Source organism: Lytechinus variegatus, chromosome 10 (genome assembly GCF_018143015.1).
Source record: "Lytechinus variegatus isolate NC3 chromosome 10, Lvar_3.0, whole genome shotgun sequence".
NCBI lineage: Eukaryota > Metazoa > Echinodermata > Echinoidea > Temnopleuroida > Toxopneustidae > Lytechinus > Lytechinus variegatus.
This window is the reverse complement of record NC_054749.1, coordinates 33,249,031-33,321,119: the sequence shown is the minus strand read 5'-3', so window position 1 is coordinate 33,321,119 and position 72,089 is coordinate 33,249,031. Positions and strand designations below refer to the sequence as shown.

The following is a 72,089-nucleotide window of genomic DNA, read 5'->3' as shown; positions in this document are numbered from 1 at the left end:
CAGTATAGACTGTGAAGCGCGGGCCGCTAACACGTACAGACTATCAACTCTTCCACTCCAAAACCACGTTATTTTTCAATCTCAATTTGCAAGCACACGTTTAGAAGGACTGGGAAACTAATGCATACACAGAGAAAGTATTTTGATCTGCACGCGGTACGGTATTAAACATCTGTCTGGAACAGTTCACGTATATATTGCAAAGTATTGCTTTCTACTTTTGGATAAAAACTACTTTTATTATTATTTAAGGTGAGTAAAAATTAACAAGCTGATAAAAGTGAAAAGATTTTTTTTCGTTTATCTTCATAATTTTTTTTGTATTGTGTATTAAAATTTTGTTCATCTTAATTATAATCATATACTGCTATTTGAAGATGATACAAGAGAGAGATTTGCTATTAAGGTCTCATTGTAAAAGGGAAAGTGGTAAATTTTACATTACACATTCGTGACGATAGTAAAAACATCGATTCATTTTCTTTTCCTCACTTTTGAATTAATACTTTTGGATAGTTTTTAAAGAATATTTGATGTATGTGACTTGTTTCTTTGGTTGTTTTTGTAGGTTCTTCCAAAATCAATTTCTTTGATGCATTTATGCTTCACTTTAATGGTTGATAAGTAGAAATGTTTCACTTAAATGGTGTTTAAGAATACGATATGCCTACTTCGGAGGGGTTTTAATTTCACTTTGGAAAAGTATGTATGGTATGTTGGATGCGTGGTGGTATGATTGGTCAAAGGATGCTGTGTGTTTTTTAGATACCGATTGGATACATGGTCTCGGTTATTAAAATGGTGTTTGGCATTCTTAAATGTCTCTAGTCGAATCAATCGAGTACGGTTATATTCTTAATGAATGGTTTTGCGGATTTAAAGTGAGCTGATATCGATGTGGTATGTTATCGTGGGAATGTGGTATGTGGTAAAATACGACTTGGGATTGAACTTCTATTGATCATTATTTCATTATCCATAAAAATGCGATATGTGAGTGAATCATTACACTACATGCCAAGCTTGGTGCGTACATTATATTTTTTCTTCCAAAATGCAGAAAATTCATTTTGGATTATGTAATGTGAATATCGCAATTTGTAGTTTGTTCATACAGAAGTACATACTTCTACATTTATTTTTTATTAGGAAATGATGTTTATTTTCTTAATTCCGAGATGACACGCGGGAAAGGCGATTATAGCATTAAGATATTTATTCGTGTTTGTTGTTCCGATGATGCCTCTGACGTCACGATGTGGAAAAGTCGAGAAAAAAAATTGAGAAACGTGAGGATTCAAGTATTGGCTCCGTATTGCAGTAGTTATGATGGATCGGTGTATGAGTGTATAGTTATCTAAAAGGCTGAGCAATCTATTGGGAGAGGCATACCATCATCGTTAGACGCATGTACGAAAGGGGGTAACGCGTAAACTATAATGGTGGCGGAAAGCATCGCTCAGATCGGAAGAAAGGTCTGGGGATAAGTGATGCTAATGAATTAATGACGTGAGTCGTAGGGCCGTGCGAGGGAACTCGGGATGTCCGCTTATAGACATGGCTTCCCGGAAAGTGTGTTTACTGAACAGGGTCTAGTGCAGCCAGAGAGTGATAGAGAAAGATAGAAGGATAGATGCAGGGGAGTGGAGTCGGATAATGACCGAGGAAGGTGGGTATAGACAGATCAAATGTGGGATGTCGGAGAGAGAGAGAGGGGGGGGGGGCACTAAAAGCAGTAAAATAAATGACTGATAGCCGGGATTAAACTGAACTTGAATGCTTGTGATAAAAAAACCCCAAAATATTACGAGGAAAGATGTTAATTAATAAAGAAAGGGAGAATATAGATATAGGTAGATATTACAAATTAAGCAGATAATATAATCCCGCTGGAGCATACAAATGGAACAAAAACAAACAAAGAGTTACCCCTGCATCCCAACTGAGTTGGCAATACTTTTTGCATTATTATTATTCTGTGGTACAAGGAAATATACGCTTTTAAAAGAAAAGCAGCTCGCCGTGTTTTGGGGACGTATTAATCAAAGTTCATAATAAATTTGCAAGATGTGTTTACAAGATCATAGGCATCATGTGTCAATAACAGTTATTTGAGAAAATAAGTTTAGTTCAGATTATTAATAAACATCACAAAACTTTAAAAAAAAATGCTTTTGTGTTTTTACACCAACGTGAATCTTTAGTTTATATTGTAGTCCTTTAGGAGCTGAAAATAGAAAGAATTCACTACATTCAAGAAAAACAGAGACGTCATCGATTTTAAGAGAAACTGGTTTCAAGTAGCTGAAGTAGATGATGATAATTATGGATTGCGATAGTCGATTGTCATTTTGCACATTCCAAGTTGAAATGGGTCTCCCTGGAGTGAATTATGTTACGCATCTAATGATTTCGCCAAGAGAAATATGCACCCAAAATAGCTACGACTTGCGTCAAGTCAGCACCGTGTTGCTTGAAGGTTATACATCCTAGAGCAAATAGGAAACACTCTTTCCGTCTGGCTTGTGAATAGTCGGAGAGTACAAGGGAGAGAGAATTGAAGAGAGACACTATTTGATCCCCGGACGCTATTTCCCATATGGTCTGACGTCATAGCTGTATTGCTTGGGTTAAAGTGATTTTCCGCCGTGGCGGCTTGTCATGAGCGTTTGATAAAACCTGCTTTTTCTAGTTGTTTAAGATTTTCACTTCCTTCCAATATAAACTACGGTAATAATGTTTCCAAACTGTATATCCTTAAAAAAGGAGAAATTTGACAATTGTCTTTTTTAAGACCAATGTACAGGCCATTTTGCAAAAGTAATTTGCTCTCTCCATGTGAAACGCATTGATGTTACATTCAGTCTAAAAAACATTTGAAAGAAAGAATGACAAGCCTTATTGCTGAAGTTCATGATTATGCAACCCATACTTCAACGACAATTAAAGTACATGTTAATGCATAGTCACGTGTATTCTTTCCTGCAAATCTAGAGTAAAGTTTTGCAGAACTAGTTTGTTTGATAGCAAAAGAGAAATAAAATCAATCCGATGAATATATGCGAGGAAAGAATCAATTTGAACGCAACATATGGCGATTGAACATTTCGCTACCACGAATTCGTAAATTGGTAGCCGGGTTTTTCCATACGGTAGATTTTAGGAGGAGGGAATTGCACCGAAATATTGATTTTCGAATCAGATCCGGATGTGTTTGGACTTAACAGCTGTTCTTTCGACAGGAGTTCTGACTTATACTGGTATATCTTTACAGCAAAATCTGCATTTGTTAAAATATTTTATCATAAATTGCTGTACATTTTGTTTCATTTTTTTCGATAAAAGACGGTCGTGTAACTGAACACAAAGGGATTAAAAATGAATCAGAAGACTGTATAACACCTAAGCACGGCATTCTGAAACGACTTTGATTTTAATTAATATAGAATAGAAAACATGGTATGTGCGGTGGGTGGGTGTGCGTGTGTATTTTACTGCTATACTGTGGATAAGTTACTAGATGTCTGTATGTGTGTATAGGCCTATGTATGGATGGGTGTATGTGTGGGTGTGTGTGTGTGTGTGAGTTTGTGGGAGAGACACGATGTAGGCTTCGGAATGGATGGTACGTCCGGTACCATCATAATCATATTCATTTTCGTTTCCTTGTTTTCCCTATCCCTCCGGGAGTAGAAGATATTCAATCATAAATTATTCATTTATTTTTATTTTTAATCATCCATTACTGATAATTTTGTTTTATTGTATTTTACAGAAAGATGGCATCAACTCAAAGCATGAAAGCAGAGGTCCAGTGCGCAGTTGACTTCCTTAGAAGTCACCTATACAACAAACTGCCTCGAAGAAGGGTTAACGTCCTGGCTGAGGAAATAGAGAAGGCACTCTACCTCAAGTTTGGCGGCCACTGGTATCCTGGTCAACCAAATAAAGGCTCAGGGTACAGATGTATTCGAATCAATCGTCTCAAGGTAGATCCTGCCGTTGAAGCTGCTATCCTACAGAGTGGTCTAGACGTGGATGAAGTTGTTGAGAACCTTCCTCAAGAACTCACAATGTGGATCGATCCTGGTGAAGTGAGTTATCGAATCACAGAGAAGGGCGTAGTCACCGTCATCTACAAGCAGGAGACAGTTGTTGAAGAGGGTGTTGAACCTGAAGCTCCTTTCTCATTGGTAGACTCATTGGGTTCATCCCTACAAGGATTTCATATCAATGCCGCACCATCCGTCCCGTCTACGAGTGGAACTACGAGTCCTGTGGCCCCGGGTAGTCCTGGTGGCAGATCGTCCAGTAGTTCCACCTCTACAAGTGGTTCAACCTCTCTCGTCCGACCAAACGCGCTCACCTTTACTGCAGCCTCATTTGCTCAGACCAAATTCGGCTCTACCAAACCCAAGAATTCGGGCAAACGAGTCAACTTCCAGCAGCTTTCTCCGACAGAGTTTGCAAACTACATGAAACAGCGATCAGCCATGAAGAACTACCGCAGTAGTCAACGTTCTCCTCAGCAGCTATCACCGAATGCTCGAGAGTTTGTTCCATCGATGCAGCAACAGTACGCAACACCCTGGAGTGATGCTAGTGGTACTCCTGGAGCTGGTATCCAGACTACACACTCTTCTCCAACGGCAATCAGTCCCGAGAGTTGGTTCTTACCCGAAGGATGGGGTTTACCCACTTCAAGCCCAGCTGATCAGTATAATCAACAACCCTCATTGATTGTGGCCAACTAGCTCAACATCACTGGGCTCTCAACATCATCCATGCGACCGTTTTCATATCGCTGAAATATAGCCTCATTTGCACTTTGAACGTGCTGTGTTTAAAGAAAAAAAACTCAAGAAGTACTTCCGTTTTTTGAATTGCAAAAGTGCAACGCGTTTTATGGTTGTACTCCGCAGCTTCATAGCCGAACTATTTTTTCATGAATTGTTACTGTTGTTTAAGAATTCAAATACTATTTACACGATTTTACTATTCTATACTATATAGCGCATACTATTTTGATATTACAAAGGAGGCCGGTAATCCTCAAATTTTTTACTGATAGACATGAAATGAATGGCTTTGAGTACTGCGTATTGTTATGTGGTTTGTGATTATCTTATATGATGCCATATCCCAATCCTCACTATTCTCTCTCACTTTTTCTTTATCTTTGCTCTTTCCTCTCCTCTTTAAATTATTCTCATCATTGTATATATAAAAATATCTCTCGATACGGCCTAACAGCTTTAATTCTTGTCTCACTTCATAAATGTAGAATTTATGTCACTGCAATTGAGAAGGTGCAGGATATGTCATATTTTATCTCTTTTTCTTGACATACCCTATACCGCCGTTGGCATATTTTGTACATACGATTGACATCTATCATACTTATTCAATTTACTCTAGGTAAGCGTCAGCTGTACCTCATACATTATACATGCATAAATCATCAAGTATTGAAATTAGTAATTTTGTACTCTTGATCGACAACACGAGAATTGTACAGTTTCTTATTGGTCAATCTTTTATCACGTGACAGTAAGCAAAGGCGACAGTGCACTTGAGCCGACCGCCCTGCTCTTTATAGATGTATAGCAAAATACACACAGTGCACAAACACACATATTGTGGATTGTGTATCTCAATTACCAATGGTATTCTATGTGTAGCTTGTGTGATATGCAAATTATGTTGTAATTGATTACATGGCTGTCGTGTGTGTCGCCATGTGCAGTTCATTGACGTACTTGAAAATCGATTCACAAAAAATTGTATCATTTTGATCCCCGTGACATTTTTAGTCCAATGGGATATATTTTCTTACGCAATTTGTACATATATATTTTTTTCGCTTGTTTTAACTTTTAAACATTGACTGACTTAAAAGTCTATGTACAGTCCTTTCGTAAGGAATGGTTCTGGGTCTAAGGCTTTAATTACTGAAGAATTACAATTATTTATGATATCTGTGTAAATTTTGTGTGAAATTGATGATATATATATATTATATATTTTTCTTTCTAAGAAGGAACGTGCATATTTTGCCTTGAATCTCACCTTGTTGTTAATTGTCGCCATCTACGTTCACTAAAATCCCATTCCTGACTAAACATCTCACTATTATCAGTCAGATCCACCATACTTCTAAAAATAAAAGATCTAATTAAATTCAAATTGCATAATATAGTACTAATAACAACAAGATTTTTTTATATAAAGATACACGTAATGAGCTTCTTCAAATGGATATGACTTCTGACCTTGTACCAAGAATTTTGGCAGAAATATTAATTTGATGCGATCGAAACAGACTATTTGGTGTTGGGTTTTAAATGGTGTGAACAGGCATCAAAGGTGAATTCTTGTTTGTTACGGACTGTGCAATACAACATGTACTTATTTTTCAAGGATTGGATGGTGTATCTACCCATTCAGCCATGATTATATTATGATCAAATTTGTAAGTTTATATTAAATATTCTTTCAGAGCATACCAAACCACTCCACGTTCTTATTTTCTTGTCTGGGGAATCAGTGTAGAACTGAAATACTAATCTTAATGGATGTTGCGTTTTTAAGGGGATGGTGTATATGTTTGAATATTATGTGAGTGTGTGGGTGGGCGTGTGTTTGTGTGTGTGATTTTTATACGTGTTTGGATATTTGCGTGTATGAGTGAGTGTGTGGGCGAGGGTGCCTGTGTGTTAGGAAGGATGTGCGTGTGGGTGTGTTAAAGTGCGTGAGCCTGAAGGATGTGGTTGATGTGGGCTTGGGGGAATTGTGTGGGTGGGGTGTGTGTGTGTGTGTTCATGTGCAGGATAGCATGTGAGAACGAGGTTGGAAATGTGTTTGGTATATATTTTGAGAATCAAGACATCCGTAATATAACAGAGGATGTTGATTTGAAGGTTGAGAAGAGACGTAATTGCACGTGTGTGCGTGGGTAGGTGAGTGTAAGGGTGTGCGTGTGAGGGTGTGTGTGTGTGCATAGCGAGAAAAGTATATAGAGAGAGAAGTAAAGAGAGTGAGAGAGCGTCTGTTCGAGCATTTTCAAGTTGGGCTATTGAGTATTTTTAAATGAGGGAGAAAGCTCGCTCATTAAAAAGAAGTGTTGTATGAACATGGAGCTTCTTATTTTTAGGCGATAGAGTCCTTTGAGGATTATTATCATAGAATAAGAATTAAGGGAATAGATACCAGAAAATTGCTATATAGAATAGTTGAGAAAGGGAGATTTAATAAAGAGAGAAAGGTTTTTTTCTATGTTGTGTATATCGTTGATGAAACTATTGGAGGCAGGAGAATAGGCCTATCTAGGGCACTTTTGGTCGGTTGTCGTGGGTAGGCCATATTATGCGAATAGTTAAATGTTTCCCAATTTCTCGCCTGTTGAATTTACTAGATAAATTGGTGATACAAAAATGACGAGGTAGACGAGAAAGAAATATGGAGGGAAAGAGTGCGTGAGATGGAGGGTTAGAGAGAGAGTTTAAAAGAGAGAGAGGGAGAGAGAGAGACAGACGGACAGAGTAATGCTGAGAGAGAGAGGGGGAGAGAGAGATGTGAAGATAAAAATGTGACAACGGAAGGAGGAATAGCATCGACGACCTTTTTTCACACGTGCGTTGGTTCATTATATATGGTAATGTATTTCAGACGTCAATATATGACGTAGTCGGTGTTAGTTCTCGAGAGCGCCTAAATGACCGGTGTATGATGGAAACGGAATATGATACAAAAGAACATTTCTATACTTCACCACTCACTTCTTCGCTATTTTTTTTTTACTGCTTATTATAATCTACAAAGTTTATTTTCTTGGGTGTTATTTCCGCTATACAGATGCTTCAAAATAAACGAGATGCAATTCGCTTGAATACGCGTAACCCCCCCCCCCCGCACACACACACACGCATATACTCACACCTTAGATGAAGATCGTATGTCTAATTTTCGACTTGATTTCAGTAGGCCTATAATACTAGAAACTTGATTGTGTATGTATTCTGTAATAATTTGAAATTATGTAGGCCTACACAATACTGATATTGCATTGGCGCGTTGTGGCCCAGTGGAGTAGTCCCCGGACTTTGAAACAGAGGGTCGTGGATTCGAATCCCAGCCATGGCGCAATTTCCTTCGGCAAGAAATTTATCCACATTGTGCTGCACTCGACCCAGGTGAGGTGAATGGGTACCAGGTAGGGTTTATTCTTTGAACGCTTTAGCAACTATTAATTATCTCAGCTCATAATCAGCTACAGCCGGGGTACTAATAATATCAAGTATCAAAGCGCAGTATATGCACATAGTAACTGCGCTATATAAATGGACACTATACGGGACATATCATTATTACTGTGTAATTGTTGTGATCAAAATCTCTTTCAGGTATTAGCAAATTATTTGATTTAACCAAAAATATATTTTTTGGAAACCTAACTGAGCTTGATGAATTGAGAAAAAAGTTATTTAGGAAATGTTATCGCGGTGATTAATATATTAATTTACTTGAAACTAAATATTGAAGGTTTTTTTTCCATTTTGATCAGTGAAATCGATGAAACTTTGAGAATGGTGACAGTATTTCCGTAGCTGGAATAAAACATTTCCCCTTAAAATGAAGAACTGATTGTGACTTTAAAAATAGAGAGTTGCGGATTGCTCCCTCCTTGAATAATGGATCGAGATAGCGGACGTTGTATGTGACGTATATGGACGTAAAGGGATTATGAGATTTTAGAAACAGAGTCTCCGGCATAAGCACATAGATTTTTTTTTTGAAAGGAGAGATGGAAAGGAGAGAGAGAGAAAGTATTGTTGAGAGGGTTGGGGAGGGAGGGGGAGGATATAGATGGTACAAGAGGAAGAGGAGTTGGGGAGGGTGAGAGAGAGAGGAAAATAGAGATGATAGAAGCTATCGCGTCTTCTTGAGGATGCCAACACGAAAGCTGAAGAAGCCTGAGATACCCTTTCTCCCTCCAGAACAGATAAGGGAGAAAATAGCAAAACAACAGGACGATAATTAGGAAGAATATGAGGAGGGGAAGGGAAAGGGAGAAACATAATAATAATGATGATGATGATAATAATAATAACAATAATGATAATAATGGTGATGATGATGATAATAAAAATAATGATAATAATAATAATAGAAATAATAATAGTGATAACTTATTGAGCACACACCCCGTCCAGAGAGTGCCGCTAGCGCAGCAACAGCTCTTTTGGATATAAATATTTTATACATACAAACAACTATAAAATATAGATATAAATAATATATCTATATATTAAATGTAATAACGTGAGAGCAACTGGGAGAGCAAATTGGTTGGCATTTTGATTATTAAGAATTAATTACACATCTCTAGACTTTTATCTTAAATTTCTTCAATATACTATGTACTGAAAATATATTACATTTACTTTATACTCATAATAATTTCCTTATAACTGTTTGAAAAAAATAGATTGATAGATAGATAGATAGATAATGGATGGAGGGAGGGATGGGTGGATCGATGGATGGATGAATTCATGGAGAGAGATAGAAAAAGGCCATCATTTCTTATCAAAAAGGGTTTATAACCCCCTCAAAAAAGTTTGGAAATCTGAGTTTGGCCATAACTAGTAATTTCTTCCAACTCCCAATTTTACACAATGCATATCTGTTAACATTCGAAAGATCATTTAATTAGCTTTAAATGATACCATGCTTGTTATGATCATGCCATCACGAAAAGAGCAAGATTCAATAGTGTTGGATGAGGTCTGAATTGAAAAGCTGCAAAACGAGCAGAAATAGTCATGAAGGGTCAAAAAAGAACATGATTCTTAATTGTCTACGTCTGGTCAATAGAGATGAAAATCCATTCAAATCAAGCCTCTGCTTCTTCATTTCTGACGTTTTGTAGTGGTTTATGTAGTGATGGTTCTGTGAGATAACATGCTTTGAGTCGTGGTTTGAAATACCCATGCATGTTTGCTTGTTTGTTTATTATGAGTTTGCTTGTGCAGAGGTGTGTTTGATTCCATGTTAATGTTGATGTTAAGATGCATGAAAGCAAAAGAACCGCTGAGAAACTCGCTCATCACCACGGAAAAATGAACATTGACTTTCAATATTGTGTCATTTTGCAAGTTTTGAATTTTGACCTTGCCCCACATTTCAAGACACTGCACCTCCATGTGAACCATAATCATATCATTTAGGGTATCATTTTAAAGAAAATTAAATTATCTTTTCATTGGTATCAATCACACATTAATATTTACCACAACGGAGGAGGGATAATCGATCAAAGTCAAATTTCCAAACTTTTGAGGAGCTTATTTACTCATCAACTTTTTCAATCAATGGACAAGTTTGTTTTATTGATTTGGGCAGGCTTTCTCATAACCGACAGTATTTATTTTAAAAAAAGGATGAGCTGATATTATCTATTATACTTCTTGTTCAATATTTTATGTAATAATGTAATCATAGTATCATACTGACAAAATTGTTTAATTATTGAAATATTTTCAACCCCTGCGAAATACTTATCATGCTATCATGGTAATCGTGGTGAAACACACTTTAACAATATCGGAAATTATAATCATAAAAATTACAGTGTCTATCACTGGCAAATAAAGCTTGATTTTACACCATATATTTTTTAAGTTATGATAATAATTTATATAGATCATTTTCAAGTCTTACACGACTTGATGACAATACTTCGTTTCCATACCCTTTCATTTTTTTTATATAGCTAAACATTACCTTTAAACCTCAACCCTTATATTAACATTCGATTCACAATTTTTATATTGCTACTTTTGTGCGCCCCTCCCTTTTTTTGATCGACAATCAAGTTAAATAGTGATGCAAATTATCTTCTATTTTGAAAAAGACAGACGAAATATTACGAATCTTTGAAGCGGAAATTAATTTTGATTATCATATAAAAAAGAATCGAGAGATAGTAGACTGAAGAAATCTGTATCTGAATGCCTATTATTCATTACGACCCAAAATGGAACCGAATTAAAATTCTGCACATGGTTTATTTCTGTATTGTATTGATAAACGCTTCATGACATGAATGATTCAGTGAACGATAGAGCATCGATTGAAAGTCTCTCAATGGGCTACATTCCTCTCATCATCATTCTATAAATAGATCGATAGGAAGGGGAACTCCTTCAGGACGATGACTCATCGACCCGTTCACATCCAGGTATGTCTCAAGATATCATCCGTGGTGTTACTTAAGATTGTCTAGTCATGGTACAGCTTCATTGAACCCATTAGCGTACCTATCGACAGAGGAGGCAGACTGCCCCCCCCCCCCTGACGAGTCACAACTGATCCCTGACGAGCCACAAGTGGCCCGCTCCTTTGAACTTGAAGACCTTTTTTTTTTTGCTTGTCAGTTAATTTCTGGTACGAAATCCTTTATTTGTGGTTGAAGATCCTTTTTTGTTTTGCTTGTAATTTTTTTGACGGACGAATCCCCCCCCCCCCTTTGGAAAATCCTTGGTACGCCACTGATTGAACCGTTCACAATAATTCATGTCTCAAACCAATTGTGTAAAATATGTAGCCTTAAACATTCTACATTTCATATCCAGGGTAGACACCACGGGGGGTATTATTATTACACCTAACATTCAATTGATAAGTGACATCATAATTAGGTCGTCTCATCTCACCCATTGGAATAACATAGGCCCTGTCCACGGAGGATTATTCTAGTGTTACTGGAGGTGCATGCTGGGCATTGTCACAGCACCATTCTAATCCTCCGTGGCCAGATCCATGGGAATACCCTGGTTCCATGCGGCAAAGAGTTCCTTTCATTTATTTTCATATTCAACTTCAAAATAAAAGCATAGATAAAAATCACAAATTAGACCGTATTCCGCATAATATATTCAAAGGTCAAGTCCACCTCAGAAAAATGTTTATTTGAATCAATAGATAAAAATCAGACAAGCACAATGCTGAAAATTTCATCAAAATCGGATGTAAAATAAGAAAGTTATGACATTTCAAAGTTTCGCTTATTTTCAACAAAATAGTTATATGAACGAGCCAGTTACATCCAAATGAGAGAGTCGATGATGTCACTCACTCACTCACTATTTCTTTTGTTTTTTATTGTTTGAATTATACAATATTTCAATTTTTACGAATATGACGATTAGGACCTCCTTGCCTGAAGCATAAAATGTTAAAATAATGGAATTCCATGTGTTCAGGGAGGAATGAAACTTCATTTCACATGACAATGACGAGAAAATAACAATATTTCATATTTCATATAATAAAATACAAAAGAAATAGTGAGTGAGTGATGTCATCAACTCTCTCATTTGGATGTAACTGGCTCGTTCATATAACTATTTTGTTGAAAATAAGCGAAACTTTAAAATGCCATAACTTTCTTATTTTACATCCGATTTTGATGAAATTTTCAGTGTTATGCTTGTTGAATTCTTCTCTTTTTATTCAAATCAAGTTTTTGTTGGGGTGGACTTGTCCTTTAAAAAAATAGAACAATGGTTGCCACTTCTGATCACATTGAAAAGAATATCTTAACACCCACTCTCCGATAACACCACCATTAAAAGAACCTAGGATAGTTACTCCAGCTAATTACCCCATGGAGCTATAGCTTCATGACATAATACAACTGATTCAACATTCTGGAACAAGTACGTTTGCCCCTGTAAAAGTATATCCCAGGCAAGCACTCCTACAGGATAATTAACCCCTCTGCTTATCTGGGTTAGATCATCATTTAAATCATTTTAATTATCAAACCATTGATATAATTAGTTGTTGAGTTGTTAAAGGTAGCTTTCTAGGGGAAAACTGAGGTGGTTGTCCTAGTGGTTATATATCTAACCATGGACCTATGAAGAAATGGACGATTAACGAGAACATTTCTTTGATAGTTACCGTCGCCCGGTTATGTGTATTTTAATGAAAACATACAGGTGTGACAATAGCAATTACCATGACAACCAAGACGTATCTGATCACTTAAAGACGGATCAGTTTCCCTGGTCTTTGTTTTGTTGGCTGATACCCTGTTTTAGCATGTGCCTTTCAATCAACATGCTTTATATTTGGAGCAGCAAACCTGAGAAGCAGACGATTAAAATTATTCGATCCGGACGCATGTAAGGACCTGAACAACACAGGGCTAAAGTAGACAAGTATGAAGAGAGTGTTATTCAGATGACAATTACAGTCACCTGCTAGTGAATTCATTATCTAAGCGATGAATGTCCATCTCTTCATAGGTCCATGGTCTAACTGTCTGAGAAATCTTGCGAGATGGATACTTTATTTTATCCTGCAAGGCGCTTGCACTAGTTGTCAGGGTGAACTTGGATAGAGAGGGTGGGTGTCGTAACTACTTGGGGTATTGTCCGGGAGATATCCTGGAAGGTGGCTGTCCTACATAAGATGGAGTAATCATCATCGGGTGTAGATGTCATAATAAAGGACGGGTCGGTTTCTTCGATAGAGACTAGTGAATTTTAACAATAACTTTTCAGACGCTACCTATTATAACGCACACTGTAAAAACTGTGTTGTTAAAACTTACACCAATTGGTGTTAATACAGGACCACACCCTGAGGTGTAAAAAATAACACCCTAGAGATTGAACATAACACCAAAGAGTGTAAATGTAACAACCATAGGTGTTGTAATAACACCTATAGGTGTAAAACTAACACCACCAATTTAGCACCGGTGTAAAATATAACTGGTGTGGTCCTCTATGTACACCGGTTAACACCACAGTTTTTGCTGTGTAGAGAATCTGTTTATTACAAGATCTTCATAACAGGGCAACCACTGTTGAAAATCTGTGAATCAAAACAGCAGTGTTGTCCTGGACTCTGGGCAAACGACATGAATATTTACTTTTTTGGGGGGGGGGGAGCAGAGGGTCAGGTGCGAATCTTAATGCTGTCCAGGGGGCCGTTTCATAAAGCTGTTCGTAAGTTAAGAGTGACTTTAAGAACGACTGGTGATCCTTTATTACGCGCTAAACCATCGCCTATGGTGTATACCATTTACCAAAAGAAAGGATCACCAGTCGTTCTTAAAGTCGTTCTTATCTTACGAACAGCTTTATGAAACACCCACCAGACCCCCCATTTTTCGACAATGACCTCTAATCTGTCCATTGTGATTTGACGGGCATTTTCAATAGACTTTGAGCGTTGCATAAAACGTCTGTGAGTGGACGCTGAAATACACTGTCATGTTAGTGGGTACATTAGATTGGGGGGGGGGGGTTGGAGGATGTTGTAGGTGGGGGTAATCATCATGGGGTATTTTCCTACAGGGGCTAATTGTCCTCTAGTATGCACTATTTGAGTGGGTATTATTAGTGGCGTTTCGATGCCCAGGGGTGCCTGGCCGGTTACGATTCTCATCGGGTGTAGTAGTAGCATGGAAATCCTCTTAACCCCCTGGTATCAGCTGTGATTAGAATATATTTTGAGTGTCTGGTCATAATACAAGCTACACTGAACCGTTCACATCAGACCGTATCTGTAATAGTGAATTCTTCGTCATGGCCTATATAGAGATGCTGGAGAAGGGAAAGGGAGGAGGACGAGGCCTAACAAAAAAGAGCGGGATCACGCGACTCTATTATCGTTCGGGGCACATTAGAAAAGTATCAAAAAGAAATTAAGGATAGATTTTGTGATGAAAATATTTGAACATTGGATATTTTTGTGCTGGAACTTAATATCTCAGGATAAATTTATTTAATTCGTCGTTTCAGGCAGTGGCTTTGCCCGAATTACCGCGAAAGTGTCTGCAAAGGATTTGGGTCTATCTCAATATATCGTCGGTTTTAATCAAATCATTAACCACTCAATTTAAGGGTCAATACACCTGGCAAAAATAACACATTTCAAAAACGCAAAAGAGGAAAAGGGTGGAAAAGGGCCGAACAGTGACGGTGTTTTCCTTCCTTATTCAAAACGTTGTCAATCCTCGGTCCTTTTAAAGGGTGCTTGTTCCCTTTCCATCCTTTCATTTTTAGAGATCATATGTACGCAGGCATACACAATCGCTGAGACGATGATGTAAAGATATGACAACAACCATGACAACAGATTTTGCGATATGCAAAACATTACTTAGTTAGGTTATTACTTATTTGAGGTTTGCATTGTGATGAAGAGTTGATAGAGATGATGGGAACCGCGATTATTTTCACTGATTTTGACCGCATGATGGCGCTCATTTTGACAATAGTTTATCACCTTTGCATACCTTCAAACTTAATCTTCTGAGTTGAGATGTTATGATCTTTCATATCAAGAGCAGAGATAAAACGAAAAATAAACACTGCAATCAAAAGAGTTTTGATTGTAGTGTTTGAGATCGCCTCGAAAATCGGAAAATATCGAAATATTTAAAACGAAGAAAAGATCAGATTTATAATTAAGATTGATAGAGGTAAAGAAAATGGGTAATGTAAAAGAAGAAGAAAAAATTGTGATATGAAAGATTCATTATTTGAAAAGGTGAAAAGTAGGCATGGCAATATTTTTCGAACAAACAAGACTGTAGTTCATAAGAAAAAAATGTTTACTTTGTATTTTGGAGTGAAGCAAGAAAGTGGATGTTGTTGATTTCCCATGCTATTTTAACAGGATGCATTCATTTTGATGTTGGTTTTTAATACAAGCTTGGGTTCATCCTAGGGGAATGCTATAAATAGCATCCCGAGATTTTCTATTGATCACTTTACAGACAGATGAGAGTGCATACCCGGGGTGCATACTATGTGAAAGTTAGCCGAAACGTTGCCTAGGGCTGGTATAGCCCCCCCCCCTCCCTCCCTCCCAACTTCGCTTTAATACGACAAGAAGTTGTAACATTATTTCTGTACACTAGCTTCTTCTCGGCTTTTTCTACTAGCAGAGAATCTAATTCTCGATTCAGCAAACACCATGAGCTAGAACCACTTGATCTGATCTTCTGTCAATTTTGATCTACTAACAGTTTGGTCATACCTTTACTTGGTCTAATACTAACAGGCATTCAGTCTAACGCCAAGTGATGGTTTAATCTCCACTTTGTAACTATTTTCATTTTGATATTTAATTACCTAACGAATGGAGCGTTGTGGCCCAGTGGATTAGTCTTCGGACTTTGAAACAGAGGGTCGTGGGTTCGAATCCCAGCCATGGCGTAATTTCCTTCAGCAAGAAACTGATCCACAGTGTGCTGCACTCAACCCAGGTGCGGTAAATGGGTACCGGTAGGAAGTAATTCCTTGAATTGAATTGAATTGAAAAGCTGTGTGCGCTATGAACGCATAGCTTAACCGGGTAATATAGGAGCGCCCTGAGCACCTAACAAGGTGGATATGTGCGCAATATAAATACCATATATTATTATTATTAAATATTAATTCATAAATAGTGCACAAAATGAGTATTTTTAGACCAAATGGTAAATTAGTTGATTTTTTTATTATACTTTTTTACCTCTTTGTAATGCGGGGGAGGTAAGCTAGACTGCCCCGTCCCAGTGCTCGAATGTATAGAAGTAAAATAAGTACAAACAAAAATATTACTTGCACGTGCTTGCACGTGAAACAGAAAAAAGGGAAATGGTTAGGACCGAAGAGGCAGTAGAATGTACGTATCAATTAAGATGAACCCTTTTCCTGTCAAATACTCGGTGATTTGGGTTTATTACTAATTGAATTAAAAAGAGTTATTTTGGTGGATGATTGATATTGACGTAAATCCAGTCAGCTGATTTTCTGGGAGAATACCTCAGGAATTGCATCATCGTCGCATTGATGATTCGGATTTGAGATTATGGCATTACAGGACAAGAATAGTTAGGGAAATAAAGGAAGAAGTTAGGGTTAATCAGAATGTGTGTGGGTGTGTGTGTGTGTGTGTGTGTGTGCGGTAGAGAGAGAGAGAGAGGGGGGGGGGGTGGAGAGGGGGGGAGTGAGAGACGAAGAGGAGTGGAGGCTTCTTTCACAACAGGTAAATCGTCATCTTCACTGAACGCCAAAACCAGTACTGTTACACTTACATATAAACGGAAAAGAATTCTGCCATCATAAATTCAAATCTTTCAAGATTGTCTTTCATCACTCATTGAAAATCACGTTTGCTCTTTGTATCCACCACACGATGAATGTGTTTTGTGCTCAATTAGACTATAGCCAAAGGAAGATATTAAAATCGAGATCTGTGAAATCTAAACTTTAATGAGTCATCGATGAAAGCGGACTGCCCAGACGTTATTTTTTATTGCAATTATTTTTGTTATCATTATTAATAGCAGGGTGAATCCCGCGTTGTCCAATGTGGAAGATGGGGGCGGGTTTCTGTTAATCCGTATTAAGGACCAAAGAAGCCCATTAACGTCTGTAGGTGTGACCAAGTGGGCAGACATGGCCCTAATTGTAGAAGGAAATTTATCTTTCTCTGTAAACGTAGGAGGGGGTATATATGGCAATGAAGAAATATGATATACAGGCTAAAGAAAAGGCAAGGACAGGAAATGAAAGAGGAGAGAATGAGGGGGGAGAATAAAATGGTGAAGAGGAAATTGAAAAAAGCGCGCGATGAAGATTAGGCGAAGAGAGAAGGGGAAAGGAGGGAGGAGAAAGAAGTGGAGAGGAAGAGATAGAAAGAAGGAATAGGAGAGGGAAGATGAAATATTTTATATAAAATTACAATTAATTTGCATCACAGTTTGTCCCACCTATTTTTCAAAACCTATTCTGCCATCCAATGACGAAAGGAAGCCAATCTGGGGAATGAGTTTCTTTGTAAATGAGGATGTGTCATTGTTTCATGTGAGAAGCTTGCTTTTGAAACGTCTATTTTTCAGAAATTGAGGGCTATGCCACTCTAAATCCTTCAGAATTGTGCTGTGCGTACAGAAAATATCCCAAATCAGGGATAGAGTCAGTTTTGAAAAAAATAAATTGCCTCCTTTTGCAGGTGAACTGCACCATACAGAAACCATGATGAGGCCATGGTCAGATGAAGTAATCTGCTGTTTTTAAAGGACAGGTCCACCCCAACAAATATTGTATAATTCAAACAATAAAAAACAAAAGAAATAGTGAGTGAAAACATCGACTCTCTCATTTGGATGTAACTGGCTCCTTCATATAACTTTTTTGTTAAAAATAAGCAAAAATTTGAAGTGTCATAACTTTCTTATTTTACATCCGATTTTGATGAAATTTTCAGCATTGTGCTTGTCTGATTTTTCTCTATTGATTCAAATCAATTTTTCTGAGGTGGACTTGACCTTTAATAACTTACATTTAGAGTGCAAAAGTGGTTAATATAATCAAATATTTATTCATGCTTTGTGTGTATTTTTATATTTTTTCACATTAAGTTTTCATGTATTCATGCTATCAGGGTTTTTTCTGTAAAAGATTTGAACAATTCAGGACATGCTGTGAATCAATATTGAAATAAAACACCATTTTTATTATTTTCAAGTATAAAATGGGTAAACGAAGAGAGGAAGCCTGTAAAGCTCAGATATCTATTTAACCTATGAAGAAAAGTGTCATTAAACTCATTATGATTACAGCAGTAGCTCGAATAGTGATATCAATTTCGAATTCTGAATAGTTACTAAAATGTCGTACGGAATTAATGTTAATCGGGCTTATAAAGAAAATTCTCCCCCACAAAAAGAAAATGGGAAAAAAGTCTGAAACATTTCTTGAACTTGCACCAAAATGTATTTATTTATAAATGCAAAATAATACATGTATGCAGTAGTATGTACAGATAGCTCTAACTATCTAAGAACTATGAAATAGCTGGAAATATTCCTTTTTAATACTATCAATTTTGGTGTATAATAGGCTGCTGCAACAGCAACAAACCACTAGGATTTTTTTTTGTTGGTGGGCAGATTGTTAAAACCATCAACCAAGGTGATTTCATAATGGAATGTAAGGCAACTCATACTACTGTATTGATCAATTCTGAAGAATATTATTACAAACATGTAATATCTACATACATTTAGTACATTGAAACATTCATTTCATTTTATGAAAATACATTCATGAGAATTGAATTCTTCTAAATCGGAGACAGTACATTTTACTGAGTAAAATTCATGAAGTAATACATGCCCATTTCAACCTCGCAAATTACATTTTTAGGAAAGGCATTGATATACATTTTCCACATTCAACCCACGCGAGGTAGGTGGATACCCATCAGGAATTTATTCCTTAAAAAAGCTTGTTAATGGCAGCTATGCCAAAGCCGGGGTGAAATTATTCAGTGCTAACAGGTGTATGCAGCGCAAACATGTGTATCAAACACTATATAATTGTTTCATATTATCATCATTATCATTACGTAAAGCAATTTGTGTTTAACAATATCGTAGAGATACCTGATTATATATATAGAACATCCAGTGCATAAAAACGTAATAAAAAGACACATTCTTTTTGGTTACATTCACTGGAATATTCTTAGTATACAGTACCTCCCAGAAAAAAAGGAAACCAGGATTCCCCTGTCATTTTTCTTCAAATGCAAAGGAATTATGATTTTAAATTTACATAATCATATAATTCAATTATTCCGCTACATTTTGTTACCAAACGAACACTTCAAGCATTAATGAGCAAGACGAGTTTGAAATTGTAATGTCTAAATCAGGTGCGCAGAAAAATTGGGCAAGATTGGTTTGTGATACTACGACCGTGCTTATTCCACAACTGGCTCATTAGCTTTTCTTTGGTATTCTTTATTGAGTTTATCTCACTGATCCCAGATTCACACACCAGTTTCTGCGCAAATCATTTCTGATAAGCCTCAGTATTTATTGTTTGTAATCTGACATGTGTGAACAATTTGCTAAGCTGTTGGTCTGAAATGAAAGATGATATTCCACTCTTACCATCAAAGGGAAATGAAACCTTTGGAACAAGTTGGCTTGTGTCGAAACAGAAAAATCAAAGAATAAGAATAAAGAAAGTTTGAGAAAAATCAGACAAATAATGAGAAAGTTTTGAGCATTTGAATATTGCAATCTCTAATGCTATGGAGATCCTCCCATTGGCAATGCGATATATGAACAACTTTTCCTTTGATGGACTATAAAATACCCTTTGAATGTCTCTTTTTGCTTTTTCTTATGATGATGCAAACTCTATCCATGATGTATTCTTTTAAAATCTGTATTACATGCCCTCCTTTAGAAGGAACACATGATCTAATGATAGATGTGATAAAAGAGGCAATTTACGTAAAATATATACTAAAGTAATGGGGAGAGTTGTTCACAAGTGACATCACACATCTTTGTCGCATTGCCAATTTGATGATCTCCATAGCATTAGTGATCACAATATTCAAATGCTCATAACTTTCTCATTATTTGTCCGATTTTTCTCAAACTTTTGTTGATCTGTTTCTGTGATTTGTCTGTTTTTACACAAGCTCAAGCTATCTTGTTCCAAAGGTTTCATTCTTCTTTAAAATCAAATTTAGAGTAAAAACATATTTAATAATTGTGAAAACTGTCTCTGAAAACGGATTTCCTTTTTTGTGGGACGCACTGTAAAAACTACTTGTCAGGACAATGCAGTATCCACTTACAACAATGATTTTGAAATATGATAGGAAAATAAAAGAAATTGATTGCATGTTTTATGATCAAATGCACACCCCAAAATCATTATATCCTGAACACTTTTAAGTGTTTCCTAGACTTTTCTTGAATAGATACATGCTTTACCTTATCAAATCTATTGAATAATTCAATGAAATGATGCAATTTTAATTGCATCATTCAACTGAAAAGAATTATAAATCGACTTGATCTACAACATCTCAGTATCTTAAAAACGAAAATTCCAGACAAAGTCACACCAGATCTGATAAACATAAATACATTAAAAAATGCTACTCTAATTTACAATTGATTATTTCATAATGCTTTTGTACAAATTCTGAGTTATTTACACGTGGCAATTACCCCCCAATACAAAATTATTTCACCACATTCCAAGGTATGTATGTAAAACAAAATCACTCTATTGGTAAAAATTTATTGAAAGGTTATACATCACAATAGCTAACAAAACAGCTGATTTGAATAAGCTAGGAGTGATATGGTGACATTAGATGCTTGGAAACGAAATCCACAGGTAATTTAAATGGTTTCCACAAGTAGTTGTATCTTACGACATAATTACATTTTGTAAAGCTTTTGTTAAATAATTCACAGAGATATATTTTTTTTCCAGAAAAGAAAAACATCACTGAAAAATATGTACGGTATAGACAAGACAGTGACATTCACAAGGGAAGCAGTCAATTTCATTTATTACCATATACTGTAGACTAAACTATTGAAGTACATTAAGATGGAAGCCTTAGAATCAAGCTGATGATGATGCATTTGAAATTTCAGTTCCACATGTGAATTGCCTTTGCCACAAAAGCAATGTTTGCAGTCGTCTTTGAATTAGAGCAAATAATGATTGCTTTCGCAAGGTAGAAATTCCCTTTTTCATAATTTGCTGGCTTGTCCACTCGTTCATTCCTGATTTGACACTGAGTTTAATAGAAATCTTTGTCTATTTTCCTGGTTTTGCTTGCTTGTTGATGGTAAATAAGCAAGGTTTAATAGAAATCTTCTTCTGTTTGCTTGATGATCTATTTGATTTGCTAGGCCATGTTTAATTAGGGTCCTCCTTTGATCAGCTGGTTCTATTTCCACTGAGAGGGGTTTAATAGAAATCTTCCTCTGTTTTGATGGATTTATTTGCTTGTTGGTTCTTGATCTGATCCTGATTGTTGTACATGCTAGCCACCTGAAAGACACATCGACACAGATCATTTATTTTACTTCATAAAATTGCCCCTTATGCAAATTCAAATCGACCCTGCATCTTTTCCTTCAGTATCATCACCACCACCACCACACCATCAAAAAGACCGCCATCGTCATCATCATCATCATCATCACTATCACCATCACAATCATAATAATAATCATCATCAGGATCACCTTCATCATCATCTTCATCATCCTCATCCTCATCATCACTTCCATCAACACCACCATCATCATACATCATCAATATCACCAAGACCACCACCACCAGCATCATGACCACCAATCATCATCATCATCATCACTAACATCACCACCATCATCATCATCACCCTGAACTCCACCATCAACATCCTACTACTACTCCTACAATAAAAAGACAGACTACATGAAAAAGCAGGACATCTAGTTCACAATCACTTTTTATGGATACCATTCCGCCTCACATTTCTCCCCTTTCCCTCTCCCATCCCCCTTTTAAAGGTAAACTGGTCTTACCTGAGCTGCCCCTGTTGCCTCCTCTGGCTTTTTGTCGTCACGGATACGGATAAATCTTGGAAATCGTAGAGAAATACCCTTCGCTGGATCAACCTGTGTGTAAAGGAAAGAAGTATAAGATTATAGTAAAAAAAAGGTAAAATATCTGGGCTACTGACATTATTAACTGAACTTAGTCAATGAAAATCACTGACTGTTTGCTTCATGAAACGCTTTCCTACTCATTTTGAGATTTGTTAAATTAATGTGGTATCTCAACCTAAAATCAATTTGAGATTTGTTAGATTAATGTGGCATCTCAACCTTAACTCAATTTGATTGGAATACAGACTAAAATTGTGCAGGAGATTCAGTGAAATTTTCAGAAAAAATATCAGATTAAAAGAAAAATTGGATTTCCGAAGTTTTGAATTATCATTTTTTTTAAACTTAAAGACAAATACATAGAGAATGAATGATGAATGTACTCACTATTCCTATAGCTGCCTTGTGTACGGGTGAGACTGAGAGATCAGCAGCTTTGATCTCCCATACTTGTACCGCATCAAACCAATGATCAGGAGCTACACTGCTGTCGTAGTTATAATATGGGCGGGGCTTATCAATCACATGATCCTTGAAGAACTTTGTGTGCTTCTCCAACTCTTCTTCCTTGAAGCCAGTTCCAATCTATAATATATAAAATATAACACTAAATGCACCATACTTGCTATAAAACTTTTCAATGGAGGTTCCATGGCTGAGTGGTCTAAGGCGCCCGACTAGACAGGGTCCAGGGTTCAATCCCAGGCCATGGCACCTATGCCCCTGACCAAGGCATGAAATCAACAGTGCTCTTTTATCTTATGGTAAAATAAAAGGAAATGCTATATGCCTTCTTGATAACTATGTTTGCCCTTGGTTTTTTTAAGAAAAAAAATGATGCTAAATGAATGACATTTTTTAATGAGTTTCAAAATTCTGTGTAGAAGTTATGAATCTCCCACCTAGTGCTATCATATAGAGCAAACAGAATCAAAATCAGACTTTAAATGACGAAGAAGCATTTTGAAATTGTGGATGGATGACAAGACGGACGACATACGACAGCATAAGCTCATCTGGCCATTCGGGCCGGATGAGCTAAAAATGGGCAATGATCTGTAAAGATCGTTTCATGAAACTAGCTTTTGAACACCAGACCATTCTGTGAAAGTGGGGTCTTACCTTACAGATAGATTGAAACTCTTCATTCTCTTCATCGTAGCATGCGAGTAAGAAACCTCCATAGCAACCAACTCTCTTACCACGCCCCTGGAAACCACCAATCACAACCACATCCAGAGTATCTCCAACTCCATCCAAGTAGTCTTTCTTCAGCTGTAAATATTAATCAATCACAATGAACACATCTTAAATTTACGTCGATACCCCAGAAACATAACACATGAGGGCATTATCGTAAAACAGGTCACCAGTCAACTCCCGTTTATATTGTCACCGTCAGCACTTGTGACGGCTTTCTACTCTCATAGACTTTGTACACGAAGCAAGAGCCCACACAGATTGGTGAAAATAATTAACGATAAGACCCATAAGATTTCACATATTTTGCAATATCCTACTTCAAGTTACCGATCCATTCACTTATATTTATTTTGTCAGTGGCGTAGAAAGCATTCAACCTCCATTCACTTTGTACACAATAAGAGCATCAGCAAGGAAGAGAGGAAAGAACCATTGCATAAAAGCGGGAAATTTTCATAAGATTATGAAACTTTCCCTGATAGTATCGTCTGAAATTGTGAACCAATCCTAACTATCTACAGATAATACCTCAATTATATTACTCAAAAAGGGAAAATAATCCTCAAATGTGTAGACTCGCCATGCTTGTCATTCTGCTATCTAGGCTGCCTATTTGAGCAAATAGTCAGAGGAGTACTACTTCTATTGACTACCATAAACTAGATGAGACAAAATGTACTTGATGCCTGAATAGAGTACTTTCACATGATGTCACAGTAGAGGGTATAACCTGTTCATAAGACCATAAAAACAATGATTTATTTTGGTTTGATGCACAGGGTTTATTGTTTGTCCTCTAACATATCTGCTTTTGCAAATTCTCTATATCATACACCAAGAGTCATCATGCAAGCCACTGACGACCTAATTACTCAAATATTCAAAGTTGATGTTGAACACGTCGTTAAAGAGAATACCAGGACCCTCTTACAAAGAGTTGCCACAAGCATGCAAACTAGGTTCTAAGTATTATTATTGATTCTATAACAGGTTAAAGAATACCAGGTCCTGTCTTACAAAGAGTGGCAATCAGTTATGTATGCAATCTGGTAGAGTAGTTCTAGACCAGCTCATAATAAGCCAGTTCGTAGTTCCTTTCTGCGCATGATCAGAGGAAGGTCATTTGTACTAGATTGACATGGTGGTTTAAAATCTAATGAGATAAAGCACCAACTTTGATGTCTTGATTATTCATATATTCTTTTGAATTGTGGTTTTCATTTACATCCACAAAAAACAACAATGCGTCCATGAACGACTGGTATTTCAGTTTGCCAAGTACATTGTGCAACATGCTATGATATGCATTCAAAGTAGGAATGCAACAAATACCTTCATAAAGTGTTCATTGGTGTGCTATTCTAGTCACCTGGTCTATTCAATATCTTCATCCTGCTATGTAAGGCAAGCTTACGTAATATCTTGCTTTGAAATCTGCCTATCATAATGAAAGAAATGAAAGGTCATTTGACCAAAATTGTCCATGAAGCAACCACGAACTGGTCTATTACCCGATGTCCTAACGACCTCTTGTATCCTCAGATATATAAGCTGCAGAAGTCTCTTTGAGCACTTATATCATACATTCACAAAGTATCAGAGCTATCTTATGAACAAGTTTCAATCCCCGTTTAAAAGGTTACCACCTGTGTGTGGACATCATGGAATGCACAGATAGTGAATAGGCTGCTCTGTGTGGAGCATGTCAAGTGACCATTTCGTAGTTTCTTCACGGGCAATTCTGGCCAAATGACCTTTCATTTATTTCATTATAAGCAAATTTCAGAGCAAGATATTACGTAAGCTTGCCTTACATAGCAGGATGAAGAAATTGAATAGACCAGGTGACTAGAATAGCACACCAATGAACACTCTATGAAGGTATTTGGCATATTGTTATAACAATGTACTCAGCATACAGTGAAAAAAACAGTCGCTCCTGGACGTATTGTTGTTTTTTGTGGATCTAATAAAAAACACAATTCAAAGGAATATATGAATAATCAAGACATCAAAGTTGGTGCCTATCTCATTAAATATTTAACCACCATGTCACTTTAGTACCAATGACCTTCTTATTATGCGTAGAATGGCATTACGAAATGGTTTATTTATGCATGGGCCTTACAGCTACTTCACAGAGACTAACTTTCCTATTCATATGCTTTTTTATAATCAATAAGGATTAGTGTTTAGAATCATGGCTTGGGTGTTGCTATACCAGGGAATAGTTTGTGGGTTTCGTATCAGTTTATTAGAGCTTTAGTACAAATGAGCTCTATCTGCACACACTCAGATTGTATGTACAACCTGGGGCCGTTTTCTGAAAATTGTCTTAAGAGAACTATTCTTGTATCTTGAGAGTTACAATAAAATCTGTATTCCGAAAATTCTTGCATCTTTTCTTGTAACTTTCACTGAGTGCGTATTATGTCAGAGCTATAATTATGCATTAAGTTAAAAACGTCGCATAAATATCCCTTTGCGCAAGATAACATATCGAGATAAAAGGTATTCTGAAACTACTGGGCATGTCAGAGATAAAATAGGGGACGTCCTTACAGAGATAAGACAATTTTCAGAATACCAATTTAAGAGAATTTTAGCGAGCTGTTATGTTGCTGACTTACAAGAAAAGTTAAGACAATTTTCAGAATACCACCCCTGGGTTAGGTGTTTGATAACTTGCCTTGAGCCAATTATGTGATCGTCTTGCTATCTCATAGGTTGCATCCTTGTCCAATGTTTTCACCATTAGACCTTCACAGTTTCCTGTCGGTCAGAGAAATAGTTTATTTTGAAGATGTAAGTTAATCTGCAAAAATCTGATCAAGTGTGATAGGGATGGGGTGATGGTGTTCAGAATTGATCCCAAAAATGCTTGACCATAATATTTTAAATTTGAAACATAGAGGGAATATCTGTTGTGGTTAATAAATTCTATTATACAATTTATTTATTTAAATGAAATTGTTTAATTAAAAAAATAATTAAATTTCATCATGTGAGACATGTGGACAATAGAGAACAAAAAAGTGGGTTCAAATGATACAAAGTTGCCTCAGAGTATATCCTTTGTGTGCCCATAATTTTTAGGTGCTCTTGTTGGTCTATTTTCATTTGGTCTACAAGAAGTTGGTCTCCTCTGATAGTCTTAATACCAAATGGGATTAATCCATTTGGTCTGTTATTAATTTGGTCTAATAGTCTCATTTACCACTTCATCCGCTACTTATTTTGCACTTCTTCAAATGAATATTCAATTCATGAGTTCACCTAACCATACAGACTAGATGATGTTATACCAAGTGAACATCAAAAAAATGTTGAGTGTCAATAAGACCAGTTGTTGGGGGAGTCAACAAGGATATACAGTCCAACCTCTCTTATCCACACACGTTGGGACCAGCACCAATCCGGATAAGGGATTTATCCGGATCTGGGAGACCCAATATCAAATACACGCAGCTGCTGCCTCAGCTCCCAACGGCGGTAGCTACACGTTATCTATTGTAGTGGACACGCATACAGACAGTATTCACTGCAGTGTCAGTGCAAATTATAGGCGGTACTTTTACGGAAAAGAAATCGATCGATGGCCAAAACTGTTGGATAATTTACCTGCTAAATGGTTGAGGTATACATCGAGCATACCTCGAAAGAAAGAGAAACACAGTTTTACAATTAGATCATCATGGCAGGTATCACAGCTTCGCAATGTCAGCTATCGTTATACTGACTGTAGGCTAAAACATGATAGATGGCGCTGTCCGTATTAAGGCCTAGTGTTAGCTAGCGAGACATGTTGTTTTTCTTAAGAAACAAAAAGAGAACGTGATGATTTACAGGAAAATTATCCTGCCTAAGTTCTTTCGGTGATTTGGGTGAGATTTAAAATAATGTTGTATGTAGACTATATTGGAAAATATAGGTAATCAAAGTGAGTTTGCGTACAGGATTGAGTTTAGATTGAAATCTCATTTCCTCACGTACTAGATTGAATTGAAAAAAAATTCTCGGAAGTATGCGTCCGGATAACAGAGAGATCTGGATAAGCAGAGGTCAGATAAGAGAGGTCGGATAAGAGAGGTCGGACTGTACTGGAAGTATAGGATTAGACCATGAGGGATGAGACAAAGAGTAGATGAAGTAGGAGCAGATCAAACGGCTAATTTATCCTCTTGCCTACATTTCAACAAACCAACCTTTGACAGATTCCTCTAAGAATTCAGCAATGTCATCAGTATCGGAGGAGATCATGGACTTGGCAAAGATGAATTCTCCTTCTACTTCCTTGAAGTGATCTCTCAATAGACTTCTACGTTCTCTCAGAGGTTTCCTCACCAGGGGCTGAAACAAATATAACAAGGTTGTAATTAAAGACAGAATTAATCATCATCATCATCCTTCTAGTCATCATCGTCTTCATCATTATCATCAACATCATTATCGTCGTCATCTTCATCATCAAAATCATCATCATCATCATCATCAACATCATCATCATCAACATCAACATTATTCTCCTCTTCATCATCATCAATATCCTCCTCCTTCCCATCATCATTCTTTTTTATTGTACTTCTTCTGCTCCTCCTCATCACTATCATCATAATCCTCTTCCCTCTCCCTCTTCTCCTCCTCCTCTTCTTCTTCAACATCAGCATACTAAGACTTACTTCTCCATTGAGGTAAAGAAGATCGAAAGCAAAGACGCAGACTTGGACCTTAATATCTCCGGCATCAGCATCCTTCCTTTTCCTCGTACTCAAAACCTGGAATGGCAAGATCTGTTTCTTCTCTGGATCCCAGGCAACCGCCTCCGAATCCAGGATACACGATGTTACCTTCTCGTCAACAGCTGCAGAGAGCCTGAAACACAAACGGTCGATAGTTTCAACAATTTTCTTTTCAATCCGATTCCAAGCAACCACTTCTGTTTCCAGGATACATGTCATCACCTGTCGAACAGCAGCCCCCCCCCCCACACACAGAAGAAAAATATTACAATTGAGTAGATCTGTCGTTACTGGGAAGAACTTGAAACACAAAGGATCAAATAGTTTCAATTCAAAAGATTATAACTCAGCAATCCAATAAATCAAATCAATTTTTGTTCCTCCAACCCCCATTTTCCCCCTCCTTTTTAACTTTGCTACACAAAATGGTCACATCATGAAAATTTATGAAACACCAAGCTGGTCAACAAGCATCAAGAGAAGGGGGAAGGGTGGAATAAATACCTTGCAATGATATCAGGATATTTGGTTGTGTTGTCTTCTTGGTTCCTGCTGTATATGTGAATCTTACCAGACTCAAGCAGATGAATCTAATGGAACAAAACGGATAAACATTCTTCATGTCAACCTTCAAACATGGAATCACTGATAACTTTTTCTATCTGAGAAAGCCCTTGAGCAAAAGCTCTCTACCCTAAAAAGCACCAGTCGACAAATACTTTTGTCTTAATCCCAGGTCAAAAACAAAGCATAAAATCAAGTTGGATTTCATAAAAGCAAAAAATAATGTTCAGGGTCCCGTAAAACAAAGGTTAGCGATTAATCATACCCTTGATTTTTACAATTAATTGTACATTTTAGGCGATGCAATAATTCATTAAAAATGATCTATGATGATTGCTAAGCTTTGTGTTATGGGACCCTGAATGCAGAGAGGTTGAATTATTATCAATCAATAAGGATTAAACTTTGATAAAACATTTTTAATTTTCATTCATATTTCCTTCATGGTTGCATTTTCGCAAAACTAATATGCTTTTTACACTGCATTTTTTTCTTTAACCCAGGGAAATTGGTGAGCTAAGGGTGGGTCTTAGCCCCACCAATTTCCTGGGGTTAAGCTTAGCCCACTTCGTTTTCACACTACGTTTTAGCAAAGTGGGCTAGCATGGTAAATAGTACGGTACTATCGGACCCTACAAAAAAGCAGGGTTAGCCGACTTATTGTGGTGCTAGCACCACAATTGCAGTGCTAAGAAATGCAGTGTGAAACGAAGTAGGGCTAAGTATTAGCCAATCACAGAAGTCGAAATTGCACGTTGATCACGCTGTTTGGTAAAATCATCAATATTCATGAGCTATATTATAGTCCGGGGCTAAGGCGTTAACCCTGGCTAAGCAAATAGTATCGGGTTAAGAAAGACAGTGTGAATCGTAAAAAGTTTAAGGATTAAGGATAATATGGTGATAAGGAAATGCAGTGTGAAAAGAATATAAGAGAGTAAACCCTTACCTGAGCCCGTTCACCATCATACTTGTATTCACAAGTAAAAGGCGTATCTTGGAATCTATCTAGGACCTCTGATACTCCTTTGGTGGGATGAGCTAACATAGGTTTGAGAGGAATCGATGGAGTCAGACGACAGTGATTGGGAAGCTCCGTCACTCCATGGGCCATCAACGCTGGAATCAGAGCATCGTAAGTTGGCATCTCACTAAATAAGGAAAAACAAGATTACAAAATGGATTTCAGATAATAAGAACTTTACATTCCTAGTTTTATATATTATAAAATGCATTTTCTTGTTTTTCAGTGTTCTACAATCAAAGCCGGTGATTTGTACAAAACATATGGGAAAACAAAGACCAAAATTCTTAGAAAAACATTAGATTTTATCAGATGTACACACTGTATGAACAAACATGGTGAACAAAGGCCAAATATTTATGTTTTATCAGGAAAGTGGTTTCATTGATTTATGGAATTTTAATTGACTTTCATGATTAATACTGAATTTTTTTAATTCAAATTTTTAGGCTGGAATTTTTGGGTTTTTTAAATTCTGTGAATTCCCTCTTTTTCTTTATGCTGTGAAATATTCCAGTTTTTTTCATCGCAGAAAGCTGGGGACTTTAAGTTAAAGAGTTAAGTTGCAATCTGATAAAGGAGGGAAAATCATAAAGCTGACTCTGAATTGAAGTATTAATCAATTACTCAATATTCCATCTTTAACTTCCATAAAATTCATAAAAATTAGATACGTTGAAGTCTTAAATAGCATATGCAAACTTAGAAACCTACATACAAAAATAGACAGTACTTCTGAACTTCACAATGGCATTTGCCACCAGCAAACATTTCATCAACACTCGTTGTCTGACGAGATGTCAAGACAGAAAACTTTACTTAGTTTTGATTGGATGAGAAGCACCAGTGTCTGACTGTTACCATTGTTATGTAGTATGTATTTAATTTCCTTATATCCTTTCAGTTTTTCACCTTCACTTGTTTACAAACTCCCCCAATGTCATCTAAGAATTCCCAAACCCCCAATACCATCCTTGACCATAAAAGTACCAACCCTCAGTGACATCAGCTAGCTTCATGGAAGTATGACTTACACTTCCAGCCCCAGTCACTTACACAGAGCATCACCACACCCCTTATACCAGACAAAGTTTGATAGACAGTTACCTGTAGACCAATCAGATCAAGTTTAGATCACTCCCACCTTAAATTGTTACACCCCCAAAACTCATGATAAAAATAAGACTTCTTGATTATTATAGAATATATACAGAAGAATACTAGACCCACACTCATCCAGATAGACTGACTGACTTCAAGACTTAGACGTCCATCGAATATTAATTTAACTTCACTCCGAATCTCAATCTGATACTTCTAAATTATTTTATATTCATCGTCTCCTATTATAACTGAATCTTCATGTACTTCGAACTGTAGCTGAATATTGATGATTAAATACCCAGTGATTTTGAACTGTATAACTTTCTCCAAAGTTTCCTCATTACGCTTCCCTTCTTATAATTACCGATCCCAACACGACACTATGGTAACTGTCGGATGACAACAAGGACCAGAGCTGATGCTATTCAATATGACTAAGATATACCACCTTAAGAAGACTTACCAGTATGCTGTTTTGACGAGGAGAGCTGCTTCTTCCATTGCTTTCTTGACTTTCTCTGAGGTATTAACTTTGCTCTTAAGGATCATTTCATCTACATAACCATTCAAACAAATCAAAAAAGTTTTAACACATTAATTTTTAAATACCGGTAGTCATTTCTTTTATGCCAATTACATGATCCGACCATTCCTTATAGTAAATTTATCATTCACCAATCAAAATATTTGTAAATCAAAAGAAATATCAGATCAATACCACCACCCTATCCTGAGGGTCTTACGTGAGGAACATTAATGAAAATAGCATTTTAACGCGATCTATACCATAGCAATGCCGTACCCAAGATAATTGCAAAATGTATGAGAAGTGCTCGAGTTGGTAACAGTGGTAGGAGTTTTACCTGTGTTAGTGGTAGTGGTGATGGTGGTTATCTTGTGTTTCCAGTGGTAGTGATAATGGCAGTGGTTATGGTAACACAGGAGGTAGTGGTGTAGTAGAATTGATGGTGATGGAGCCAGACAGTGTTAGTAGAAGTGATCTTGTTGGTAGTGGAGGTAGGAAAGTTTGGAAGTGGATAGTGGTTGTGGTGGATGCAGGGATACAGCACCATTGTTTGCCAAGGATAGTACCCCCATGAGTATGTATGCAACTAAGAATTCTCAAATAGAAATAAATATAATCACATAAAGAAAAAAAAGAGTTGTCATGTTTGGATCCCTTTAGTTTCACAATAGATCAAGAAATGTATGTACCTGACTCTGGCTTTGCTAAGACAGCAGCATGACCTAGGGCTACAAGAACGGACTGCTCTGCCAGACCAATCCTCAATTTCCCTCCAAGTGATCTGAAATCAATGAAAAAATGGGGTTAATCACTTTTACACATTCTACACAAACATCAAAATTGGAATCACAATTTCCTAATCGACGACTTTCAACACGAATTGCCAGAAATTCATCATGTTTTCTGAGGTCAATCCCAACACCAGCCTGATTTCAAGTAGTGTTATGGCTGATATTAATGTTGTCATAACACTAGCACCAGATTTCAACATCATACTTGACATCCCCTTAAAATGGTCAAGAAAAAGTCTAGGTACCTCAATTAGAACAGATCACAGTAGTATTTCATCCAGCTGTTAGTAATGATACATGTTTATAGTAGCTAAATCAGCTATGCATAGGGATATACACAAGAAAGGTTCACCAGTCATGCTAGACGTGCATAACTTACAGCCACCGCACACCTTACGACTGTTCGCGATCCGATTTTGGAACAAATCTCATTTTGCTCATTTTCTGAAAATGTGAATGGAACATATCATTTTATTTGAGGTTAAATTAATTGAAAGAATACTAATATAACCATTTTGACAGATTGCAAGCCTTTATTTTGGAGTAAAGGCCAAATTAGTTTCAAATCGTAGCCAATCGTACAACTGCTATGACGTCATTACGACTAGATATAAAATTTACTTTTGTTCTAAGAAGGATGATAGCATAGTCACAGATTTGAACATAGGTATTTGTAATGTGATTTCGAACATTACACAGTAAGATATTCCAAGTCTCAATACTAGCATACAATTATACTACGTATATTCCAAAATTGAGTCGCAGACCAATCGTAAGGTGTACGGTTGCCTTTACAAACAACTTTATGAAACACCTATTGTGTCATCAGTAATGAATAAAGTTGTAGGTAACTTACAAACAGCTTTATGAAACACCTATCATGTCATCAGTGGTGAATAAAGTTGTAGGTAACTTACAAACAGCTTTATGAAACACCTATCGTGTCATCAGTAGTGAATAAAGTTGTAGGTAACTTACAAACAGCTTTATGAAACACCTATCGTGTCATCAGTGGTGAATAAAGTTGTAGGTAACTTACAAACAACTTTATGAAACACCTATCGTGTCATCAGTAATGAATAAAGTTGTAGGTAACTTACAAACAACTTTATGAAACACCTATCTGTTACGATATCAGTATGGATATCTAAGCACTCCATACACCTCCCGCAACATGGATACCATGCCTGTTGATTGACCTGCCTAGCTGGCCTGTATAATAAACCTGTATATACGTTCATACCAAAGTCTCCACCAGAGTCCTTTGTATTGGATCATGGTGGCAGCTGAAAACAGTGATCGCCTTTGAAATGACAGGGATCAAGTAACCAGATACTGTATTGTTGGGAAGTAAACTGCATGTCTTTTTACCGAAATTCGCATGCTTCATAACCTACTAACCCAACGGGCGCCCGCGAGCCGCTCGCCCGCTAGCCCCGGCTATCGCATCGCTACTGTACCGTACCGTACTGTGCATACCCAATGCACTGTCACAGCAAATCACACAGTGTTGTGAGAAGGAGCGAGATGCTAACGGTAACTGTAAACAATTAAATATAGCCTAAATAAGTTATAACTGTGTTCAATCACTGGCACAGAGGTCTGCATCATAAGATCAACATACACTAAAAGTTGATAAATCCTAAATTACTTAATTTTCTGGACTGATCGAGTGTGAACAATGAATTAATATTTTCCTAATATTAATTGTAAATCTGGAGTGTGAGGAGTGGGAGTGACCAGCATTTTCACTGCATGAAACACCTAATGACATTCACACAGGGCTGTGTGTGCGTTACAGGTATCATCACCAGTCGACCTGTGACTGTAAGGAGCGTTCACACGTGGATATAATCAGACATTAATATCTACACTCATTCATTTAAATACCTAATACGTACAGCGAACATACACAATGAGTAGTGGAAAATATCCAGAAATGAACTGGGAGGCAACAGACCTACCCGAAGAGTTCCAGCTTTTCAGACAAAGAATGGAGCTGATTCTAGCAGACCAAGACATAACTGATCAGAGAAAAATGGCTATAAAAATCAAGATTGCTGTAGGCAATGAAGGCTTGCGTCGAATCAATGCATCGGGGCTATCAGAGACCGATAAAGAAAAACCGCAAGAGCTATGGAGACTATTAGAGGCACAGTTAAAGGTCAATATCAATTTTCGCATACACCGCTTAGAGCTAATGCGGTACAGGCAGAAACCAGATGAAACGATCGATGAATTCGTAACCAGGTGTAGGGACAAAGCCAAAAATTGCGATTTCGAGGAAGCTGAGTTAAATGAGCGAATCATGGAGCTAGTGATTGCGTCAACTCCAAGTCTCGAATTCCAAAAGTCATTGCTAGATCAACCGAAAGGTTACAAGGTCGAACAAATTTTGGTAGAAGGTCGTAAATACTCGTCAGTGCCCTGCGTATGACGATGAGTGCCGTGCCTGTGGCACCAAGGGCCATTGGGCCAAATTCTGTCGGAAATCGAAAAATGATCGGAAACCAAGACAAAACAAATCACGATCAAAGTCGAAAAGTGGAAAGAGTAAACCAATAAGCGAAATGGACATAACACATGATACTACCACAGATCATGATCATTATCAATCTACAGATAGTCCATTCAACGTAGCACAATTTGACACCATACACACTAATGGACCACACACAGTTGTAAATCCAGAAGGTACTGTAGCATTTGCTAACATTGACATAATATGCCCACAGAGAGTAGGTCAACATAAGCTTTACCTAAAAGTGGACTCGGGGGCAAGTGCTAACACTATCACAGTACGTACCGCCAAGGCAATTTACGGTCCAAAGTGGGAATCAGTAGTGAAACAAACAACAATAAAACTTATAGCTTATGGAGAGACACAAATTCCATGTAAGGGTACACTAGACATAAAGTGTAGATACAAGAGTACAAAATGGTCAACACATACATTCTATGTAGCAGATGTCAAGGGTCCAGCGATCCTAGGGTTGTTAGGTTGCACTGACCTTGGAATTATCACAATTCACTCAATGGACAACAAAACACCTACAACCAATCCTAAACCTAAGCAAACACCTATCACAAGTGTAAGGGATCTCAAACAAGCATATCCAAATCAGTTTGATGCTATTGGTAGTTTCCGAGGGAAGGCAATGCTTCATGTCAAGGATGATGCTAAACCTACCATAGACGCACCCCGCAAGTGCAGCGTACACTTGAAAGACAAAATCAAGGCGGAACTGGACAAAATGGAGCAGCAAGGAGTCATCAGAAAAATTGAGTACCACACCGATTGGTGCAGCTCCATGACCACTGTTGTGAAGAAAGATGGATCCATCAGGATTTGTCTTGACCCCAGGAGGTTAAATGATGCCTTGAAGAGATGCCCGCACAAGGTACCAACCTTGGAAGAGGTCCAACCTGTCTTCGCAGGAGCCCAGTACTTCTCTAAGTTAGACGCGAAGGCTGGTTACTGGTCGGTTCACCTAGCAGAGGAGTGCCAGGATCTCACCACATTTCGTACACCATTTGGAAGGTACTGCTTCCAAAGACTACCATTTGGGTTATGTACTAGTCAGGATATCTTCCAGCAGCATATGGATAGGATTGTCCAAAATGTGCCAGGCTGCATATGCATCGCAGATGACATAGCGATCGTAGGAAGAACGGAGGAGGAACACGATAGGAATCTCTACTTACTCATGGAGACGGCAAAGCAAGAAGGCTTAGTGTTCAACAGCTCCAAATGTACTATCAAGAAGGAAGCCATCAACTTCTTTGGTTCCAAGTACACTAGATCAGGTATCTACCCAGATCCGAGCAAGGTAGAAGCTATCACATCAATGCCATCACCCAAGGACAAAGAAGATGTTCAGAGATGCTTAGGATTATTCACATACCTAGCAGCATACATTCCTAACTTCTCAGAGAAGTCAGCGCCACTTCGAGAACTTCTACACAAGGAAGTACCATTCATCTGGGACGATGATCATGAACATTCCTTGAACAGCCTGAAAAGTGCAGTATCGTCAGGTGCATGTCTACAATTCTATGACCCAAAGAAAGAGACAACTCTTGAGGTAGATGCATCGATGAAAGGGCTAGGAGCATGCCTGCTCCAGCAAGGCAAACCAGTTGCATTTGCATCCAAAAGTCTTTCCACTGCACAGTCCAACTATTCCAACATAGAGAGGGAAACCTTAGCCCTAGTGTTTGGTATCAACCGCTTCCATACATATCTGTTCGGGAAGGAATTCACCGTCATAACAGATCACAGACCATTGGAAATGATATGGAAGAAACCTCTTAGAAGTGCACCACCACGTCTACAGAGATTGCTTATCAAAGTCCAAGGATACCGATGTCAAGTCAAGTATCGACCAGGAAAAGACATGATTCTTTCCGATACCTTGAGCCGACTTCCTAATCCCAAGGAAGCACGCGATGTTCCGCTAGATGTCAGAGTGGAATCCATCTGCTCTGAAGCCGAAGATTCGCACCAGATTGACTTGATATACTTCGGACAACACAAGAGAACAGAGCTTCAGAGAGAAACAGCTAATGATCCTGTTCTCAGATCACTATGGCAAATAGTCACTCAGGGATGGCCTGAGACCATCCAAGAATTGCCGACATCCCTTCGTCAATTTTGGTCTTACAGAGATGAAATTGGAGTATCACACGGAGTACTCTTCAAGGGAAGTCAAGTCATCATACCGAAGACACTAAGGAATGACATCCTTAGACAGCTTCATCTAGGACACATGGGAATCGAAAGCACGAGACGACTTGCTCGTGAGACAGTGTTCTGGCCAAACATCAACAAGGACATTGATCAGTTGATAAAGCAGTGTGAAACATGCCAGAAACACCAAGCAAGACAGCAGAAAGAGCCACTGCATCCCCATGATGTACCACCAGCACCATGGACCAGACTGGGAAGTGACTTGTTCATGCTCAATAGACAAGAGTATCTACTCGTTACTGATTACTATTCCAAGTATCCGATCATTGCTAAGCTAACCGATACATCCAGTGCAGCTATAGCAAGACAGATGACGGGAATCTTCAGTTTGTTCGGTCCACCAGAAGAGATTGTGTCCGACAACGGTCCACAATTTGTCGGGAAACCATTCCAAGACATGTGCAAGAAGTGGAATATCAAGCACATCACTTCTTCACCGCACTATCCAAGATCCAACGGATTAGCTGAGAGAATGGTTCGTACAATCAAGAATCTGTTGACAAAGTGTTCTCAAACTAGCCAAGACAGTCAACTAGCCATGATGCACCTGAGAGCAACACCAGTTGACAATAACTTGAGATCACCAGCAGAGATGTTGTTTGGAAGACCCATCCGAACCACATTGCCAAGTCACTATCTTTCGAGAGATTCTGCTGCTACCGAGTTTCTCTTGAATAGGCAAGACAAGATGAAGGAAGTGCATGATCGACATGCAAGTTCTGATCTGCCACCACTGCATGTAGGACAGCCAGTGAGAGTTCTGCATCCAAGAGACAACACTTGGATACCAGCCAAAGTATCCAAAGTCTGTGAAGAACCTCGATCCTACGAAGTTTCAACGCCGAACGGAGGAATCTTGAGGAGAAATAGATCTCACTTGAGGGAAATTCCATCCACCAACCCAACTCCAAAGCGTGTGAGGTTCGACGAAGACCACTCCACAGAAACTCAACCAGAGGAAGACAACGTCCAACGAACACCAATGTCCAACTCTAATCAATCTCAACAGACATACTCACAAACCACGAGGTCTGGACGCACTATTCGCAAACCAGAGAGATTCATGTTTGAAGATTGAACATTATGAACACTTTAAACTCTCAAACAAAGAAGAGAAAGAGAAGAAAGAAGACATTAGTGTAGTTTTAAGTTTGTTATGTGCATGTATAAACATTGTACATTATTTTTGGTATGTCAAGATAGTGTTTACGAAATTATCAAAAAGACACTATAACCAAAACTTATTGTTTGGAAATATTGATTTCAGGATCAATCCGGTTATCCAAATTATTTTCAGTTTTGCACAAGATTGAAGTTATGTAAAATTGAAGATGCATACAGTTTATCACAAATTGATATTCTCACAAACCAAACAATTTCTATATTATTATCTGATAAATCATAACTAAGCCAAATTACCAAAATTTGCAGACTACCAAAAGTATTGTTTGAAAACAATATCATTGAAATTCTCAATCTTATCAGAAGAAGGGGGATGTTACGATATCAGTATGGATATCTAAGCACTCCATACACCTCCCGCAACATGGATACCATGCCTGTTGATTGACCTGCCTAGCTGGCCTGTATAATAAACCTGTATATACGTTCATACCAAAGTCTCCACCAGAGTCCTTTGTATTGGATCACTATCATGTCATCAGTGGTGAATAAAGTTGTAGGTAACTTACAAACAACTTTATGAAACACCTGTCGTGTCATCAGTAATGAATAAAGTTGTAGGTAACTTACAAACAACTTTATGAAACACCTATCATGTCATCAGTAATGAATAAAGTTGTAGGTAACTTACAAACAGCTTTATGAAACACCTATCATGTCATCAGTAGTGAATAAAGTTGTAGGTAACTTACAAACAGCTTTATGAAACACCTATCGTGTCATCAGTGGTGCATAAAGTTGTAGGTAACTTACAAACAGCTTTATGAAACACCTATCGTGTCATCAGTGGTGCATAAAGTTGTAGGTAACTTACAAACAGCTTTATGAAACACCTATCGTGTCATCAGTGGTGCATAAAGTTGTAGGTAACTTACAAACAGCTTTATGAAACACCTATCGTGTCATCAGTGGTGCATAAAGTTGTAGGTAACTTACAAATAACTTTCAGTACATACCTGATGAGGTATCTAGCTTCACAATCCTTACAGGCCACTAGCAGTCCTTTAATCAGATCAACTTTCTTTGACATACTCTGTGAAATAGAAACAAATATTAATAAAACCCAAAGAAAAATATTAAATAAATTATAGGAAATAGGAGATTGAATCCCCAAATCTCAAGCATAGTCCTGATAAAATGAAAAAAAAAGAGCTTCATTAAAAAGTGGAAAATACTTGAAATATTGATCTTAATTTTTGAATGGCGAAAGAAAATATCCTTTTCGTGGAAAATCTGAGTATTTTAACATAATGGGAAGAACTCTCTCAGAAAACAAAAATAGAACTCCACTTCTGAAAGTTGGGATGATAGAGAAGTGTTTTATCTCATTCTGTAATCCTAGGGGTATGTTACATGAAGCTGTTGGCAAGACTTCATACAAAACTTAATTCACTGGTGACCCATCCATGTGTTAAATGAGATGACTCTAGTTTCTTATTTAAAATAGTGGGGATGAATTTCCTATAATCCTTGTCAAACTATGTCAAATTATAGTCTTAACAGTCAGACATTTGGTAACAAAATTTATCTACAATAATTTCAACTTGGAACCCCTTCGAACAAGTAACCAATTGTGAGTAAATTGTGTGTTACTTATGAACAGCTTTATGAAACATTATCCTGATTTGAAAATAAGCTGGTGCCCTTTGGCAAAGTATTACCCCTTTATAGAATCTGGGCCGGTAGTAAATTGAAAGTATTTTACTTAACATTTTACTTGGTTAAGCAAAATTAAAAATCCCATCTTAGTATTTTACCTTATCAAGCAAAAATTAAGAAAAATACTTCCTAATAACCACTGTGACATCATATAGTTTGAGCTAAATAATGTGCAATGTTAGGCTCCGTCTGTGCACAGACATTTGTAAACTGCATGCAAGCCAGACATAATCCTAGCAGGTGGCTGACTTAGATTTAAGCAAAATACTGCATAAAATACTTAAAGTTCTGGCTTAAGTATCAAATTGAATTCTGGCCCTGGTCCCTAGGAGAGGCCATACTAATTTGAAGGTAGAACTTACTGAATTCCCACTAAGGTTGGCAATATCTTTGAGTTTAGAGAAGACTTTCTTGATGGTCAGTCTTGGAGGGGTGAACATGGTACGTTGTGTACTTCTACTGCTCTGTAATGGAAAAAAAAAACAGGGAAACCAATTTATTCAATTGAATCATTGGACTTTCTTGCTTTATACATTCAAGAATAATTCAGTAAATGAATGGCAAGCAATTGATAATTTTGTGAACATAAACACCCATTGTAAGAAGCTATCTTTCTAGTTTTAGGAATCCAGTCTGGCAGTGATTTTCAGTGAGGGTATTCATAAGCAAACAAAATTCTTGCATCTGACTGGCAAAAAAGCAAATTTGCAGGTCAAGGTCAAAATCACTGAAAGATCTTGATGAAACACTGCCTGGTATAATACAGAACCTGAATACTGCAACATCGTTATTTTTCATCACATTCCAGTTTCAATGTTTAACATTTTCCTTTACAGGACTAACAAATGGGAAAAAAGTATTTCTGAGGAGTAAAAATTATACCAAATGCAAATATTTCTGTCAGACGAACCGTTCTGACCATAAGCATATGTTCATTACTAAAATATTTTGGCATGAGCTACCGCTCCTTGCAAAGTAGGATTTTATTTTACCCTACTTATTTAGATAATCTATATATCATGGTGGATATAAATATAATCCATACCTCTGCTACCAGTCCTAAATCTCCCTTTTCTGCAGCAGCAACTTTCAGCTTGTCTACCGATCGCCCTGTATCGCAAGATTAAATTGAAAGAGAAACTTTGTTATATCACCTTCTAAAAACAATCTTCAACAGGAAAGATCTTCAGCTATGAACGCTCCAAAGTAAAAAAATCAATCAATCTTTTTCAGCAACAATATCTTTTTGGGAGACTGGGATAACGACTGATGACTTGAATATCACCAAAATGCGTTAACACATAAAGGTAGGAGGGCAAGTTCTCAGAAAACATATCGTTTGATTGGTCTCCAATTTTACAAATTGGTAACTTGACATCTAGCTTGTGGAACCATTCTCATTTTGGATGCAATGTCACCAGATGATCAGGATGAGAAATATATATGTTAATGTTTATATGAATGATTAATTGAAAATTGCCTTCTATATGAATTCATTTTGCTGAAAGGAGTATATAATGTGTATATATACCCCTTACAAGTATATGAATTCAGGATGTGATCTCTGAATCTGAAAAGTTCCTGGTCCTGATCCACAGGTGGGCATTGATAACCAACAAGAACGATCAACAGCGCACAATATTTTTGTGAGTACATTTGTAGTCAAAGGACAAGTCCACCCCAACAAAAAGTTGATTTAAATAAGAAGAGAAAAATCGAACAAGCATAACACTGAAAATTTCATCAAAATCTGATGTAAAATAAGAAAGTTACGACATTTTTTTAAGTTTTGCTTAATCTCACAAAACAGTTCTATTCACATCCTGGTCAGTATGCAAATGAGGGGACTGATGACATCACTCACTATTTTTTTTGTATTTTATTATACGAAATATTCTAATTTTTCTTCTCATTGTCCTGTGAAACAAAGTTTTATTCCTCCCTGAACATGTGGCATTACCATTGTTATAACATTTTATGGTTCAGTTAAGTTGGTCCTTGATGTCAAATAGGTAAAAATTGAAATATTGTATAATTCACACAATAAAAAACATAAGAAATAGTGAGTGATGGACACCATCGACTCTCTCATTTGCATGCCACTGAGTTGTGCATATAACCGTTTTGTGAAAAATAAGCGAAACTTTAAAATGCCCTAACTTTCTTATTTTACATCCGATTTTGATCAAATTTTCAGCATTTGCTTATTTGATTTTTTCTCTATTTCTTCAAATCAACATTTTTTTTTATTTGGAGTGGTATTATTGGGTTAAATGAAGGTGTTGAAACCAACCAACCTGTGGCCTGTGCGATTGCCTTCATGAGGACGGTCTCACCGATACCAAGCTCAAGACCTTCATAAGCAGGCGCTAACTTATTAAGACATAGGTAGATACACATCTTCACGTCATCGGGGGTCAACAGCATCACAGAGGTCAAGAAATCAGACAAGATCTCAATGGTCTTCAATCTTCCACTTGTGTCTTCAATGATGGAGAATGTGTCTGCCAGAGCCTTGTATGGAACACTAAACATGAAAGATTGAAAATGGATTGTGAAAAGTATTCTTATTCAACCAAAGGATGATTGCATGCAGTAATCAATTTCTAAATACATGTCACCAACAGGTTAATACTTCATGAATTTATACTTGAACCATGATTGTTCGAAAGCATATCATTTTATGTGAACTATAGAGTATTTTCTATTATTTTCATATTTTTTTATTCATTTTTTTGGGGGGTGGAGGGTCTGCATATGGTATAAAATGGTCTAAACCCTTCATAACAAAATATTTAAAAAGTGCAATTTACAGGTGGAGAAACTGAGGTTCCAAACTCTTCACATGTAAAGAATGCATCAAAAATAATAACTTTTCTTGCAAAAATTCTTGAATGGAACATGGATTAAAATGTCAAAATGAACAAAAGTGATTTTGAAAGGTAAACTGACCTCTCTCCTTTTTTCCAACATGCACTTTCCACAGGATGATAGGATGCAGAACCGGGTCTATAACTAGTTCCGGAGCTTTTGTCATCAGATCTGAAACAAGATAATTATACAAATAATGTTAACAAGCTTAAACATTTATTCATTCACATAAACATGTATTCCTTCAAATTTAGAGCACAACAAGAAAGTTGCAACTTACCCCCCCCCCCTCAAAAAATACCCCCTCAACAACAGAAAAGCAGGTTAAAGATCTACAACTAAACCCCAAAACTTAGCACCAGAAAGAAAAAAAATAAACCAGTTCTTCTTGACCAGTCAATTTTATTTGAAAACAGATTATTTCAATAAAACAAAATACAAATATGACAAAGAAAAATAATCTTTACAGATGAAACATTAATTCAATCATTACACTTACTTTTTACTGCTGCTGCCCCATGTGAATGTATTTGTCTTTTTGGTTTCTTTCTCCTTTGCTGGTTCTTCCGCTTCTTTTTTGACATCATTCTCAGTGGATTTCTTGGATTCTTTCTTCTCCATTGGTTCTTCTTTCGTCTCCACTGATTTTTCTTCCTCTTTCACAGGTTTTTCTTCCTTCTTTACTTGTTTTTCTTTCTTTGTTTCAGTCTTAGATTTCTTGGACTTCTTGTCACTGCTGGGCGATTTTACTTTGCTTGGTTTGGGGGATTTTTTGGAAGGTGATTCGTCTTCATTCTTTTTCTTTTCTGTTGGTGATGTAGGCTCCTGAGAGAGACAAGCCCATATTTCGAAAAGATATAAATGTGATTCAAACTACGATTCCTTCCAAAATTTAGCTATATAATGATAACCTAAATCAGTATTTTACTACAAACCCCATGATCATACATGATTAAGGGGTCTTCCTGATTACAGGACATAAATACAAAAAATATATAAATACAAATATTTTACAAATACAAAAAAATATTTTCACCAGAGTTCATTATTGGGAATTCTATTTGAGTGATTCTTTCACTTTGTACCGAACACCACAGCAACTTACTTTGGTATCAATTACAATTTGGTTGCAAATCACTATTTGCTTCAAGTATATAATTTCTAAGTGACCCCCCCCCAAAAAAAAGTACAAAAATGAAATGACAATAATCAAATTAAAAACTAAAAAGTAAGAATAAGGTATAATTCACAATACAAACAAAAGAAATAAATTAATTATACCCCACCTCTTTAACCTTTGAAGTAGTCTTCTCTTCAGTCTTAATGTTTTCTTCCTCCATCTTCTCTTCTTCATGGTCTTTAGATTCTTCTTTGACCGGTTTAGGAGGTGAATCTCTCTTCCTCATATGCTTTCGAGCTACAATAAAAAAGATTTGTACCTGTATTTATTCCATTTTAATGTATCGCCTGGCAATAAGTATCAACACTTCCTGCACTCACACAGTGGGTGATTTGTATGTTTTCATTACACAATTAGGGGAAGCTGAGGTTACTTGTCATCAGCAATTTTAAAGAAATTGTAGACAAATCTTCTCTTCTGATTATAAGATTGCATTTTCATTCTAAGAAAATATTCAGAAGGAAAACAAATCCCATTTCATTCATATAAATTTGCCACCAAATATGAAGTGTTTATTTATATTAAAATTATTATTAAAAAATTACTTCAACGGGCTATTCTTACCCGTCTTTCTGAGAGGGACATCCTTCTTAGTGGACGTTGGAGTCTGAGGTTCGGTTTTGATGCTTGGAGAAGTCATCTGTGGTTCTGCTTTGACATTTGGAGAAGTCATCTCAACATCTGTTTTCTTCTCCTGTAAATGACGTAACAGTAACTTCTATTAATCAAACTATATATTGTGAACACCAGAAATGAATAAATTCAATTCTCTTAAGGACATCATCATTTCAATCTAGCTCATTGTGTTAGGTAAGCTCATTATGTATGGTGCTATGCCAGAGTATTGAGAGGAACATGCTTAAAGAGCAAATTGGAAATAAAGGAATGATATTTACATGATTTAGTAATACCATGAAGCGGATTCACAATGAAAAGATATACCCACATTGGAATCATGTTTAGCATTAAAAGTCCAGAATTATATTTAAGATCCTCTTCTGAACATCTGTAACAGATTATAATCACCACTCATTGCATGGTGCCATTAACACACAAAAAAAAATCAGAATTTTAAACCACTGTTCTATTGAATGCTGACTTTATAATATTTCTTCCATACTCGTGACAATTATAATGTATCGATACTTCATCAAAATTATATTTTTGTACTTTCCTATTCTCATTTCCTGAGTTAATTGAATAACTGACAATTTTTTGCAGCAAAATAAGTATAATTTTTTTTTTTTTGGGGGGGGGAATAAGTTAACAAGTGTGGTCTAAGTTCACACAGGATCAACTAAGTCTATCAAAATACCACCCAACAAGACTATGATGATCAATGGATTCCTGGCCACATAGACTCTCTCCAGGACAACGGGTCACAAGATAGTGTACAATAATCATCCGCAATATTCAAATTCATCAATAAAAAATAGGACTTCACTGCAATACGATTACCAAATGATAATTAAGAGTTGATTCTAGACTTACTTTCACGTCTTCTTTCCTGCTCTGTTCCTCCTCGTCGCATTCCATCTTGACTGGTTTCTTATCTTCATTTTCTTCTTCTTCACTATCGCTGTCCAGAATCCTCCTAGCTTTCTTACGAGCTGGTTCCTCGTTCGGAGGTGATCCGTTCCTTGCATGAAGGGGAGAACGAACCCTGGATAAAATCAGAAAGACCACCCTCAAGTTTCTGAATCGTACTACGGTGGCAATGATCCTAAAATCCTTATTCCAAACCATACCTGCATTATCTTTCAAAGCACTTTCACAGTAAAAAGTGATCAGAATTAACAAATTGTTGAAAAAAATTCATTATCCAAATTATTTGTATTTGCAATACTTTCCCATATTTATATACAGGATGTAGATATTTTCAATATTTTGATTCATTTTCAAACATGGCCGTACACAGAAATTTTTTTCCTGGAGGGCAAGACGCATAAACAATTTAGAAAAAAACTCAAATTGAATGATTCATCCACACCTTTGGTAAATTCTGTGAGGATTTTCAGCAAAAGAAAGTGTTTAAAATTGTGGGGGGGGGGGGCAACTGCTGTGCACGACCATGTTTACATCTTTTAGACAATACTATTATCATAAGAGTTTGAATATTTTTACAAGAAGGATGCCATTCACATTAAGTTTCCATTATAATAATAAAACACTATTTTCTCCTTTGTATTGCTTTTCTTCACATTTCAGTGTTTTCTTTACTTACTTTTTGTCACTGGTTTTATTCTCTTTGACTGCATCAGGAGGTACTGAAGGCTTTGGCTTGGGTGACGAAAAGAAAGAGCTGTAAAAATAAAAGCCAAAGAAAAGAAAATAACATATACAGCTGCAAATGCTAACAGCATGCTCTGAAAACACATCCTACATTGAATGTTCAAGGTCAAAATAGACCTTTCTCTAAATATTGCTGAAGCTTTCGTACACTTAGATGCGACAATATTTGTCTTTTACTCTTCCATCATTAATTTCAAATAGAGAAAAATCAAACTGGCAAAACGCTGAAAATTTCATCAAAATCGGATGTAAAATAAGAAAGCTATGCCACTTCAAAGTTTTGCTTATTTTTCACAAAACAGTGATCTGCACAACTCAAATGAGATAGTCGATGATGTCACTCACTCACTCTTTCTTTTGTTTCTTAATTGTTTGAATTAAACAATATTTCATATTTCATAGATTTGACATTAAGGAACAACTTGACTGAATCATGTAGTATTGAACAATGCTCATTCCACGTGTCCAGGAAGGAATTTAACATTGTTTCACTTGACAATGAGGAGAAAAATACAGCATTCCCTATTTCATACACTAAAATACAAAATAAAATAGTGAGTGGATGACGTCTCCTCATTGCATACCCACCAGGGTGTGCATACAACTGTTTTGTGAAATTACGGTAAGCAAAACTTTAAAATGTCATAAATTTTTTATTTTACATCCGATTTTGATGAAATCTTCAGTGTTTTGCTTATTGGATTTTTTTATTTTTATTCTAATTAAGTTTTTGTTGGGGTGGACTTGTCCTTTAAAGAGCAAGTCCACTCCAACATAAAACAAAAAAGTTGAATTAAAAGAAAAAGAGATTTTTATCCAACAAGCATAACACTGAAAATTTCATCAAAATCAGATGTAAAATATGAAAGTTACGATATTTTCAAGTTTCGCCTAATTTAAAAAGCAGTTATATTCACATCCTGGTCAGTATGAAAATGAGGGGACTCATGACATCATGAGTCCCTTCATGATGTCATGAGGGGACTACTATTTCTATAGTATTTTATTACATGAAATATTCAAATTTTCTTCCCATCGTCCTGTGAAAAAAGTTTTATCCTTCCTGAACATGTGGTATTATTTTAACATTGTTTTAACATTTTAAGGTTTAGTATGGCACGCTCATAGGGAAACAATTAAATATATATTTCACTTGAAAAAAATATGTTTCTCTTCCACTAAACCATTTCACTTTTAAAAATTGTATTCCACTTTTGATATAAAAAAAATATATATTTCACTTTTCAAAAAAAGTTTATTTCACTTTTCAAAAAAATATATTCCACTTTTCTAAAAATAAATTTCATTTTTAAAAAAAATATATTTCACTTATCAAAAAAAATATATTTCACTTTTCAAAAAAAATATATTTCACTTTTCAAAAAATATATTTCACTTTTCAAAAAAATATATTTCACTTTTCCAAAAAATATATTTCACTTTTCCAAAAAATATATTTCACTTTTCCAAAAAATATATTTCACTTTTCCAAAAAATATATTTCACTTTTCCAAAAAAATATGTTTCACTTTTCCAAAAAATTCATTTCACTTTTCAAAAAAAAATATTTTTTTTCGACGAAGAATCATTCCAATTGTTACATTTTAATTTTGAGAGAAAACAAATCCTTTCACTTTTTATATACAAATCTATATATCTGTCTCTTTATCTATCTATCTATATCTATCTACATCTAACTATCTATTATTCAGGGGCCGCGGAACGGTTTTCAGAGTGGGGGGGACCATGCAAAAAATCACAATCATATGGTCATTTTTACGTTTTTGTACACGGTTTCGGAAAAAAGTGGGGGAGGGCTGAAGCCCCCCTCCCCCAGTTTTCGCGCCCCCTGTTAATATATCTATCCAGTGGCGTACCGTGGGTCACGGCATTGGGGGGCACCAGCAAACATTTCGGATCACTTAAGGAGCGCGCGAAGCGCGCTCAGTTGTCAGGTATACCGACCTAATAGAGATATTTTAAGGACATGCAGTGTCATCAAACGAATATGTATCTCACTGATTAAATAATGCGAGCGCGAAGAGCTGAAAATTTTTCGATATTGAGGGCTAAAAATTGACATTATAAGCAAATTGTTTTGTAATCATGATACTTAACTGTCTCGTTAAACAAACAATGCGAGCGCGAAGCGCGAGCTAAAATTGTTGTACATACTGACCCTAAACAAGGAAATTTTAAGGATTATATTTTAGAATCCATTAAGAGTATAAATATCTCACCATAGTCATCTAATGCTAGTGCCATCCTTTGCTGATTTTGTTAGAATTACATCTAAACACAGTCATGAAGCACCTTTTGTAGTCATGTAATCATAATTATCATACGTATCTTACAAATCAAATACTGCAAGCGCAAAAGCGCGAACTGAACATTTAGGAAATATAGACCTGAAGAGGGACATTCTAAGGGTTGTTTGTATGAATTATCTAAGACCCTACGTATTTGACTAACCAAATGATGCGAGCGCGAAGCGCGAGCTGAAATTTTTGTATATATTGACCCCAAAACATGGATATTTTAAGGACTATAGTTACGAATCCATTAAGTCAGAGTATACATATCTCACCATAGTCATCTAATGCGAGTGCCAAGCGCTTGCTGATTTTGTTAGAATTACATCTAAACACATGGAGCACTTTTTTAAGTCATTGTAATCATGATTATCATACGCATCTCACTAATGAAATGCGAGCGCGAAGCGCGAGCTGAAAATCTAGGAAATTCAGACATGAAGAGGGGCATTCCAAGGCTTGTTTGTAGGAATTCACTAAGACCCCACGTATTTCACTAACCAAATGATGCGAGCGCGAAGCGCGAGCTAAAATTTTTTGATATTCAGATCAGAAAAATTGACATTTTAAGGACTGATTTTAGGAGTTCATGAAGAGCAGAAATCTCACCAATCCACTAATCATGCTAATGCGAACGTTAGCACGGACAGGAAATGTTTTATATTAAGACCTTAAAATAGGGCAATAACTTTCAGTAGTCATGAAAAAGAAGAATATATCACTACTTAAAACAATAATAACTCTAATTGCGAGGAAATATATTATTTTGTTGTATATTGATTTGAAAACGGGAGGCTTTAGTACATCAGTTTTATATGTCTCGTTAAAAAGTCTATGCGAGCACCAGGAACAATGAAGACACAATTTGGCAAATAATGTTTTATAAAGTTGTGAAAATGCTTATGTTATATAACATAATATAACATTATGATAAACAACAATTTATTCTTTCCCCCACTACGTTTTTCCTCCTTTTTTCCCTCTTTTTCTCCTTTTCCCCGTTTTTTTTTTTTTTTTTTTTTTTTGGCCAGCCGATTGGGGGGGCCATTGGGGGGGCACATGCCCCCCCATGCCCCCCCCCCCGTAGTTACGCCACTGTATCTATCTATCTATCTTCTATTAATCTTTCCACCTATCATTTATCTCTCCAGCCATCTATCTATTTATCTATCTTTCTTTTATGTATCTGTTTGAATATGTATGTCTGTCTGTCTATTATCTTTCATACTAGTATATCCACTCATTTGTTTAAATAATTATATATGTTTATCTCTGTATCTACGACAGACCATCTAATTCGTCCGCACGACGAATTAAAATCTAATTTCACTTGTTACATATTAAATCTGAGATAAAACAAATCCTTTCACTTTTGTTGGATAACACGTACGGCTGCAGTACTAAAGGCCCTATCTCACCAACGGAGACGTCGCCGCGACAGTCTCCAACTTATCAGTCGCTGCAGTCGTGGAGACGTCTCGGAGACAAAAATGGCTTGCGCTCTCACCAAGGAGACGTCTCGATGGAACGTTTGAAAGATCATACACCTGACTTGGAGCAGGAGGAGGGATATCAGCACGCGTTCAGTCACTTGGTTTCTGAAGTGGGTCAAACAGTGTGAAGAAGTGTCGCGGAGACGTCTCCGCAATGTATTATAATTTTTTTTTGGTCTCCAGCAGGTCTTCGCGATGTCTCTGAGACGTCTCTGAGACATCGCGGCGACGTCTCAGCAGTCGCGGATATCATTAGTGTCCGAGACGTCGCAGCAACTGATGGAGACTTCTCGGAGACGTCGCGGAGACTAGAAACAGTCTCCAAAAATATTCAACATGTTTAATCTTCTTGCGACTCCTCGGAGACTCTATAATTTTCATGAGACGTCTCAGAGATGTCGCGGAGACGTCTCTGCAACTAGCAAAATTTGAAGTCGCGAACTAGTCGCGAACTAGTTTCAAGCCCAGTGAGATACCCCCTTTAGACCGTAAGTAAATTTCGTTCTTCACGTAAATATCCATTCCTCTCGCTACGAAAAACATTTCACTCATGTTGCAAATTCATTTCACTCAATTGCAAAAAAATACGTTCCTCTTTTTTCTCGGCCTGTAGGCGGCGCACACCATTGTTGGTGGGACGAGGACAATGCACCACGAGGTGGGCCCATAAACACAAATCGTAAAGTTTGAATTTATCGCTGATTATACACAGCTGCCAGGGCAATCAGCTGTTGCATTCGGCCCTACGATCAATCACTAACCTTAGCACGGTCTGGCAATGCGTTTTGTAGGCATGAGGCATGAATACTTTATACATACACTATCTACGGAGCTGAATGGTCAAGGTAGAAGTGTTGAAATTTCCCTTTTCTCCCTTCCGTCTGTCTTTTACTTCATTGACATACGATGGTCATAATGATTGATGAAATGAAGCTTACAAAAAGCTACATTTCACTGGTCAACTCACTTGTACCTGCACTGCAAAACCAAATTCTCTCCATTTTGTCCGAGACTTGATAAGGGGGGGGGGGTCACCATCTTTAGAACAGACATAAAAAGTGAGTATTCGGGACTGAAGTTGGATGATGACGTCATCGCTCAGCCCGAAAAGGTTGGTGTTGGCCATAGAGATACTTATAACGCGTAATTAGTATACATCTCTGTGGTGTTAGCCGAGAATGATACATCTCTGTGGTGTTAGCCGAGAATGTCCATGATGTCATTACCCTACTTCAGTCCCGTATCGTATACTCACTTTTTATGTCTGTTCTAAGTATGGTGACCCCCATTCATGTCTCATACAAAATGGTGAGAATTTGGTTTTGCAGTGCAGGTACAAGCGAGTTGACCAGTGAAATGTAGCTTTTTGTAAGCTTCATTTCATCAATCATTATGACCATCGTATGTCAATGAAGTAAAAGACAGACGGAAGGGAGAAAAGGGAAATTTCAACACTTCTACCTTGACCATTCAGCTCCGTAGATAGTGTATGTATAAAGTATTCACGCCTCATGCCTACAAAACGTATAGCCAGACCGTGCTAAGGTTAGTGATTGATCGTAGGGCCGAATGCAACAGCTGATTGCCCTGGCTATTGTGTATAATCAGCGATAAATTCAAACTTCACGATTTGTGTTTATGGGCCCACCTCGTGGTGCATTGTCCTCGTCCCACCAACAATGGTGTGCGCCGCCTACAGGCCGAGAAAAAAGAGGAACGTATTTTTTGCAATTGAGTGAAATGAATTTGCAACATGAGTGAAATGTTTTTCGTAGCGAGAGGAATGGATATTTACGTGAAGAACGAAATTTACTTACGGTCTAATACTGCAGCCGTATGTGTCAGTGTTATCCAACAAAAGTGAAAGGATTTATTTTATCTCAGATTTAAAATGTGACAAGTGAAATTAGATTTTAATTCGTCGTGCGGACGAATGAGATGGTCTGTCGTAGATACAGAGATAAACATACATAATTATTTAAACAAATGAGTGGATATAAGTATGAAAGATAAATAGACAAACAGACATACATATTCAAACAGATACATATAACAAAAATAGATAAATAGATAGATGACTGGAGAGACAAATGATAGGTGGATAGATTAATAGAAGATAGATATATTAACAGGGGGCGCGAAAACTGGGGGAGGGGGGCTTCACCCACCCCCCCCCACTTTTTTCCGAAACCGTGTACAAAAACGTAAAAATGACCATATGATTGTGATTTTTTGCATGGTCCCCCCCCACTTTGAAAACCGTTCCGCGGCCCCTGATTAATAGATAGATACATCAGATATAGATAGATATAGGTAGATAAATAGAGATAGATAGATAAAGAGACAGATATATAGATTTGTAGATAAAAAGTGAAAGGATTTGTTTTCTCTCAAAATTAAAGTATAACAAGTGAAATGATTCTTCGTCGAAAAAAATATATTTTTTTGAAAAGTGAAATGAATTTTTTGGAAAAGTGAAATATATTTTTTTGAAAAGTGAAATATATTTTTTTGAAAAGTGAAATATATTATTTGAAAAGTGAAATATATTTTATTTTGAAAAGTGAAATATATTTTTTTGAAAAGTGAAATATATTTTTTGAAAAGTGAAATATACTTTTTTTGAAAAGTGAAATATATTTTTTTAAAAGTGAAATATATTTTCTTGATACAGTGAAATATATTTTTTGAAAAGTGAAATATATTTTTTTTGAAAAGTGAAATATATTTTTTTTGACAAGTGAAATATATTTTTTTGGAAAAGTGAAATATATTTTTTGAAAAGTGAAATATATTTTTTTGAAAAGTGAAATATACTTTTTTTGAAAAGTGAATATATTTTTTTTAATATTAAAAGTGGAATACAATTTTTAAAAGTGAAATGGTTTAGTGGAAGAGAAACATATTTTTTTCAAGTGAAATATATATTTAATTGTTTCCCTATGAGCGTGCCATAGTTTAGTCATGTTTGTCATTATTGTCAAATCTGTAAAAATATTGTTAAACTCAAACAATAAAAAAACAAAAGAAAAGTGAGGGACATCATCGACTTTCTTACTTGCAAGTCACTGAGTTGTGCATATATAAACTGTTTTGTGAAAATAAGTGAAACTTTGATGAAATCCAACTAGCATAACACTGAAAATTTCATCGGATGTAAAATAATGAAGTTATGACATTTTATGACATTTTAAAATTTCGCTTAATTTTGTATGCAAATGAGTGGACTGATGTCATCCACTCACTATTTCTTTTGGATTTTATTATATGAAACATGAAGTATTCTAAATTTCTCCTCAATGTCATGTGAAAGACAATTTTATTTCTCTCTGATCATGTGGAATTACAATTGTAACATTTTATGGTCCAGTCAAGTTGGTCCCTATTTTCAAATTTGCAAAAATTGAAATAGTGTATAATTCAAACAATAAAAAAACAAAAGAAATAGTGAGTGAGGGACATCGTCGACTCTCTCATTTGCATGTCACTGATTTGTTCATATATCTAGGCCTATATTTTGAAAAATAAGCTAAACTTTAATATGTCATAAGTTTCATATTTTACAGCCGATTTTGATGAAAATTTCAGCAATATGCTTGATTAATTTTTATCTATTAATTAAAATCAACACTATAATGAGGTGGATTTGACCTTCAAAAAGTTTACCCTGATAACAAATTTATTGTAAAAATAGCAGAAAAAATAATTGGTGAAGGTATGAAGAAAATCCATCAAAGATGAAGAATTAGATATTTTGATTTGTGACATCATATGCAAATGTTCCCAACATACCATAATCTGTAGCAAAAAAATCAATGATATATCATTTTCTGAATTTTTTTTCAATGGGTTTGATTCAGAGATTGTACTTTCAAATATGCATCAGACAAATTATTTCTAAAAATTCTCCTGATTGAAAAAATAATAAATACTCATCATGAAACATTAAAGACTTAAAATTTATACATTTTATATTATTGGTACTACTAGAGGTACATATATGGGTCAGATATCAGCTCGTCTCATCATATATAACATCACAAATCAAAAACTTAGAATTCTAAACATTCTTTCTTAAAATTAAATCATCGATGGATTTTCCTCAGTAAAATCACAGCAAAACAAGCGATTTCCCAGCATACAGGTTACTAGACCAAAAGCTTTGGTCTCTATTAATGTTGATTGTTCCGCTGAACTTAGTCGGCTCCACTCTCCAAATACAGACCGAAATTCTAGCTCGTTCTGTACAGGGTACTCAATGGCCATATGTTTATGCATTAAGCTCGGATAAAAAGGGAAGTGAAGTTGTGCGACAGCCAAAGTAAGTCACCGTTTTCTCCCCCATTTAAGTCTGTTTTTCCCTGTTTTTGTGCATTTCAGGCCAAAATGGAATAACAATCTTTATTATAGTACAGTTCTTTTTATATGTTTTCATGAAATAAAGACAAAAATCAACAAGCCCCATCGGGGTAATTTTGCATTATTAACCCCTAATGGTAATGGTGGCTGCACAACAGTGAGCCGTCTGTGTACGAGGAGAAATTAAAAATGTTTAAAAACTTCTCGAAACAGACAGCTGCCACTCCCTGCCAGCTGTCTAATAAGTTACCTAAATTACTGTACAGAGACAGAGAGTTGATAGGTTTATTATAGCTTCAGTGTGCAGCGGAACAAATGACAAAAGAGAGCCAGAGTCTCATCTCACGACACGTCTGATTAAACTTAAAGGTATAGTGTATGATTGGTTGTTCTCAGAAAAGGGCAATGAATCAATTTCAAAATTATAACATTAATTAAATACCTATATCATTGCTCTATTTTATCACGGAAATGAAACTTGCACAACTTTTCTATTTTCATGATATTGAGGGGTGAAACATATATCATGGCCGTATCGGTTAATCGAGACCAATTTGTTGACGCCCTCTCGAGTTAAAAAATAAATTGATATTAGAACACTGTTCGAATAATGCATATTCATTACGACGTTATGCATATTGATGAATACGTCATCGCGCATGCGCAGTATCAAGAAATACCCGTATGTGTGTAGCTGAGTAGAAAGCAAACATCGAACGGTGCGTGCAAGCTCAAAGCGCCGAAGCCAGCCGGCTAGCGACTTGTTTGTGCTTCGAACACGAGCTACCGGTTCACAGTCACAACGGGACATTATCATCGCACGCGAAAGGATCTAATAACGGCCGACAATAAGGATAAATTTAAATGGAAGAATCGAGGGGAAGGAGTAAGGAAGCGCAGAGAAGGGCGAGAGCTCGGTACGAAGAAAGAGAAAGAGAACAAAGATCAAAGAGGAAGCATGTAGTTTTGATGGAGAAAACATTCCTTCAGTGGAATGAAGCCAAGGAAAGGGGATGGGGCAGTCATGTCGTACTCGGCAAGATTTCAAAAAAGGGGGAAAAACAGTGACAAAATAGCTATAAATTTTGCAGCCCTGCAAGGAAACTTGCATCTCGATTTTTAATGAGAAGTTCAGTATTGCTCAGCAGTAAAAAGTCTGATTTTTATCTGGGGATATACAAGACCGAACTCTATGCTATAGACCCAGAGTTATTAATTCTTTTTTATTCGCTTCTTTAAAAAGCACAGTCACATGCAATCATGAAAATATACACAAAGTTCAAATAATAACATGAGTACAGGCAAGATACAATGTGTATTTGGGTCTCATTCCTAAGACGGTATTTACAATCAACACGTGGGGAATCGGGGAAGCAAGGTACGTGAAGAAGACTACGCAAACTTGGAGAAGCAAAAGTCCGAGAATTAGAAGAGAACAGACCAATGTAATGTGTAAGCATGAAGCTATTTATAGCCCCATGGTGTATGATTTGTGTATCAATTTCGAGGAGATCAATTCGCTCACACACACTCATGCGAGCTCATGAGCCGGAAAGTTGGGGGCGGCAGAAGAGAGTGTTGTGGCCTTATTACCAATGGACAGATCATAAAGCTGTCGTATGGACGGATAGAGCAATCTCCTTGGATGGAAAATGACTCAAGATCGAGTGAAGAGAATGAATGATGGATTGATAGCTGGGTATGGGTGTATGGTATCATCCGCCCAATCATCCGATGGACACTGATAACCCCCCCCCCCCCACTCCCCAGGATGGACGGATTGAATGGATGAACTAATGGATACAAATGATAAAATGATGAGAAAAAATGGGATGGTGGCTGGACAGATCAACTAGTCATGTAGACAAAATAGCAGAAAATACGCATTTGCTGTATGTTTATTTGAGAACAAACATGTAAATGACTGTTGGTACGTGCTTATTGGCGGTTAAATAACAAAAAAGCCTACACGGCTCACATTTTGTTTTGGGGCATTTCATTTATTAAAAAGGAGAGGAACCACTTGCTACGGTCATCGCCAAATGGATTATCTGCCTCTTTACAAAGTGAAATACTAGTACATGTATGAGTTTCAGCACGGTTAGGTATAGGCCCCTAAATGGGTTTTGGGATGAGTTTACCCCCGGCCGCGTCTGCGTGCGTACATGATATGATCTTGGTAAGCAGCTGCATGCATTGGCGCTGCTATGCTAGCTGGCCTTCAGGGTTTTTTTCATAGTCTTACGACCAGAAGTAGGCTTATAGCTACCGTTTCGTGTTGTACCAGTGGTATGGGCAATAGGTACGGCAATATGGGTCGCGGAACGGTTTTCAAAGTGGGGGGGGGGGGCTGGCTGACCATCCAAAATATCACAATCCTAAGGTCATTTTTACGTTTTTTGTACACTGTTTTGGAAATAAGTGAAGGGCCGGGGGCTGAATTGCCCCGCTTCCGCGGCCCCTGAGAATGGGTTTTAGGGGACTGAATTAGTTGCACCACACAAAGTGGTCGCTAAAGCTACTTCCACATGCTCGTCCCAGCCTCTGGAAAAAAATAAAAATAAAAACGGGGAAAAGGGGGATATAAAAAGAAACAAAATGGTGAAAGGGGAAGGGAAAAGAAAAGGAAAGGAGGAAAAGGGAAGGACAAGCCGAGAAAAAGTGAAAAGAAAACGAAGTTTCTTTCGTTTCGGAAAAGTGAAAGACGAACATTCGAGAAAGAACAATTCATTCAGAAATAGGACAAGGCCTATATTTGATGCAATAGCAAACATAGCGGGAAATGAAGGTCTGAATACATTGGAAATCAAAGAAAAACTTAAAGGACAAGAAAAAAGAGATAGTTTTACTGCTGAATCCTCACTGAGAGGTAATTCGATATGTAGAAGTATATGAATGCACAAGGGGCAATAACTTACAAGTGATATTTCTTTGAATCTAAGCATATACCCAAAAAAACTCACATTTCTCTTTTGGATTCTTCCTTTTTTTTTCTTTTCTCAAGGGCCGCGAAACGATTTGGAAAGTGTGTGGGGGGGGGGGCTGCCCATGCAAATAATCATAATAATGGTAACTTACAATTTTTTGCAGTGCGTGGACCAAAGCCCCTCCCCCCTTTCCGTGGCCCCTGTAATACTTTAATTATTTGAAACATTACATTTTTCTTACGCCTTTAATTTATAAGTTTCCTTGTAGCCCTTCTCCCCTTTTTTGGCTGATATGTTTCAAGCATTTGTTTGCTTTTAGAGTTTTACTTTGCATTTTCTGCATTGTTCATGTTAGTTATATGCTATTACAATCTTTATGTCTTAGTCCTATCTTTATACAGTTAAAACATTGTCACTTGTATTTCAGGCCGTATTATGATTATGCTACATGCACATGCATTGTAAATTCATTTTGTTTATTCAATCAATAAATCGAAAAAAACTTCCCGGCAAAAAAGAGTTAGAGAACAATATTGAAATAAAAGAAAGTCCCTTTGAAAATGTGAACATGAGAACTATATACACACAACCGGATATGGATTGTGTAGCAACGAAAATACAAAAAGGTAAAAACAATACTGAATTAATAATGAACTCATTAATTCTAAATTGACAATGATGTGTGTCAGATCTTGGGACTGAAATTCCCAGTCTGGTAATAGATTTGGTTCTGTTTGAAATGAACGTAGTTACCACTTGCAATAATCACACAATCATTCAATATCTATAAGTAACATAAATTTAATTCAGAGCGACCAGCTCTATAAATGTACATATAGTTAAAGAAATTGAATAATCAGAATTAGATCATGAATCACATGCATATCAACATAACATCAAACTGTATTCAGCAGTTAACATCAGCATGAATTAACCTACACTGAATATGTTGCAATATGTATCTAATGAGAGTGATTTATTTATATTTAATCAAGGCCTAATAATTTGGCATCCAAACGTGACAATATTTTTGGTTATTAATTCCACCAATTAAGTTTCATCAAAAGAGGGTTTATACTTGGATGAATACATACACTGGACCGTAGTATATCTAATCTGGTTATAATTTATATTGTTCAGAATAAGGACCCCTTCGACATCGTCAATGACTATCGTTGGTCCGATGAATATAGTCGTCTAAGAGCGATCAGCGAGCTGCGGTGGCTTCGACGACGACGCGAAGTAAAGCGAGCGAACTCTCGACGAAAAGCCAGTCCAGAATCGCGGACGAAATGATGAGGGCTGAGAGCCACAGTACGAAGATTGCTACGATGAATCATAAGTCACGAACTCTGAGTTCAAGGATGAAGTACGAGCCCAGCTCGTCCAGTTCTTTGGAACAGTCGTGCCTGGTGAGATGAGGGCAGATGTGGTGGCTTTACCTGGCCTGTGCTGCCTGGATCCAGCCTGCCAACGATGGGGATTAAGACTCCGCTGTGCCTGCACTACACAGCCTGCAACATACACCCAAAGTAATGGCCTACGAGAACCACACCCTCACACTCCGAGTTAAGACCAAATGTGGAAGGGTCTTCCTCTCCCGAGAATCAAACGATTTCTGATTTGCTTTTACTCAAACACCACTCCATCTTGACTCTCACAAAGACAAAGTCATTAACATTCTCAATATTCCTCTGCTTTACTCTTCCACGCTGAACATATCCAATTAAAACTACTTAACTATCCAAGCTTTAATTTCACCTATTCAAAACTCCCATCTCAAACATTCTCAACAATCTTTTCCTCTCATACATAAAAACACACATCTATAGAATTTTAGAGACCCATTGAACTTAACAAAATATATCAAGTTAAATGACCCAATGCTCATGACCTAAGCTTGTCAAGAAGTCAAAGTAAAATTCTAATCCTTACACCCCAGCGGGTTTGATCACTTACTTAAAGATACAGTTGATTGACTCTGGGGCTATGACAAGAGTCAACCACCCAAATTCCTTTTATTATATACAAGCTGAATGGTTACTAGGGGTTAACACTAAATAGACTTACAGTCGCATTGTGACATATCTCCCCTTCCTTCAAGAAATTTCTATAATTTTTGGAGTGAGTTTCTCCGAACCTGGAAGGAAAATCAAACAATTAATATATATATATACAAATATAAATGTATTTACAAGAAAACCAAAAACACTCATCCTGGTTTCTGCTTCATGTAGAATCATTATCCGGTATTCTACTTAGGTAGTCTGCACCGACATTCTCTACACTTTTGATCGCTGTGATGGTGAACCGGAACGGCTGTAGTAGCAGAGCCCATCTCAGGATCCTTGCGTTTGCCACCTTCGACTTGGCAATACATTTCAGAGGTTGGTGATCCGTTTCTAGGTGGAAGTGCTTGCCATAGAGATACGGTTCAAACTTCAGAACTCCCCATACAACCGCTAAGCACTCACGTTCCATGACTGAGTAGCCTTGCTCTCTTGGAAGTAGCTTCTTGCTGGCATAGGCGATCGGAAACTTCTTACCTTCTGTTTCCTGAAGCAAGATTGCCCCGAGGCCATTATCTGAAGCATCGGTCCTCAAGATGAAAGGTGATCTAGGTCTGGAAGATGGAGGATGGGTTCTCTAGCGAGCTTCGTCTTCAAGGTATTGAAGGCTGCCTCTTCTGCATCTCCCCATTTCACGAGAAGTGGTTCCCCCTTCTTCGTTCGATCAGTCAAGGGTACTGCTATGGCTGCAAAATTCGGAATGAATCGCCTGTAATAACCTACAAGACCTAGAAAGGATCGAAGTTGCTTTTTGGTCTTCGGTCTTTGAGCTTCTTGCACTGCTTCGACTTTGTCTTGCACTGGCCGAAGCTCTCCTTGACCTACTCGATGACCAAGAAATTCGATACTTACACATCCGATTGTACACTTCGTTGGTCTGGCCGTCAAGTTGGCCTTCTTCAGTCTCTCGAATACCTCCCGGAGGGTATCCAAATGTTCCTCAAAACTTACCGTGTGAATCAAAATATCATCAATGAAGTTGTCTACATACTTCAATCCACGGAGTAGATCTCTCATAATCCGACTAAAACTTGCTGGAGCGTTAACTAGCCCAAAAGGCATGCTTCGAAATTGGTACAAACCTTCTGGTGTCACAAATGCCGTCAACTCCTTGGCTTCTTCTGTTAGGGGCACCTGCCAATAACCTTTGGTTAAATCAATTTTAGTGAAATACTTGGCCCTAGACAATTTAGCAAATATTTCTTCCTGATCGGGAATTGGTTCTGCATCAGTTATGGTGACTTGGTTTAATTTGCGATAATCACAACAAAACCTAATAGACCCATCTTTCTTTTTTACCATAACAACAGGGGATGCGTAAGGGGAATTGGACGGTTCCACTATCCCTAAATCCATCATCTTTTGAACCTCTTCGTTCACCTTACCTCGCAGAGCATGTGGCAATGGATACGGCTTACTCTTAATGGGCTCCTTAGTGACAAGTTTAATGTCGTGCTTACCTAGGTTTGTCGATCCCGGCATATCTGTCAAGACTTCTTCATACTCATAAAATGTAAAAGAGAGTTGACTTTCTCTTGCTGGTCATCATCCAGTTGTGGACTGATTTGCACATCGTTGAGTGATTCTGTAGGGTTAAGATTAGGGAGATGAAGAATGTCTTTTCTTACCAAAGGGTCCACATCTTCACTCTCTCCTTCACAATCCTGGGATACGTCCTCGTCCACTACAGAGACACAAACAACATCAAACACTCCCGCACTTACCTCTTCTCTCCTGTAATATTTCTTCAGAAGGTTTGCGTGAAATGTCTTCGTCTTCCCGTCCAAATCGATTTTGTAGTCGAGAGGTCCTACCTTCTGCACCACCTTGAAAGGTCCTTTCCAGTGCATCAACAACTTGTTGTTGTCGCTTGGAAGTAGAAGAAGAACTTCGTCGTCGACTTCAAATTTTCGCTCCTTGGCTTTCTTGTTGTACTGTCTTCTGTATGTCTCTGCTGATTTGCTGAGATTCTGCTGGGCAAGTTGACACGTCGACTCCAGCCTCTCCTTCAGATCCAGTACGTATTGGTAAGTAGTCTTGGTATCTGGCTCGTCAACCTCACCCGTCCAGAGCTCTTGAAGAATAGCAAGAGGGCCTCGAACTGCTCTCCCATACAGGAGTTCAAAGGGTGAGAAGCCTGTGCTCTCCTGCACTGAATCTCTGTAAGCAAACAAGAGGGGGTTAAGATACCTTTCCCAATCCTTGGGTCTTTCTTCACACATTTTGCGGAGCATGGACTTCAAGGTACCATTGAAGCGTTCAACTAGCCCATTGCAAGCAGGATGATAGGGTGTAGTAGTCATCTGCCGGATGGAGAGTAGACGACTCACTTCCTTCATCAGCTCTGATGTGAATTGGCTGCCACGGTCTGTCAACACCTCTCGTGGTATCCCTACCCTGGAGTAGATGTCCATCAGTGCCTCCGCAACCGTCTGTGCGTCAATACGGCGAAGCGCTACTGCTTCTGGGTAACGAGTAGCATAATCTACAACAGTTAGTATGAATCGGTTACCTTTACTACTAGCCGGCTCTATCGGTCCAACCAAGTCCATCGCCACACGTCTGAAAGGTTCATCGATGAGAGGGGTTGATCCCAGAGGTACCTTCGTGACCTTTCCCTTCGGCGAAGTACGTTGACATGGCCCACATGACCGACAATACCGGACTACATCTGCATGCATACCTGGCCAGAAAAAATGCATCAAGATCTTTTCACAGGTCTTCTTATTCCCTAGATGGCCACCTAGAATCGACTCATGAGCCAGTTTTAAGACTTGATTTCTGAACTTGGTGGGCACGACAACTTGTAACAGAACATCTGACCCTGGGGTTGCATCCATGTATTCCCTATAGAGTACATCCTTCTTAAAGAAAAAGCAAGATGAATTTCCGCCCTTACTTATCTTCTTTTCTCCTTTCTCAGCGGCTTTCCTAGAGGCATCCAACGAGCTGTCTTCCTTCTGGGCCTGGATGAGATTATCCACTGACACAATGTCTTCTAGTGGCTTGGGTACAGGAAGAGGAGGCCTTGTCCGTCCCGCCTGCCGCTTCTGCCCTCTTGTCTCCACTGCACTGCCTTGATGATCTCCTGGTGTCCAGTCTCCGTCTGGATCAGCTGGTTGCCTCGCTCCAGGAATATTACCTAATACAAGATCATAAACAGGGGTTGGTACACATAGAGCTTCTACCTTACCCTTGAAGTATGGAGTATCTATGTCAATTTTGGCACGTCGGAAGTTTCTCAGCGTCCGGTCGATGAGCAAACACGTCAGCCTATCTCCAAAGAACTGCTCTTCACGCACCAACTCATATCGGACGATGACTGTTGTGCAACCACTGTCGCGAAGAACATCCACGGGCTTCCCATTCACCAATCCATCGACGACTGGCATCTCCACTTCTGATCCACTCGCCACTGCCGATAGTACCGGTAGAGTGTCACCAGATGCCAACTTCACTCCGCTTCCATCTTCTGTGAGATTCTCCTGCACGATTAGACTCAAACTCTTGTGGTTGAAGTGTCCGGCCATCTCTCTAGTGTCGGTAGGTCCTGCTGCAGCATCATCTCCAGCTGATGTGTCTTCTGCTGACCTGCCTGCGACAACACTGGCTCCCATCTCTCGACGACCTTTCTTGTTAGGACAATTAAAAGAGATATGTCCAAATTTATTACAATTGAAACACTTCTTGTCATCAAATTTGGACTTACCTGGTTTTCCAGCCTTAGTGTGACTAATTGCATTGTTATTACTCTTATTCACATTAGGATTTACATTTTTAGAACTGGACTGATGGGCTTTATTCATTCTCCTTATTCTCATATCTGCATGGGCTTCATTGAATTGATCAGCTAGATTTAGAACTTCCGACAGATTACAGGGGTGACGTTCCTTAATGAACATCAATAATTCTTTTCCACATGAATTATATACTTGCTCCTGGATGAGCAAACTCTTCAGACCTTCCATATTGTCATCATAAGAGCTTAGCTCAATCCAATGATTGAGATACTTCTCAATCCTGCAAGCGTACTGCACATAGGTCTCACCATTATTGAGTTTAGCGTACCTGAACTTAGTCCTATACCCTTCTTCTGTAAGATCATACCCTTTAAGAAGTGAGGATTTTACTGTTTCGTACTCCTGAGCCTGGGACACTGTAAGTCTTGAAATTATATCAAGAGCCTTACCTGACATCAACGCACACAATGCAGGTGCCCATACTGACCTATCCCAACCCACAATTATGGCGTGTTTCTCAAATCTAGACAAATAACTATCTAAGTCATCCTTTCCTTCTTGAAAAACAGGGAGGGGCGGAATACTAGGCTTATGTGAATGCCCTGCACGTGAAACATTTTCTGTCCCATTATTTTTCCTTAACTCTTCAAGTTTAATCTGTTTATCTAATAACTCTGATTCTTTTTTCCTAGCTTCATCCTCGGCATTCCTAGCTGCAACCTCAGCACTCCTTGCTGCTGCTCTTTCATCTCTAGCTTCTCGCACACATCCATCAACATATGCTCTCAATTTATCACCCTCTAAACCAAACTTCTCTCCTTGTGCAATGAACTTGTCTCTCTCCATACTGTAGGCCACTCCACAGGTTTAGTTACAAACTTACCATGTGCAGACAGTTTACGCAGCGCAATGAAGTCTCGATGCACACAGCACTGGCACGTACAGGCGTACACGCAGTAAAGCCTCCTTGCCCTGACCTCCACATGCACCACTGTCTTCTACAACCTTGGACCTACAACAAACTTTGTAAAAACAACCAGATGGAAAAGAGATCAAAATATCATTATCAGATCTACATACAAGTATAATTACAATCAATGATAACAATCATTTCATTATTAACCTAACCTATCAAATGGACAAGAGAGTCCCTTCGTGGTCGCCAAAATGTCAGATCTTGGGACTGAAATTCCCAGTCTGGTAATAGATTTGGTTCTGTTTGAAATGAACGTAGTTACCACTTGCAATAATCACACAATCATTCAATATCTATAAGTAACATAAATTTAATTCAGAGCGACCAGCTCTATAAATGTACATATAGTTAAAGAAATTGAATAATCAGAATTAGATCATGAATCACATGCATATCAACATAACATCAAACTGTATTCAGCAGTTAACATCAGCATGAATTAACCTACACTGAATATGTTGCAATATGTATCTAATGAGAGTGATTTATTTATATTTAATCAAGGCCTAATAATTTGGCATCCAAACGTGACAATATTTTTGGTTATTAATTCCACCAATTAAGTTTCATCAAAAGAGGGTTTATACTTGGATGAATACATACACTGGACCGTAGTATATCTAATCTGGTTATAATTTATATTGTTCAGAATAAGGACCCCTTCGACATCGTCAATGACTATCGTTGGTCCGATGAATATAGTCGTCTAAGAGCGATCAGCGAGCTGCGGTGGCTTCGACGACGACGCGAAGTAAAGCGAGCGAACTCTCGACGAAAAGCCAGTCCAGAATCGCGGACGAAATGATGAGGGCTGAGAGCCACAGTACGAAGATTGCTACGATGAATCACAAGTCACGAACTCTGAGTTCAAGGATGAAGTACGAGCCCAGCTCGTCCAGTTCTTTGGAACAGTCGTGCCTGGTGAGATGAGGGCAGATGTGGTGGCTTTACCTGGCCTGTGCTGCCTGGATCCAGCCTGCCAACGATGGGGATTAAGACTCCGCTGTGCCTGCACTACACAGCCTGCAACATACACCCAAAGTAATGGCCTACGAGAACCACACCCTCACACTCCGAGTTAAGACCAAATGTGGAAGGGTCTTCCTCTCCCGAGAATCAAACGATTTCTGATTTGCTTTTACTCAAACACCACTCCATCTTGACTCTCACAAAGACAAAGTCATTAACATTCTCAATATTCCTCTGCTTTACTCTTCCACGCTGAACATATCCAATTAAAACTACTTAACTATCCAAGCTTTAATTTCACCTATTCAAAACTCCCATCTCAAACATTCTCAACAATCTTTTCCTCTCATACATAAAAACACACATCTATAGAATTTTAGAGACCCATTGAACTTAACAAAATATATCAAGTTAAATGACCCAATGCTCATGACCTAAGCTTGTCAAGAAGTCAAAGTAAATTTCTAATCCTTACACCCCAGCGGGTTTGATCACTTACTTAAAGATACAGTTGATTGACTCTGGGGCTATGACAAGAGTCAACCACCCAAATTCCTTTTATTATATACAAGCTGAATGGTTACTAGGGGTTAACACTAAATAGACTTACAGTCGCATTGTGACAATGTGAATGGAGTTTCAATTTCAACCAACATGACCAAAGGCGTAAAATGGGCAAAAATTGAGTTGGACAGAATGGCGTATCGGGCAAATGTTTTGACGTTCCTCATAAAAAACACTGATTGTGATAGATTTTGACCTATTATTGACATGATATTGTATTTCCTCTTGTCTCTCAGTTCTTTCCTATTCTCTTCTGTTTTCTTAACGGTGATTTTTTTTTGATGGGCCGGGGGAGGTGTCCATGCCCCCAAATTTCCTCACCCCATCTGTAATTCAGCAATTTCAACAGAATATACTTGAAACAAAATATCTACATGGTAGGCAAAATGATAGTCATGATAGTTCATATCATTGATAAAATAATGACGAAATACCATGTGTGTCGAGCGGAAACAATGATGGAACGTTTTGTTATTTGACTCAGACATGTCAGATGAAGGCTTCGATCCCAGGAATGGGTGGGATACCCCCAATATAATAATAATTATAACGATGGTGATATTAATAACAATAATAATAATGTACATAATTACCATGATGATGGAAGTGATGGATATCGGATTACGCATAATGACCATTTAAATTGTTTTTCTCATTATTTTTCTCGAAATCAATGTTTCTTTCAATGTATTGCTATTGAATGAAAACATTCCTTTGGGGAAGTGATACTAACTGTGAAAAAAAAATCCAAGATGAAATGAAAGGATGTCCTCATGTTTATATTTTTATACATGATATTATCATTTTGAGATTTACACCTCCACGCAACTAAGCACATTGCATGGCCTGCTTTTTGTGTTCCGTTCATTTACAACCCTTTTAAATTTTCTCGAAGTTTCCTTTATTCAGGTTCATGTTGTAAAAGGGTGGAGAATATAAAAAAGAAATGAGAAGTGAAATCTAAAAGAGTCGGCATGAAAGGTTTTTTTTTCATCCATGAAACCGATGACAGTTCATGAAGGGCCGTCGCGCTCGACGTATCATCCATTACATGTCCGTGAAAATGAAATGCTCGGGTTTGTATAAAAAATATGCGCTGTCATTGATTACTCATCGACATACATAGATTGCTATTTATTTACATGAACGTATCTACAATTTTCATGTCAGACTGAATAGCGCTTCACGCGCGCATTAGTTGAAGAGTTTAGTTGCAAAAGGGATTAGGTCCACTTTTTACCATTCCGAGAAAAACCATGGTTTTTATTCTCACTTACTGCAATACTCTTGTGAGGATGTAATACCCTATCATGTGAACATAAAATTCGGTATATGAAATAAATCTACCTGTCTTCAATTTTTTTCTACATATACTTTTAAAAATTGTCATTGTTGACCTAACCCTTTTGCAACTAAACTGGAATGAATCCAATCTATTATGATAAAAATTGTGATTTATTTTTGCCACTTTTATTCACGTTTTCATGTGATTCGAATTTCAAATTTTCCTTGTTTTCACCAGAACGACTAAAATTTTAGAGGATTTGAGACAGAAAAAAATAATGGACAATGGACCTAACCGCTTTTGGCTCTTCAGAATACTTTGTTTGCAAAAGAGGTTAGGTTCACTCCAAGAAAATATTTTTTTTATTCTCCCATACTGCAGTATTTTTATGTCACGGTGAAATTTAATGTTTGTGATACCCTACCATGAGAACATAAAATTGGATACAAAAGAAATCCACCTGTCTTCATATCTTTTTAAAAATTCTGTGTGGACCTAACCCCTTTGGAACTAAATTGAAATGGACCTAACCCCTTTAAAAAAAGAGCGATTTTTCGTTGCCATCACTTTTTAATGGGAATTTCAACTATTCTTTGGAATCGGAGCTACTAAAAATCTATACATTGAGACCAATAATACAAATTTGATGAAAAATGGACCTAACCCCTTTGGTGGGTTCTTCATTGATTGAGCATGATACTCTTTCTAATACTATGGTTATAAATAGTTGCTAGAATGTCCCTGTTATGTCTAAATCTTTAACAAATGTCAGTTTGGTGTTCGGAACAATATTCGAAATGTTTTGTTCTTGGTCTGCCCGGATATTGACGATAGAAGTGTGAGCAAAGATGAGGGACACTGAAGCCTAATGACTCGTATCTGTCGGCAACCAATTACCTCGCCCCCCCCCCCCCCCCCTCCGCCACACTCTGTCCCTTCCCGGAGACGCGCGGCGAGAATAAGCATGCACCTACTAAAAAATTGGACTATTGTCAGTTTTTTTTCACGCGCCCGTAGGCCTAAATTTAGTTTACTCGAGTATACTCGCCCACCCCCCCCCCATACATGGGCACACAGATGGGGCTCAGACTCACGGTCCCCTCTAAAAGCTTTACCTCCAAGAAAGAAGGATGGGGGGCACGCAGTATATAATGCATAGTGAGTGTATGTGCCGCGGATTTTTACACTCAAATTTCATTTCCATTTAAGGCATAGCATTTTTATGTTATTGAGAAAAAGAACAAAGAAAGTCGCTCCAAAGCATAGCATTTCTTCTTATTAAGAAAAAAAGAAAGAAATCCGCTCGAAAGCTTCGCATATTTTTCGTACGCCGTTCCGGTCGCATTGATCTGCTACGTATATAAGATGCAATTTGGGTGACCTTTTTTTGTTTCATTTTCCTTGTCAAAAAACTTGGGTGATCCACTTTCCTAAAATTTAGGTTGCTTTTTCTCTTTTTTTTTTTTTGGGGGGGGGCTTGTCAAATCTTAACTGTGTCCATCCCAAACTTTCAGGTGGACCTTCCCTTTATTTTTTTGCTTCCGCCGCCAATGATACGCACTCACACGCTGGCGATCAAGGACCCCCATTTTCACAAACATTTGTAGTTCCAAAAGCCCGTTCCGAGGACTCTCTTTACAATAAGCCCCCTCCAAGCCCCCCCCTTTTAGTCTCGCCCGCGGCACACGTACCCCTACCACTGTTTTGGTCGAGTGTCCCCCCCCCCGGGGAGAAAATAAAGACAGGGGAAGAAAAAAGGTGAGGTATAATAATTATCATGAATATACTTTTTAAAAAATACATTTGTGCTCGCCCGCGAGCAGATTTTTCAAGTATTTAAATCACTGAAGCCATACACCACATTGGAACGAAATAAAATCCCCAATAGATAACAATATTCGCGAAGTTCTTCGACCCAAGCACGTAAACAGCTTGACATTTCATTGATTGACTCGTAACCTATATTTATAGCTGGCCTCAAAATAAAAGAAAGGGTATAGTATATATATATAAAAAAAATAGAACACGCGGTATTGTAGGTGGAGGCTGTAATTTACTGATAAATGAAGTCTAAATAGGACGCACAATTATTATTTTTCCTTCTATTTTTCAAGAGTATCATAAACAAAGACATCATACAACACGTGATATGAATCATAATGAGCAAATAAAAAAACGTGATACCAGTGCAATGAAAGGAATTAGAAAAGGAATAGTTGTGTATAATAAAATGTAACTAAACATGAAGGAAGAAAGAAAGAAAAAAGAAAGAAGGAAGGAAAGAAGGAAAGAAAGAAGGAAAGAAAAAAAGAAAAAAGAAAGAAAGAAAAACAATGAATAGCCATTTCCTTCCCTCTCATAAGCACCCTTACACGCCCCCCCCCCCCCCCCCGTCCAGCTTCCCTACCTTCCATACACCGAGGAAGAGAGAAAGGAAATGTGAGAGAAAGGAAAAACGTACACACACACAAACCCAAATCACCAGCGATTTGAAAGAAGTGGGGGTAGCCGGGCTGTACATACATAACGTCATTGTGGTGATGGTCACTGCACGAAGCACGTTTGACCAAGGATTTGACGTGTCCACGGTATCTGACTCTTTGAAAGTGAGCATTTATACAGGGGCCTGCACGGCCAAGGCATCTTCCATAATTATACACGCTTTCTAGGAAATACAGGAGCAACCCTGATTTCAGTCTGCGCGGTCAACGTGCAGCAAAGCGGGACCTTCCCGTAGTGCACGGTGTTGACAATTGTGATCACGGTCGATCGTACGTTTCAAAGTAAATGTTGTGCACACGGCACGAATCTGGGCGGTGTTGTCTTGCACTGATCGGAAGTTATCGAAGTCATTTGGTCTCAAGGTGGCGCTCTTCATATTTCCTTCCTTCGATTAACCATACTTCCAAATAAAGCAGACAATTCGGGACTTCCCATCTATTTTATTTTTTGGAAAAACAAAACAGTACATTCTGGCCAATCTGGGCATTGTAAGGAATCACAACTTGTATATCAATAATGTGGAAAGCAAATCGCGAAATATATTTTAAAAATTTGAATTCAACCAATGTCACAATTTACCTTTAAAGAATTGAATATTTCCAGTCAGATCTAGATCTAGTCTAGTCTAGCTAGAGCAGTAGAGCTAGGCCTACTGCCATATCTATTGTTGGAAAGGGTTTCTTTTTTATAGAGAGTGTCCAAAAAAATAGATCTAACATTAACTATTTCAAAATTACAATTCAATTAACTGCCACCCGGCACCCGCACCCACCGCCATGCCAGTCTGCCGAGACTGTCCGGGCCCGCCCGGCCGTGTCACTGGCAGTGACACTGCAGCTGCTGATTCTCGCAGGGTCTAATACAAGAGTAAAATATCAAATAAAAGTACTTTTGACAGGTTTAATGAATTTTTTATTATATGTCAGTCGCCATGTGGATTTAGTTAATGGATATGCAAACCTAAAATTTCAATCAAACTTACGTTATTGATCGTTGACCTGGCATGTTGATGATCAGTGATAATACAAAAACATCAAATCCGAATACAATCCGGCGCGCCGATTTCTTGTAATTTCGCGCGTGAATTTCACTGCTCTCTTGATACGGTGCCCATAATACACAACCGGATACACACCTTCCATCACATTTTGCAACGAATCGGATCTGCGAAAGAACAGATCGAGAGGATTGCGGAGGGCGAGCTCCAAATTAAATGAACATTTACAGGGGGGGGGGGGGTAATGATAACAATAATATCAATAATAATGATGATGATAATAATGATAATAATAAAGCAATATCATAATTAAACAAAGAAAGATGGGGCTGAGCCAAAAGTGGGGGGCTGACAATGCAAAAAATCACAATCGTATGGTAATTTTTCCAATATGGACACGGTTTTTGAAAAAATTGGGGGGGGGGGGCTCCCTCCCCCCGGTTCCGCGGCCCTTCGTTACCGGGCAAGTGGACGGCAAAATATTTTGCGGACAGCCATATGGGCGGAAATCCCAGAGGGGACAGGGGGAACGTGCCCCCTTCCCCCTACTAAAAAGAGTAGGGGACACAATGTCAAATGTTCCCCTATTTTTCTTTTTTTTTTACTTTTATGATGGTAAGAAATACATCATTCAAAATCGAAATAAAACATGTAGTTTGGGAGGGGTTAAACAATTTCTTCTTCTTTTTGCTTGTCAAATTTTCCGGCCCCTAGTGTCCCCTTTTACCTTTTGGTACAGACAGCTAGCTATCTATAAGGGCACGTGGGGCAGAAACACTTATATATTATTAGATAGAACTATAGCAGGGGGCAAATTAATTCCCAGCGCATAACGCCATTTCGTATGCATGGGAGGGGTGATCTTCATTTTCTAATTAATGAAGTTAAAAAAAACTCTAGTCTAGATACAGTAATTTGAAGGAGATCGCACGGTGTTTGACGGTCTGCGTGAGTTAATTCGAAATCCGGGTCGGGGGGGGTGCATCTTTAGTGATTCAGGAGGGAAGAATATAAAGGGTATGCTTGAAAAATGAGCAAGCCCCCTAAAGCATATAGGCATGCCCCTTTTTCCGGTCCGATCCCTCCGTTATTATTTGTTATTCCTTTAATTAGCATATAGGTTCCCCATGGGCATATTTATGTTAAAACAAAAAAATAAGGTTCACTGTGGCCCACCCCACCAATTAATATAGACTTAGATGAAAAAATACAATATTTTTAAATCATGGAATTTATTAGAACCAAAGAGATCTATTCGGATTGGATATGTCATAAGGCTCGATCTCTCTCTGTTAAACATATCACAATTTAAAGTTTAGCCCGATCTTTTTATAAAAAAAACGTATACAGAGTGGAAGGAAATGTGTTAACATCAGTTCTGCATTATTAAAATCTATAACTTTGAATTATTGAAGATCCATTCGGCCCACCCCAATGTACTCCATGATTTTTTTTTTCTCTCTCTCTCTTTCAAAGTTTTTTTTTAGGGGGAATTCACCTGCATGACAAT

General features: G+C 37.6%; 2 protein-coding genes across 2 annotated transcripts in view; one reads left to right on the top strand and one right to left on the bottom strand.

Annotated features, from left to right (window-relative positions):
- LOC121422859 (protein Tob1-like) overlaps nucleotides 1-6,503 on the top strand; it is a 6,531-nt gene extending 28 nt beyond the window's left edge. Inside the window, exons 1-2 of the mRNA XM_041618080.1 lie at nucleotides 1-252; nucleotides 3,776-6,503. The exon at nucleotides 1-252 is cut by the window's left edge and continues 28 nt beyond it. Coding sequence (XP_041474014.1) covers nucleotides 3,780-4,754 — 975 coding nt within the window. The 5' untranslated portion in view covers nucleotides 1-252; nucleotides 3,776-3,779 and the 3' untranslated portion in view covers nucleotides 4,755-6,503. The remainder of the gene's footprint in view (nucleotides 253-3,775) is intronic.
- Nucleotides 6,504-21,597: 15,094 nt separating this feature from the next.
- Nucleotides 21,598-70,686, bottom strand: LOC121423093 (DNA ligase 1-like). The gene is made up of 22 exons (XM_041618378.1): nucleotides 70,565-70,686; nucleotides 46,319-46,396; nucleotides 45,586-45,757; nucleotides 44,659-44,788; nucleotides 44,201-44,331; nucleotides 43,414-43,739; nucleotides 42,996-43,085; nucleotides 42,341-42,570; nucleotides 41,089-41,153; nucleotides 40,406-40,507; nucleotides 39,341-39,417; nucleotides 32,351-32,442; nucleotides 31,599-31,689; nucleotides 29,957-30,158; nucleotides 28,948-29,033; nucleotides 28,384-28,576; nucleotides 27,910-28,054; nucleotides 26,394-26,476; nucleotides 23,624-23,776; nucleotides 22,889-23,086; nucleotides 22,418-22,510; nucleotides 21,598-21,896 (listed from the first exon to the last, which is right to left on the bottom strand). Exons 1-22 carry the CDS (start codon nucleotides 70,585-70,587, stop codon nucleotides 21,813-21,815), a joined length of 2,844 nt encoding a protein of 947 aa, XP_041474312.1. The 5' UTR covers nucleotides 70,588-70,686; the 3' UTR covers nucleotides 21,598-21,812.
- Nucleotides 70,687-72,089: the final 1,403 nt, after the last annotated feature.

Coding starts and splice junctions, on each gene's coding strand:
- LOC121423093 (XM_041618378.1), bottom strand. CDS start 70,587: ATGCCAGGTCAACGATCAATAAC. Junction 46,397..70,564: donor CCAGGTCAACGATCAATAAC/GTAAGTTTGATT, acceptor TTATTTTTACAG/CTCTTTCTTTTCGTCACCCA. Junction 43,086..43,413: donor TGGGGCAGCAGCAGTAAAAA/GTAAGTGTAATG, acceptor ATCTTGTTTCAG/ATCTGATGACAAAAGCTCCG.